A 60948-nucleotide genomic window follows, 5' to 3' on the forward strand; every position below is an offset into this window, starting at 1 on the left:
ATAGAATGGTAAAAGGCAAGTCGTTTGTAGATTTTGCAATAGAATCTATCTATACAAAAGTTTTGTAGTAGACTGTTGTAACTATTTTTCCATAGTGAATTTTCTATAGGACTAGGTTACTATAATGATTTTTTTAATATTTTTTTATTATTATTTTTATTGAAGTGGTTCTTTGTTTTTAACTTTATTATCAAATTTTGTTTTGTAGTAGACAAAATTTGATGGAAATTTATGAGATGTCATTGAATTTTTTACTTACCAACGCTGAATTAATTGAATGCCCCCCAATAATGATATTAATTAACCTAAATTCTACATTATAATTAGCCATTGCAAATCTAGAATCATTGCTATATATCAAACTGTTATGAACAAGGAAGCAATAATGTATCAGGAAAATATACTGCACTGGCCATTGTTGAGGTCTAAAATATTACAAGTATTGAAATCCAAAACTAATGGGCCCTTAAAGATGAGGAGGGCCCAATCTGTGAGCCAATGCCCATTTAAAATGGGTAAAAGGAAGCCTAAGCTCATGAATGGGCAAGCCGAGGCCTTAGAAAAGGAAGAAAAGAGAGAGGAAGTTTGGCCTCGCCTTTGTGGGAAGAATTCTCAGAGAGCCTAGAAAGAGACAGGATCAAGATACCTAGGAGCTGCGAGAACCAGGGAAGGAGATTCTCGGGAAGTGCAAAAAAGAATCATTTGGGAGTTGGATAGCTTAGGGAAGCATGTTCATGGACATAAGGAACGAAGAAAGACATGTCCCATCAACTGCCTGCAACTCAAAAGAAAAGACTTTGGGAACAAATGATGACTTAGGAACCAGTACCTGATGAAGGGAAGCTTGGTACCTCGGGAAGAGCAGAAAGGTAGATTATGAATGAAGGTGGCTAGGGATCTTTCAGCTTGATAGAGGGGAATCTGCCTATTTAGAGAAAAAAGACAAAGGGTGAGGCAACCAAAAAGGGGTTTTGAAAAAGTCTCTCTAGAAGTCTTAGAAAAAGAGATTATAAGTTAGTCCCTAAGACCCTCCAAAAGAGGAAGGTCAGTTGGGGACTTTTTTGGGAGAAACCTCATAAGAAGAATATAGTGAGAAAATGAAGAAAGAACCAACCACAAAAGTTGTTAACACAACATTAGTTCTGGTACTCAGGGCAGCAAATGGAGGGAATCATTGGCACAACAAAAATCCTAGGAGGGAACTATAAAAGGGGGATCAAGCCATCAACAAGATTCAAGGAGAAACAATTAATCAGAGCAAAAAGAGCCTTAAAGAGACTCATTAAACCTCGGAAAATAGAGAAAAAAGGGAAACATTGTGAGGGATCATGAGATAAGTGCTGAAAGATACACTTGGATTCAAGAGGATTCAAACCTCACAAGTCTTGAAAGCCTACAAAGAGCTATCTAAGTCTGTCACTTTTGAACTTATTTAAACCTTGTGACATATCCTAGTAAGAAATAGGGCCCAATGTACTAAAAACTCAAAATAATGATATACCACCTTATTTTCTGAGGATCCCTGATGTCCTTACTTGCTTTTTCTCTATTTCTTTACTGTTTCTCAACCATTTATTTTACAATATGTATATATTTGCATGTATGAATATGTATGTGTTGTAGGACCCTTGTTTTGTGCACCACTTGTTTGTAATTAGCCCAATATAGCTGTAGTGAACCAAGCCCAGTCCACCAAATAGCAAGTATAAAACTCTTTGGAGGCCTAGGATCATTGTTTCCACTTGGGTCTAGGTACTGCCCAAAATAAGAACCCACAGCCATTAAATCGGTATCAGTACTTCTCCAAAACGTACTGGAAAAAATAACGAGTTGTACCGGCCTATTTTGGCAGTACTGGCTAGTATTGGCGTTTCGGCCAGTACAATAAAAAAAAATTATTAACAAACATTTTATTTAATCTAATATATTGATAATGTACTTAAGCTAATATGTAGGCTTATAAAATATGTGGATTTTAAATTTTATGTTGATAAACATAAAAGTTCGTAAATTCATTATTTATGTATAGAAATATATAAATAGTGGTAAACTCGAAACGATATACCGGTACTGAAATATTTCATTCCCCTGATCAAACCAAAATAGCCTCTAGTACTAAATTGACTCATTTAATTATGAATCTCAATAAATAAATAAATATATATATATATATATATATATACTGTTAAAAATGAAATAAAATACTATATAAAATATGCAAATTGCACTATCTTATCTATGTAAGATGGATTTATAATATCCCTCTAAAATTCAAAACTGAGAAAATGTGTCACATTATTAATTATAATAAGCAATTTTCCTAATATTGTTAGGAATTCTATCAAATTTAATGAAAATTTCGAATTTCTATTGTGTGTGTACATATATATATTTTAAACGAAATTGATTTTCCATTAAATTTGATAAAAAAAAATTATAACCAAAGAACTTGAATTTGATCTTCTGCATTAATTTTTTAAAAAAATTTCGGACTTTCATATATAAAATTATGATATTCGTCACCTATTGTTTGTATATCCTTAGTACAAACAATAATTAGAAATTTCTTAAGTACTATTGTGAAACTAAATATGAAACCACAACCAAGAATATATATCATATAAATCGTTTTTCAGTCAACCTCCATTTTCAATCAAACCAAATTATCTTCAAAATTGGAATTTAGGAAAGAAGTTTAGAAATTGTTTTGTATTTTTTTTTTTTGAGAAAGCGAAATTGTTTTGTAGTTGAAACTTGAAGAACAATTAACAATTAATTGAGAGCATGGAACTAAATTAACTACTTATTACTAGTATATGGCAAAAATGGGGGTAAATTATTTTTCTTTTTAAAAATTAGGTTTGGCTTACCTCCAGTACATTTTTAATTGGATATATCTTTTTGTTTTAAATATATAATGACAAATGGTAGTGGATTTTATTCCCCACATTTTATTTAGTTAGTGAGTGATGTGGTAATCTCTCATTAAAACAAAAGAATATTCATTTTAAAAAAGTATTGGAGGGAAGCCAAATCTTAAAAATTTTCCCAATGTTAATCACAAGTGTAGAATTGAGTTTTGGGTATATATGTCAGAATAATTATTAATACTTTTATTAGGATATGATTACCTGATGAATTTAGAAGGTAGGGAAATGGATATGAAAACAAATTTCAATCCAAATATTTGTTAAAGTTCGTTTTGGGACCTTAGTGTGATTTTTATTTTGATAGATGTGATTGAATTTAAATTATGATATCCATTTCATGATGAATGATCTTTACCATTAGGCTAAGGTATCAATTATTTTTGTGTAGGCGAGGTTCCAAATATTGAATTTCGAACCTCAAATCTATTCTTCGACAACAAAATATTTTACCAATTCAATTAACTAGAATTTACAAGAATTTAGTGTGGATATTCCATATTTATCTATAGGCTATTATTTTATTCTCTAATTTTTAAAGCTTTATTGTAATTACCCACCTTAAATTATAAAGGTATTTGTAATGTACATCTTAAATCACAAAATTATTCAATTAATCTTTTAATTTGAGATTAATTTATTATGTCCATTCTACCATTTAAATTAGAGAAATGCTACGTCCACAATATTTTTACAAAAAATCTTAGTTGGCAAGTTGTTATAGGTTTTTAATTTGAATCCACTATTGAAATAACTTTATTGCCACTAGCAACAACAAGTAACAACTCATTACATAGGATCTGTTGTAAAAGTGTTGTGAAAATGTTATGGATATAGCATTTTTTTTTTTAAAAAATTATTGTTTCAATCAGCAAATGTTTACAACTTATTTGCGAAATAGGGTGTTTATTATTATTATTACTAGTCACTAACCCGTGCGATGCATGGAATAGTTAAATAAATATTTAATTAATCAACCTCACATTAAAAGAAAAAGCTAGTTAAATAAATATTTAGTTAATCAACCTCACATTAAAAGAAAAAGCTAAAAGAATCAAGGAAAGATTGATTTGCCCACCAAGAAAAAGCTAAAAAGGAAAGAAAAAAAAACTATTATTATTTTTTTTTTTTATAGAAAATAATGTTGAAAACTAAAGCAACATTAAGATAATGGGAAATCTATTTGCAAAGGATTGCAACCTTTGTATGTTTACTTGGCTCAAGGTCAAAATCCAAATTCAATTTTGAAACAATGAAAACACACTTCATATTAATTGTAAATCAGTCTCACTACATAAATTCACTTTTCGCTCTAATGTATTTTGTTGATCAAATACTGTCAAAAGAATTCCAATAAACACTATTGCCACATCTATATTTGTTGTAGGCATTTAATTTACATGGAAGCCAATAGCAACTGCAATAGCTATCATGGTTGCTCAATGCTATGACAATCTAGATCCAAACATTCTCCTTCTAGAATCTCATCTCTTTTCTTTAAACCTACACATCAAGCTTTGTGAACATGCATTCCCCTCATCTTCATGGAAGAACAAAAGAAAATGACATCAATTATAAATCTGAAAATAACATGTATACATATACCATATAAGAGGTTAATACTCACAGATAATTGTCCACAAAACCGCATAATAAAAAAAAAAAAAAAAAACAACAACAACAACAACAAAATACACTTTACAAATTAATGCCAAGTGCATGTTCTTCCCAAATGATCTCTTAGGCAACCCCTTTTATGTTGACCATAGACTAACCCAATTCAACAACAAAAAAATGATCAAATCAGAATCAAGCAGATCGGTAATTGAACAAAATTTACAAAACCCTAGTTAAATTTCTAGTCCACTAAAAATCCATACAGATTTTACTCAAAACAACAAATAGTTTTACAGATCCGAACACACACCCAAAAAAAAAAAAAAGTTGAAGTACTCAACATTGTTTTTGTTTAGAGAAAATATCGGAGGAGAAAAGCGAGAGACTATGAGAGAAGAGAAAATCTAATTATATTAATCGATTGCTAATTAATCGAATTGAACCCTAGGTTTGATAATGAAAAAAAAAATCAACTTTATGCAATTTTGATAAAAAATCTCAAAAAAAAAAAAAAAAAAGAAATAGAAGAAGAAGAAGAAGAAAACGAAGCCTAATTTTCTGAAACAAGGTTCTAATTTAACCATTTGATGCAATCTGTATATTTTTTAATGAAAAAAAGTAGAAATTGAATTCAAATCAATCGAAAGTTTCAGATCTGATGTGAAATCATATAGATTACTTGAAAATACGTTGAAATCAGTGAAGAGAGAGCAAAGCAAGCTGAGATAAAGCTTTAAACTGAGTGAATGAGCGAATGGGGATGGCTTGTAAGGGAGAGGTCTGAGGAATAAAGAGAGAAAGGGGAAATGGAAGAACCCAAGACAAAGCGGAGAGAGAGCTTAAAGGTTAGCTGGTATGTATAGAAAATGAATGTGAAAATGGGTCCTTTATTGTGTATTCATACTCAAAAAATGAAACCACAAAAATGAAAATGAAAATTGAATACACCATTTTTTTTAACCAAACAGCACCTTATTATTTGATCTTGCAAGTTGTTCCAGGATATTTTGTGTTAATTTGCACCTCAAGACTTGTTATACTCCTTTGTGGGTACATTTTAACCTGTTCAAAGTGGTTTTTATGTGTATTTAATCTTCGGATAAATTGGTCTTTGAAAAACTAACCTTGCATTGTATCAAGGTTTTGTGAAGAAATTAAAAGATTAGCCCTAAGGTTTCAGCTTCAAAATCTGTGGGTAAGTAAATAAAACCTCATCTGATTTTGGGTATTTTGATGGTGTGATTGTTTTCTTTAGTTTCCCTCTATGTTTTCTAATTTGATTGTTAGAAGCTGACTTTGTGGTTTTGTGTTAGCTATTTGAAAGATTGAAGATATCATGGTCTTTTAGATGCCTATTCATGTAATCTAACATGTATAGTATAGGTATAAAATACCTACATGAAGTGAAGGTCAATTGCTATTAGTTGATGATTTTGTAAAAAAACATGTTAAAACTGTCACTGTGACAGATTTGGTGTTTACAAAAAAAAAAATCTGGATTAAATCATATTCTGTGAATTAGGATGTTAGAAGTAGTTTTTATAAATTCTAAGACACTTATGGTTGTTATGGAAGTGGTCTCACAACATTTGAATTAATATAAAAATAATGGTTTAATTTCTAAGTTGCATGAAATTCTGTCAGGACAGATTTGAGCATGTTGTCTTGTATGATTTTTAATTAATCATGGTTTTATTCTTTGACTCTAAAATTGATATGGTATATACTAGACATCTAGGAGAGTGGTTCTGTAAAATTTCATGACGTTTGGATGGGTATGGACAGCCCATTTGTATTTTACAAATGAGGTATATGCTGCTGAAATGAGCAGTGAACAGCATATAATACACTTGACTTTGAGGATTTAATTCTAAAGTTAGTGTGAATTTTTTCAGCTATAAATTAGTATGATCATCCTTTGGTATGTTTGAATCATAGATAAATTTTATGCCTTGGTTTCTCTATGGTTTGGTACATAATGTGTTAGATGAATGTATCATGTGCTTTAGGGAACCTTTGTATGATGGGAATTAAGATTTTCTTGAGTTTGAGAGTTAGATTATGACTCATGTATAAGTTTAAATACTTAGGAAGAGTTTGTCAGTAATAAGTTTTGGTCTTTCATCTAGGTGACGAGAATGAGAACATGGATACTTGAGCTCCTCTTCTACAAATCTCTCGCGTGTTCTATTTTCAGGTAAGGGATATGTGACATGTGCGTTTGATAAGTATAAAAATTGTTTAGAAAACTATTATGTATTAAAATCTTTTAATTAGAGATATTACATATAAGCATGATTTAAGTAAAATATATGTTCGTGAGTTGTTCAATCTTATATATATATGATGATTTTAGCATATTGATGCTATTACTTATATCACGAACATAATATTTAAGAATGAAGTGGATATGCTACTATTATGAAATATTTGTGTAAAAGCATAATTATCAGAAAAATATAGTTTTCGGTTATTTCATTGTTATGATCTGAATTCAGCCAGTAGGGGTTATAGTACTGGTATTTCCATAGAAATTTTGATTTGCCATTATAGAATGGTGAGGACTCTGCTGTACCCGCCTTCGTTGGGAACGACCAACTTGTGGAGGATGCCAACCGACCCCTATGGTTGATGATATGATCACACCGAAAGGGGTGATACTTTCTGATATGATTTTGAGATTTCCTAGCATTGTGGGGAATACTGGATGCCTGACACTATGTGCTGGAAGCCTCCCAAAGTTGTGACAAACTTACAACTAACATGTATTATAAATGAGCTATTAAGCTATTTGAAAATTATAAGAAAGTATGATGATAAGAAATGTATGTTGAATGTGTTATAAGTTTGATGAGAAGTTTATGATAAAGTATTTTATAGTCTTTTTAAAGATAAGGTTACTGAATTATGTTTATGTTCTTTATTATGTCCTTTTACTATTATATGAAAGGAAAATGAAATATTTTTATCTAAAAGCTCATAAGTTATTTTTAAGAACAATATGAATAGTATGAAGGCTATTTTATTAAAGCTGGCATATTCATAAAATATTTGATTTACATGCATTCTTATTAAAGGCTTATGAAGCTTGAAACCTTACTGGGCTTCGTAGCTCATCCTATTATATTTCAATGCACAGGTTCTTTCCTGGAACCAGTGAAAGTATTAGAGATGACAAGGATTCTGTGATTCTCATTTGTTAGAATGTATAATTTTTTGTTGTACACTATCTTGCCTCTATTCTGTTCCAACACTGTTTTCATTTTAGTACGTTTTTGAATGTCTTCTTTTACAACTTCAGCAAGTATAACCAAATTCTTGTAGTCCTCAACTCGAGAAGTAGTCAAATGTTGTCTAATTTTGAAATTCAGCCCTTTGCGAAACTTCTTAACCCTTAAAGTTTTAGTAGAAACAAGGTGGGGAGCAAAACGAGACAACTCTGTAAACTTTGCTTCATATTGAGCAAACCCCATACTCCCTTAGACAAGTTCATCGAAATTTGTAGGAACTTTCGCAAAGAGCTGAATTTCAAAATTAGACAACGTTTGACTACTTCTCGGGTTGAGGACTACAAGAATTTGGTTATACTTGCTGAAGCTGTAGAAGAAGACATTCAAGAACGTACTAAAATGAAAGCAGCGTTGGAACAAAATAGAGGCAAGACAATGAAGTTTAACCAGCCCTAGAAAGGAAAATCCTCCCTTAACTCCTCCAAGAAGAATGTTTTTCAGTACCTGCCAAAAGCTGGAGGAAAATGTTCACATTGTGGAAAGCCTCATTTCGGGGAATGCCTCGCTGCCAACAGTACATGTTTTCGTGGTGGGAAACCTAGTCATTTTATTAAGGATTTTCCAAATAATTCTAACAAAGGGTAGGTTTGTAAATAAGAGTTTTGCTAAACGTTTAGCTATGTAATATTTACACAAATACCTTAAGTTTCAGCCAAGTGGTAATCTTGCAAAGTTCAAATGAAATGAAGTTTCAAGGTTTTTATCATTTTTGTATATTATGGCTTTTATGCAAGAAAATAAAAAGGAATACAAGAAACGATTCTTGTTAAGCACCTTCAGCTTAAGTTGGTTCGTGTTAGTATTAAGGTAAACTAGATATTAACATGCCGGTCATGCTCTAAATTTTGAAGTACAGGTTTGGGTTATGATAGACACACTCTTATATACATATTTATAAATATAAATTTATGGGTATGTTTATGTTTTTCATGAGCATTGTCTATAAAGTAAACTTCAAAAGTTGGAATTTTTATTTAAAAAAAATATATTTGTTAGGATTTTAGTGTTGGATAATTCCATAACTTTTGTCGTAATCACAATGCAAGTTTTAATATAATTCATTCATTGTAAAAGATTGGTAAAAACTATCTTGAAATTGCTTGAAAAATGAAAAGCATTTTGGAGTATTTTGATTGAGCAAAAGTGAAGCTTGCTCAAGCGATAAAAAGCCTCACTCAAGAGAAAGAGAACCTCACTCATGCAAAACAAAAAACCAACCAAAGAATTTGTGTATCCCTCACTTTAGGCTCCTTTGAGTAAGGCTGCGTGGATCTATTTTCCAAATTGCTTTTAACTACGTTTTGCACCATTTTTTCTAAACCCTAATTGTGCCCCTATATAATGCTTTCTTTGCATGAATTTTCGATAGAGAAGCAGTTGTGACACCTTGAGCTATCGAGAAAAATTTGTTGCTTTTATCTATTGAGAAAAATTCCTAAACCTTAATGTTTTACCCACTTGCTTGTGATCCAATGAGGAATACTACTATAAAATCTTCAAGGAGGATCCTTGGAGTGCTATAGATTTTAGTTTTAACTGAAAATGAGTTCGTGGAAGAAGTTTGTTAAGTAAGATTCCGAAGATTCTAGGGCTACTGGGGTAGAAAGGTAAAAGGCAAGTCGTTTGTAGATTCTGCAATAAAGAATCTAGCAATACAAATGTTTTGTAGTAGATTGTTGTAACTATTTTTTTCACAATGAATTTTCTTTAGGACTGGGTTACTATAATTATTTTTCTATTGAAGTGGTTCTTTGTTTTTTACATTCTTACCAAATATGTGCGCTTTTACAAAATTTATTCGATTGGGGTCTTTTGTATAATTTCATTTCAAATTTTGTTTAGACTTTGTTCAATTGAATTATCTAAATTAGTTTATTCGATTCAGGTCTTTCATACAATTTCGTTAAAAAATTTCCATTAACAAAAAAAATTTCTCACTTGAAAAAATTCTATAAAATTAATAAAAATATTTGATAGATTTTTTATATGAGAATTTTTTTTTCAAATTTGTTTTTTTTTTTTTTTGGTTAAAGAAAAAGTAATAAATCATCAGTATAAAAATCTTAATCAAAAGTTTAATTGCACTTTAATAATCTACTTAGAATCTTAGATTCAGCATATACGTATTTACAAATAGCGTGTAGCTTATTTAATTGGCAAGTAATATATTCATGTGACATTTACAAAACCACAAACTGATTCAGTTCTAAATAGAAGTCGAACACACGCACACACACTCAAAAATAAATAAATAAATTAATAAACAGTTTAATTTTATATCAAGTTTGTCTAGATTCTAGAGTAATATCATATTCAGTTTTCGTTAAGATTCATATATGTGAAATTTGCAAATTAAAAATAAACATTGAAATTATGCATGTGAAAGAACTAAAAATTTGAAACTTGATTTTGGAGAGAACCAAAAGTAAACTAGTTTTTAAAGATATAAAATTAGGTCGCATTTTCAGCCATTTTATATGGTGTGCTTTTGTGTTAGAACTTTTTCCCTTCTTTTGTGTGTGTGTGAGTTTGTTTCTAAAAAGAAAAAACAATTAAAATAAGTTTATTTTCCTTTTTTGAGGAAGAGACACGGGCTTGGGCTTCGTCAACTCCATATATTTTCACTCCTATTGACTCAAGACTAGCAATGGATTTGTCTGCAGATTGCACCCTTACAGTACCTTCCTGAGGTTTTCTTCCACTTCCAAAGGTCCAATTTTTTCCCAACTTTCCACCACCTAATCCTAAAACATATACAAAAGCGTCAAGCTCCTTGGAACTCAAGCTCCCCTACTTTATGTATTCGATTCCCTGCAATTTATGCCTACTGATAAGGAAATTCTCATAACTAACCAGTTTTTCGTTTTCTATAAATAAAAAGCATAGAAAGCGCAATAAAACTTGTTAGGATAAGAGTTACTAAAACAAACAAATATTAACAGCTTTGTTTGAGCTGAGTGAACAAGATACAATGATGCATAGATCCTCATCATGTGCATCTATATCTTTAGAATGTCCCACATCCCTTTCAACTTGCACTTGTTTTCCTGGACGAGTAAGTGTTAATTCAATTGCCAAGCAACTGCACTGGAATAGGTCACAAGAACCGGAAAACATTATTTAGTACGCTTAATGCCCAATTGCCCATGACAAACATAGATGCAATGACTTAATTTTTGTATATATAGGTATATACATGAATAGGTTGTAATAATAATGATGTTTAAGTTTGGAGAATATTGTTTCATAAAGTTATTAAAGTGAAAATTCAAGTTTTGGAATTTTCTTAGTGAAAATTTGAAATTCAGCATTTTCGATCAGTTGAAACATTGGCTCGATCAATCGAAATAGTAAGAAAATAATTGTGGAGTTTTTGGATGGTTCCTTTCAGCAACTCCATTTTGCTGAAAGCATAACACCAGTAGGAGGAAGGAAGATTGGACTGATACAACATGGACAAAACACTTTCAACTATGTGCTTATGCTTCCTTTCAGCAACTCCATTTTGCTGAGGAGTATAAGGACATGAAAGCTGATGGTGGATGCCATGATCTAAGCAAAATGACTTAAAAGAATTATTAACATATTCACCCCCACCATCAGTCCTAAGTGTTTTGATTTTAACCCCAAATTGATTCTCCACAAGAGTTTTAAAGTGCAAGAAAACAGTAAACACCTCATACTTTTGTTTAAGAAGAAATAGCCAAGTAAATCTACTAAAGTCATCAACAAAAATGACATAGTATATATATCCAAGAACAGAAGGAACATCAGCAGGGCCCCAAACATCACTGTGAACAAGTTGTAAAGGACAAGAACTAGACTTAACATGCTGTGGAAATGGAAGTTTGTGCATCTTAGCACTTATACAAGATTTACATTGAGAGCAAATGTCATTATGTACAGAAATTGCAACATTATTATAGAAAGAAGATAAAGCAGAATGAAGAAACTTGGAGCAAGGGTGACCAAGTCTTTGATGCCACAGCATTGCCTCATTGGAAACAAGAGCGTGAACAGATGACTTGAAAGCAAGAGATGAAGTAAAAGCTAAATCAGCAGAGAGTTGTGGGGGGAATGGAATGGGATATACACCATCCTTACTCAGGCCTTGATAAAGAACCTTCCCTGTAGCCAAATCCACAATTAAGAACTAATTGGCATCAAAATAGCAAAAGGCATTGTTTTGTAAACAAAGTTTGTGAACAGATAAAAGATTGGAAGTCAAATCAGGAACCCTAAGAATATTGTCTAAACGAAAACAATGAGAAGGTATTTGAAGCTTACCATCACCAACATGAGTCATAGACAACTCTTGCCCATTTCCAACAGTAACAGTTTCATGACCATTGGTAGCTTGTGATTTCAGAGAAAGCTGAGAGAGATCAGGTGTAACATGGTCAGAACACCTTGTATCAGTAAGCCAGCTTGATGGATGTGTTGAAGCAGATAGGCAATAGATGCCATAGAACTAGCTACCATAGAACTAGTTGCCATAGATGCTAACTTGGATGGAGCATGTCTGCCTTGATAGGCAATGTGACCATTCTTGTCACAAATTTGACAAGTAGGTCTTGAAGATTGAGATGACCCTTAAGACTGGAAAGAGGGAAAACCAGAACCACTCTTGTGCTGAAAAGTAGGAAGTTGAAGAATACCTGTTGCACTTCCAGAGGACTGACCAGAGGATTGACCATTATTAAACCCAAAATTAGGACCAAAATTATTAAATCCTCTGCCACGACCCCTCTGATTTCCATTTCTACCTCTTCCTCTAGTGGTATTCTGATTAAAACCACTCTGAAGAAGCATAGCCATAGCTGTATCCCTAGTCACAAACTTCTTCTTAATAGCTCTCTCTTCAGCATTCAACAATGTATTCAACTCCTCTATAGTAACTACATCATTACGGGTCCTTATGGTAGAACAAAATGCACTATATTCATTTGGTAAAGCTTTTAAGACTAAATGTATAAGCTCTTCCTCATCAACAAACACAACAACGAAACTCAATCTATCCCTAGCTTCTTTGATTCTTTGAAAGAAATTATCCATGCTTTTAGGACCTTTCTTAATGCTCAATAATTCATTCCTCAAACTCAAAACATGAGAACGAGATACAGAAGCAAACCTCTTTTCAAGCATATTCCAGACTCCCTTCGCAGATCTCTGACCAATTGTGAGAGCTAGAACCGATGGTGATAGAGTAGAATTGATGAAGGTGAAAAGAGCTTGCTCTCTGCTTCTCCAATTGATATACTTTGGATTAGGTTCTCTAGTGAAATTTCTAGAACTATACTTTAAGAAATGATCAGGAGCTACACATGAATCGTCAAGAAAACCAATCATGGCATAGGCCTCAAGAATCACAATGATCTGATGCTTCCAGACGATATAATTGGTGAAGTTAAGCTTCCCAGTCATCATACTTGACATATTTGACAAGAGGAGTAACGATGGATTCACCAAAGAGCTTGTGGTAGTAGTAGTTGAATAAGTTGTAGAAGAATTGGAGCTCGGAGTAGAAGCCATTAATGGTGGCTCTGATACCATGAAAAGTAAAGCAATGCAAGATAGGAAATGAAGAAGAAAACAGAGAAAACTTAGAGAATAGAAACGATTTCAATGAAAATGAGAAATTCTGTTGTTGCTTCACTTGATCTGATACAATCCCCAAATATATATACCTTAACTTCCTCCGTATAATGTGGAATGGATTAACAAACTCTGATTCAATCATTCTAGATTACTGACATGTGTACAGACTATATCCTTCTTAGCTAACTTATGTTACCTACAGTTTTGCCTATTATAACTATACTACAGGTTGTTTACCAGCTGCTTGATCACCAGTTTCAGCAGCTCTGTCATCAGCATTACCATCTTGTGCCTGAACCTTTACCTCAGCTTGTACAAGTGCATTTACAAGTTTGAGGTTTGTGTGTTGCAACCTTAATCCGACTTGTGATGCTAAGGAAATTATATGTGTGAAGCTATAGGCCATATGTGATGCCAAAGAAATTCTACAGTGATTTTGAAACAACCTAGGTTTGATACCTAGAAACCTATTTCTCACTCATCTCCCTAGCATCTTGTCTGTTTAGTGTTGTTCCCTTCTTTCAGCGTAATATTTCCAAATCAATGATTACCTTTTTTTATGCTAACACCAACAGAATCAAATTCTATAAGAACACATTATTGATATGGGCAGTCATGTAGAAATATGGAAGAAAAACTAAGAATACTCTAATAGACTTAGAACACTGTAACGTTTCTCATATAACCAAAAGGCAAAAGTAAGTACTCTTTTTCTTTTTGTTGATAAGTTCAAAATTAACTACTCTTTGAGGCAAATTCACCATCTTTAACTACCTACACTAGGGGTTGTTTGTGGGTCGGTTGTTATGATGGTTTTGAGTGATGTTTTCCAATTGATCCGACCTTGTCAGTTTTCCGAAGTCACCAACTGAACTACAGTGCTGGAGGTCTATGGTGCATTGGTTTGTGAATTTCAGAGCAACCAAAGAGGCCAAGAAGACCAAGATCGGCAGAGATTAGCAAAGATCTAGAATGGGATGACAGATATTGATGGAGATGGAGATTGGCAATAGGACAGTGACCTGCAATGTCTGGCGTCTGAGTGTGAGTGGTTACAATGAAGAGGGGCAAAAACTGTGCAGAAGCAGTAGAGAAAAAAAAAAAAAAAAAAAAAAAAAAAAAAAAGAGGACGTAGAGAGGAGAAAGTAGAGAAAATCGGTTTACATAGACAAAGGGAAGAAGAAGAAAAGAGGAGAACGGAGAAGACAAAGGGAGAAGGAAAAAACAAAGATGGAACGTCAAAGAAAAGGGAATTAATAAAAGGAAATTTACCGGATGTGCTAAGAACCTTAGTTTAGAAAATATTTTTAAAATTTTTTTATGAAAAAAGAATAAAGCAATTGATTACTTTATTTTTTTTTATAGCTTTTTATACTTCTTATAGTAGTAGTATTAAAAGTTTCCTGAAATGGTCTATTAATAAATGCTCTAAAGCACCCGTTGAATGAATAGGAAAGAGAAGAATAAAGAATGAATAGGAAATTAGAATAGAAAAAAATAACATAAGTGCTCTCGAGCCTCTAGGCCCGTGGAAGCAGTGAACGTCTCATAGTCACTTGTGGGAGTAGAGTGACCTTCTGCCTTTGGGTGGTAAGGTCAGGTGTGGGGTTGGGAAAAGAATGGCAGAAGAGTTGGAGACATTATGGCAGAAACTCAAGGTTATTGATGAAGAGGAGGTAAGCATCTCGCTGGGAGGTGAATGCACTAGAGCAACGGTGGAGAGAGGAAGAAACTGCTTGTTTATGAAGGTGCTGTCAAGGAAGGGTATTATGCTAGAGGCGTTGCGAAAAAATATAAGGATGCTCTGGAAACCAAATAAGAATATTCAGCTCTCCATAATCGGAGAAGAGCTATTCTTGGTAGATTTTGAAGACGAATGCGACAAGAGACGTGTTGTGGATATAAGGCCGTGGCACTATGAGAAACAATTGGTGCTTTTTCAAGAGTTTGAAGGAGAAAAGAACCCAAAGGATATCATTCTGAAATGGTCTCCATTTTGGGTGCAAATATACAACCTTCCATTAAAGAGCCGAATGAGGGAAACGGGGAAAGCCATTGGAGCAAGCCTTGGGAAGGTCATCGAAGTCGATGTGGCTGACACCGGAGTACAATGGGGAACTTGTCTAAGGGTTCAGGTTGATATAGACGTCACTCGGAAACTAATCAGAGGTCGAAAGATTAACTTTGAGGAAGGGGGAGCAAGGTGGGTACACTTCAAATATGAGCACCTTCCGAATTTTTGTTATAGGTGTGGGCTTTTAGAACATGACCTGAAGGACTGCTTGGAAGGATCCGGAAATGATAAGGAGGTGGAGAGAGGCGACCTCCAATATGGAGCCTGGTTAAGAGGGGAACCAATAAGAAGGGGAGGTTGGGAGTTTGGTTTCGCAAAGAAGAAGGATGCCGGTGAAATGAAAAACAGAGCAAAGTCTGCTGCAGAGGGTGGGCGGAATGAAATGGTTGAGGCGAGTGATGGGGTGGCGCGTAATGATCACAGGTTGGAAGCAATCTGCCTCGAGGAGGGTACGCAGGTGCAGCAGATGGAAAAGACTGTTGGGAGTGAGGTGACTACTAAGGAAAATCATGAGAAGGGTAAGGCAGAGAACGTTGGGGGAAGCCAAAAAGGTGTGTTAGCTAATTTAGGGAAGGAAAACTAGGAAAATGTGAAAAGGAGTGGCGGGAATAAGGCGAGTCAACAAGGGTTGACAGCGACACAACCTGATGCTATCCCAAAGTTTGAATTTTTACAAGCACACGACACGTTAAATCATGATGGCCAGGTGGGCTTGGACTTGGGCTTAGGGGAATATAAGGATGGCCCTATGGCTATGTCGTATGAACCAGATGTGGGCTGGGTTGCAAATAAATTAAGCCTGACTAGTGGCCACTGGAAGAGGAGAGCTCGGGTTGGGCCGGATGATGAAATGAAGGATGAATTAGGCCCAATTCAGAGGAAAAGAGAAGGGTCTTTAACACTAAGTGAGATTGATCAGAACATAAAAGGGACAAAACGTAGGAAAGGTGAGGGGCTGGGTAAGGAAAATGCAGGGGAAGATTTTATCAAGGATGGCGGAGTGGCGGTGGCTACAAGGCAGCACCGTTGAGCCAAATGACAACATTAGCGTGGAACTGCCGGGGAATGGGATCAGCTCCGGCGGTTCGAGCTCTCACCGACGAGGTGAAGAAGTGTGATCCGGTCTTGGTCTTTCTAGCAGAGACCAAAGCCAAACAGAGAAGAATTAAGGGACTCCAACGCAAGCTTGGTCTCACACAAGGAATAACGGTGTTGTCCGATGGCCAGAGTGGAGGCTTGGCAATGCTGTGGAAAGAAGGAGCTGAGGTACGATTTAAAAGCTGCTCAAACTCACATATTGATGTGGTTGTGTGCGAGGGTAACGAAGCAAAGCCATGGCGAGCTACGGGGTTTTACGGCCACCCCGATGCAGGTATGAGACCTATCTCTTGGAATTTGCTTGAATCCTTAAATAGGCAGTGCAAAATGCCATGGGTTGTGTTTGGGGATTTTAATGAAATTCTGAATTCTAATGAAAAATTAGGATGGTTGGATAGGGATGCTAGACAGATGGAAGGATTAAGAGAGTGTTTGAGTAATTGTGGGCTGTTTGATTTGGGATTTGTGGGTCAGAGATTCACCTGGCGTAATGGTAGAATTGGGGATCAACGTACTCTGATTAGGTTGGATAGAATGGTAGCTAATGAGGAGTGGTAAACATGTTTCCTGAAGCGAAAATGGTTCACAGATCAATGGCGGCTTCTGATCATTGTTTACTGTCTTTGTCGGTTAGAATGAGAGAGATGAGAAGGGTAGCTAGGAAAAGATTCATGTTCGAAGAGATGTGGACTAGGGAGGAGGGCTGTAGAGAGGTGGTTGAAAGGGCATGGGATCCTTTGGACTGTAACCCGGAGTTGTCAATTCAGAAACGTTTAAAAAGCTACCAGGTTCAGCTTCAGAATTGAAATCGTAGAGTGTTTGGAAATGTTAATAAAGTACTGAAGCAGAAACAAAGCCGCCTACAGCAATTGGAAGAGCTGAATTTACTTCATGAGTCAGCGGAGGAAGTTCAAAGTTTGAAAAAGGAAATAAACGAAGTTATGCTTATGGAGGAGATTATGTGGAACTAGAGATCAAGGGCGCTGTGGATTAAATACGGTGACCGGAATACAAAGTTCTTTCATGCAACAGCTAACAATAGATAGAGAAAGAACAGAATCGAGGGAATCAATGATTCAGAGGGTAGGTGGAGAGAGGGCTATGAGGAAGTTGAAGATGTTAACTTAAAGTACTTCACAGAGATCTATAGCATGACCTTCCCAACTGAGTTTGAAGCGAGTCTTGGAGCAATAGACAGGAGGGTGTCGGAAGCCATGAATGATGAGCTCTTAAAAGAATTTAAGGAAGAAGAAGTGTGGCAAGCTCTCATGCAAATGCACCCAACAAAGTCTCCAGGCCCGGACGGTATGTCTCCTATATTTTTCCAAAAGTATTGGGATGTGATAGGTCCTCAGGTAGTTCAAAATGTCATCCATACTCTTAGAACTGGTATTATGCCAAACGAAGTTAATGATACATACATTTGCTTGATCCCCAAAGTTAAATGCCCCCAAAAAAATTACAGAATATTACCCAATTAGCTTATGTAATGTGATATATAAACTTATATCCAAAGTACTTGCCAATAGGTTGAAAAGAGTCCTCCCGGAAGTGGTTGATGATGCCCAAAGCGCATTTGTTCTAGGAAGGCAAATCACAGATAATGTCCTAGTAGCTTTTGAAGTCATGCATTGCATTAATCAAAGGAGGAAGGGGAAAGAAGGGCTAATGGCAATTAAACTCGATATGAGCAAGGTGTATGATTGGGTGGAATAGGGGTATTTGGAGGCGATGATGCGAAGAATGGGATTTCGGGAAAGGTGGATATCCTTAATGATGATGTGCATGACCATAGTCTCTTACTCGGTGTTAATCAATGGGGAGCCTAAGGGAATGATTGTCCCTACTAGAGGACTTAGGCAAGGAGACCCTATTTCTCCTTACCTATTTCTTTTATGTGTGGAAGGCCTCTCGACCATGTTGCAAAGAAATGAGGGTGGGGAAATCTTGAGAGGTGTTCAAATTTGTAGAAGGGCGCCAAGGATTTCACATCTCCTTTTTGCGGATGATTGCATAGTTTTCTACAAGGCATCTACGAAAGAGGGGATTAAAGTCACTAAAATCCTAGAAGATTATGAAAGAGAGTCTAGGCAAAAGCTAAATAAGGAGAAGACATCCCTCTTTTTTAGTAAGAATATGTCGGTGGAGGTTAAAGAAGCAGTGAAAGAAATGTTTGGGGCTGAGATAATTCACCAACATGAGAGGTATTTAGGGCTGCCCCCGTTGGTAAGGAAGGGTAAAAGAAAAGCATTCAATCGCATAAAGGATCAAGTGGGGTGTAAAATAGCAAGCTGGAAGGGAAAGTTGCTGTCTACTGCAAGCCGAGAAATCTTGATAAAGGCAGTTGCCCAAGCTACTCCGACGTATATAATGAACTGCTTCAAGCTTCTCGATTCACTTTGCAGTGAGCTGAATTCTTTGGTTAGTAATTTCTGGTGGGGACAACGTGACAAAGAGAAGAAGCTAGCTTGGATCGCTTGGGGGAAAATGTGTAAGCCAAAAGCTGATGGGGGGATGGGATTCAAAGACTTAAAGGCCTTTAATCTGGCCTTGCTTGCAAAACAAGGGTGGCGGTTCACCCAAAACCCGAGTTCTCTTGCACATAGAGTTTTGAAAGCAAGGTACTTCCTGGAAAACAATTTCATAGAGGCACAGCTTGGCAAAAAGCCGTCGTACACATGGAGGAGTTTGATGGCAGCGAAAGAAGTCCTGGATAGGGGGTTGCAATGGAGCATAGGAAATGGGCAAAACATGAGAATTTGGGCTGACAGATGACTGCCAACCCCACACTCATTCAAGGTGATAAGTCCTAAGCCACAAGTGTTTGAAGGTGAAATGGTGGATTCTCTTCTAAACTAGCTTGAGGGTGGTTGGGACAAAAACCTGGTGCGTAGTATCTTCCTCCCCCACGAAGCGGAAGCTATTTTAAGCATCCCGATAAGCCACACTCTCCCTGAGGACGCTCTGACCTGGGCTTGGACTCCAAATGGGAGGTTTATGGTAAGTAGTGCCTATATGGTTGCATGTAGCTGGTTGTGTGAAAGAAGGAACAAGGAGGAAGGATGCGAGGTGTTGAATCCAAAAAAGGGAAGAAAGTTCTGGAATTTTATTTGGCAATTGAATTGCCCAAGTAAGATTAAACAATTTATGTGGAGGGCGTGCAAGAATATTCTCCCTACGAACTACTGCTTTAAGCTTAGGAAAATTCCCATAGAGGATGCATGTGGGGTGTGTGGAAAGGTGGAGTCTTCGGGGCATGCTCTGTGGGATTGTGAGGTGGCTGGGGCTGTTTAGAGGGAGTCAAAACTGCCTTTGCCTAGTTTCAAAAGTTCACTTCATGATTTCATGGATGTTGTGTGGAAGATTTGGGAAGAGAAAAGGGAGATCGGTTGGGAGAGTTTTGCTACTACGACATGGTGCAGCTGGAAGAATAGGAACTCCATAAAGTTCGAAGGTCGGGGCAAGGCAGTGAAGACACTTGTCATGGAAGCCGAGTTGCTGGTGGAAGAATTCAGTTCTAAAAAAATAAAAGTAAAACAACCTTTGCTGTCGAGAACTCAGGCCTGGAGTCCTCCTAGTGAGGGGTGGTACAAAGTTAACGTGGATGAGGTTGTGTTCAGGGAGTCTAACAACTGTGGGATTGGAGTTGTAATTCGAAATGACCAAGGCCAGATTATGGGTGCTATGAGTAAAAAGCTGAATCTACCTTTAGGGGCTGTGGAAGTGGAAGCGAAAGCGTTTGAGGAAGGCTTACAGCTAGCAGGGGACCTTGGGCTTAAGCAAGTAATCTTGGAAGGAGATGCTCAGATTGTCACCAATGCTCTGTTGGGTAAATGCTTGCCGCCAACTTCAATCCAAATGATTATTTCTGGAGCTAGGCGATAGAGGCATACAATCCAGGAATGGAAGGTTAGCTATGTCCGTAGAACAAGAAATTGGACAGCTCATTTTATGGCTCGGAATGCCAAGCTCATATCTGATTGTGTAGTGTGGGTAGAAGATACCCCACCAATTATTCAATGCCAAGTGCATAGAGATGTACTCTTATTGAACCAGTGTTCAAATTAATGAAATATATTTGAGTTTGACTATCAAAAAAAAAAAAAAAAACAGAAAATAATGAAGTGGTAGATGGAAAGAGAAGAATAAAGAATGAATAGGAAATTAGAATAGAAAATAATGAAGTGATAGATGTATGGCAGTCAGGGAGGCAAGAGATTAGGAGGCTTGAGCGTTTGGGATGTAAAAATAGAAGAATTTATTAGGTGTGAACATATTTGTAAGATTTTTCTTTTCATTCCCCTTAAAATATTTCCATGTATACTAATATAATTAGAAATTAAATTATAACTTGATTGGTTGGTTTGGTTTGGTTTTAAGTGTTGTATTAGACCTTTACTGAATCGACATCATAGGTGCCTTTTTTCCTGAATAAGCATCAAAATGAAACATGATAACTTAGGAAACAGGCTGAAATCAATCGATTTGCTCAGTTTGCTTGGTGTCTTGAACACCCATATCTACTGCATGTGTGCATTCATGGTTGAATGGAATTGAATTGCTCACAGGCACGCATGGAGTCAATAATCAAAAAACCAAATTCAATACCATGAAAACAAGGTGTGGTTTTTTGATAATATAAGAGAACTTTAAGATTTCCAGTCATATATTCATTCTTCTCTAGGAAAGGACCTGTATTTGTTCAAAACCTATGAAGATTTGTGTTTATTGGTATGAAACTATTTTTATATATATATATATATATATAAACCAAATTTGTATGGATGAAGATGTTATGAGTTCAGTTAGCATATTTTTTGTTGAATCATTAAGTCTTGTGCAGCCTTTTAATGTGCAATTCATTTCGAAATATTTTGTGAGAGTGAATCTCCAACTTTATCTTGCCCCAGCTTCACCATCTCTATTTTCTTTTATATGAATTATTTCCTACTGCCCAAATGTCTGAATTTTTCTATTGACTTGTAAATTTGATGTGTTTTGCAACTATACTATTGATTATGAAGCTCTACGTATGCCGAGTTTCTTATTCTTACATCATCCCAGATCTATTTTATTATCTTGATTCAAGTTGTTTACTTAAAATTTTAAATTGATGGTTGTTGCCTCTTTGGCTATCCAGATTTTGGCGCCGTTTGGTGATTTAATTCTCTCTCTCTCTCGTTTACAGGAGCATGAAATCAAGGATTTTGGCTACCTATCCAGATGCATTTGCAAATGATTCAACAGGAGACCAGACCTTGAAATTCCTCAGTAGCATTAGTCAATCTGTTCCCCCAGCATGTATCATGTTACCTCTTGGGAAACGCAATGTAGGTGAAGAATCTCTCCCTCCGCCCCCCCCCCCCCCCCCCCCCTCCTTTTTGGTTTATTTTTCACTTAAGTCTTTTAATTATATGCTGCTTAGAGCTAAACATTATTTCTGCACCAATGTGATCCATGGAAATAGTAAATGCATATAGAAATCCATAGAGCATAAATTTAAATTGAAAGAGGGAAAAGGAAAGAGACTTAAAAAGGAAAATCTTGTAGGCGATGCTTCCTGAACATTTCTCTTTCTAATTAAGTCATTCAAGCTCACCATTTCATGGAGTTTGAGAGCTTGAGGAGGCATGAAGCTTAAAATTAGATCATTGAATGTTTATTGGGATTGCTTGATTATCTTTCAGTGGAAGTAGTTTCTAAGATGAATGAATTTATAAAAGAAAGTTACTATCAGAGATGAATGAAATGAAAACCCAATCTATCCAACTCTATAATGAAGCTTTTGTTTTTTGGTGAAAGTTTTTGTTCTCATACTGTTTTGAAGCAAGATTCCATGGCATCTTTTCTATAGCTTAAAGTTCTTCTATTGTCTTGAATGCACACTGAAACTATTACTTTGATCAGTCCCCCCTAAGATTCTTTTTTCTGGGCAAGGGCTGCAAGATCAATGTTTTTGGTTAGAACGATGTCCTCAGTTAAAATTTATGAAAATGTACATCCATGAACTATCATCAGGCAAAGGAAGGTAAATTAATTGACTAGGGGCTTGCTGAAAGGTAATTAATCCATTTTAGTTTGCAAATGGCTCAGGAATTTGTCCACAGAAACCTCGCTTCTCTGCACTGCATTCACTTGTGTGCTATGTATTCACATTTGCATTCCTAAGAAGAGTTTTCCCCCTATCATGGTACTGAAGAACTTACCTTAAAGGTGACAGGCAATAGAACTCCTACTTTGTTGAAGGCACCGTTGAATAACGGTTTCTTGGTGCGCCCATCTTAACAATCTCAAGCCCACCATTGTCTCTCAGAGTTTTCCCCCTATTTGTAGTTCCAATAACAATGTTATAGCCCACAAGGACCGTGACTAGTTATAAAATAAGGCTTCAAAGAAGCATCAAACAAGTTTTTAATAAGCCCTCCAATCATGTAGGCAAAATATGCACTTCTCTCCCACAAATTACATCAGGGCAATGTTTTGCAAAGCCTAAATGTAACACTCCAATTTTTTAATCCCAGAAATTTAAACTACAAAATGAGGTCACGTAATTGAATATAATCATTCAATAATCCAACAATTCTCCAAAATGACCAAAATCAGGTAGACGTTTTCCAAGATAGAGTGCACTCCCAAAATAATATTTGAATCTCAAAAATGTGTATATATATATATTTTTTTAAAAAGTTTGCTTGAGAACTCAAATATAGTCTGCTTCAAGGAAAAAATTATCAGGGCTTAGCATTATCTTATGCCTATAAAACTGCATAGGGTAAATAATCTGTAAAATATTGAAATAACAGAACCACTGGATGAGACATTGAGGAAAAGTCAAATAATTGAAGTATCCAACAGGCCCACCCCCACTAGTATTTAGTTCATTGAGAGTTCAGTATAATCTATATAATATAACTATATTGTATACGAAAAAAAACCTCTACTTTGTGTTTTTTGAGATAAGATAAGAGATAGAAAACCTCTACTTTGTTAGTTTGTCTATTTTTGTAAGGGAATCTTATCCGTGATCGCCGGGGCATGCAACCACTCCTTTTAATTACTGCATCATTTCAAGCTCGTTGGTGGTATGAAAGGTATTTCAGAATGTATTTCAAAGTTAAAATGGCCGTCCGGTAAGAGAAGGTCAGACGAAACAAACCTTCCATGCCGTCGATTTTCACTGGCTGAGATCAAGACAGCCACCAATAACTTCGATGATAATTTATTCATTGGTGAGTGGAATTATAGGAAAGTATACAAGGGGTTTATTGACGACCCTACAATAAGCGTTGCCATAAAGTGTGTGAATACCAAGACAATGCCGGGTTCGGACTGGTTAAGGAACGAGGTTCTGTTGCTTTGCCAGTTACACCACCCTAACCTCCTCCGTCTCATCGGATATTGTATCGAAGATAAACTCCAGGAGTTCCTTGTCTACGAATTCATGGTCAATGGAAACCTTGGAAACCACCTCTACGGCACTAACCACCATGAACCCCTCCAGTGGAAATAAAGACTTAAGATTTGCATTGGAGTGGCGCGTGGGCTGCACTACCTTCACACTGGGGTGAAGCATACTATCATCCACCGTAACGTGAAGACGCAAAAAATTCTGTTGGACGAGAAATTGGAGCCCAAGTTGTCAGATTTTGGGTTGTCCAAGAAGGGTCCCCCAAGTTTGTCAAAGGCTTTAATTAGGCTGGAATCTAGGGTGGTGGGAACTTTAGTATACTTGGATCCCGAGTATTGCATGAGCGGAGAGCTGACCGATAAATCCGATGTCTACTCTTTTGGTGCGGTACTGTTGGAAGTCCTCTGTGGCAGAAAGGCATAAGGAAAAAAATCTGAAGTGGAAGAACCGATACATCTGATTAGGTGGGCTCAAAGTAGCAAACGAGAAGGGGCCATTAATGAGATAGTTGATCCGTATCTTATGGGGAAGATAACTCCAGAGTGTTTTAAGGTATACATTGACATTGCCACTACTTGTGTGCGACGGGGAGCCAAACATCGACCCAACATGGGTGAAGTGCAAGCAGGCCTTGAACATGCATTGGAGATACAAGAGAGTGCAGATGCTGCGAGCAAGGATGTGGATCCAACTGGTGATTATAACTATCCCATTGATGAATACATCTGTAATGATTCTCCAGATGACACTTCTTCGATGGAGATGGGGTGGAATAGCTTCGGAGAAGAGAGATTTGCATTTACTGAAGAATTGTCCTTGGACACCGCCATGCCAAGCGGTCAAATATGATTAACCAGAGACAATTCACAAGTATGTGTTTTTCAGTTTTTAGATTGGTTTTGTCTTTATATTACGTTTTATTACTGATGGAGTTTATGGTCTGTGTAATTGCTGAGAAATTGTGGCAAAAGAGACAACTATGAACTGTTATTGGGATGGGGAATCCTGATGTTTAAATAGTTTGTTGCGATATTTTTTATTCCTATGCTATGTAATACTCCTTGTACTGAGTCGTTCACTATAGAATTCATCACTAAGTTGATATTTATGATGTGCTGATGTGGTGAGTTTATATAATGTTGTCTAATCTTTCTCCTTTTCTTTTTCTCTTTCCTTGGAACACACACTATTCATTTTTGTTTTTGTTTTTGTTTTTTTTACTTTTCAATTCTTGCAAATTATTATTTTCTTTGGTCTCTCAATTCTTACAAACTCTGTTTTTTCTCCCCTTGGGTTTCTCAATTCCCCTCAAAGCATTTGAAGCAATGCTCATTCCGAACTTTTAGTGTGTGTTTGTATTCAACTTATTCACGTCCACGTTTTCTATTTTGCGTTTTTGTTCTTTTTTTTTTTTGGTTTTCACGCATTTTTGGAGTATTGCGGTTACTGTTCATTGAACAGTAACCGCAAATGTTGACTTTCTGCAGTGAACAGTGCACATGCGCATTGTTCACGGACCCACAAATTTCATTTTTTTTATCAATTTTTTCATTAAAAATGGGTCTCACAGCACTATTCACACATTTAAAAATTATTTTGCTACAGTGTTTTCAGTTTTCAGTTTTCAGTTTCAGCAAAATAAGTTCTATCCAAACACACCATTATCAAAACTCATCAAAAAAGGCTTGCACAATATTACATTAGAAAACTTAGTAGTCTTCCTAGATATTCTAATTTTGAAGTTCAACTCCCCTTCGACAACAGGATGTGCTAATGCTATTATTATTATTATTATTATTATTTATATTTTTTTTTTTTGAATTGATCATTTTGGGGACTTTTGTTCAATCTTTCCAACTTGGGATAATTAATCAATTGTTCAATTGTAATGTGCTTAGTTTGTCTTGGGTATAATTCTTGGGTGGATTCATGTTACAATACATTTTTTTCAATCCCATTTTGGAATATACATACCATATGTTTGACAAAATGTTTCACTCACTCTTGCATTAGTACTTCATGGTTTGTTCCTCTTGGTTTTAGTTGCCTGGTCATCTCATTTTTTCTCTTGTGCATTTAGGCTTACTAGGTGTTGAGATTCAAAATTGCAATAAGGAACTAGACCTTTAAAAGTGAGACAGGCCTAACCCATGAAGAAGAAAGGCTTGGCCCTCAAGAAAATAAAGAAGGGAGGAGCCCTGCCCATGGAGAGAAAAGAATAAAGTATTGGGCCTTAGGAAGAAAAAAGAGGCATAAAGGGAATCATGGGCCATGGGATTAAGCAAGAGGTGGTATCCAAGGAAGCCCAAAAGGGAGGCAAGTAGGAGCTGGGCCAGGTTACATAGGATCCACCAGAGTTAAGGGGGATCCTCAGGAAATGCTAGGGAAAACCTGTTAGGATTTGGACAGCTTAGGGTGGCATGCCTATGGACACAAGAAACGAAGGAGGTCGTGTCCCATTAGTTGCCCATAATTCAGAAGAAAGCTTTGGGAACAGATAGTGGCTTAGAAGTCAGCACCTGATGAAGGAGCCTAGTACCTCGGGTAAAATAGGAAAGGGGAACCAAGAAGGAAGGTGGCTGGGAGCCTTTTTGCCTTTCATCATCATCAATGAGGAATCTACCCATTTAAAGGAAAGGGACAAAGTATGAAGCAGCCAGAGCTCTAAGATGTATTTTTAAAGACCTTGGGAAAAGGATGAGAAGCCTTGACTTGGGAAGAGCATATACGATTAATCAAACAGGATCTCCCATAAAAGGAAGGTCAGTTGGGGACTTTTGGGTTGCCAAACCTTAAAAGTGGAAGCAATGAGAGAAAGGGGAAAGGACTAGCCACCAATGTTGTAGACATAACATTGGTTCTGGTACCCAGAGCACTAAAAGAATGGATCAATGGTATGGAAAAACCCTAGAAGTGGCACTATAAAAGGGGCTAAAGCTCCAGCCAAAAGGCATTCAGCAAAGAAGAACTTAATACACTAGAAAAGATGCAAAAAGAGAGCTGTGAGCTTGTTATATAGAAAAAGTGAGATACTGTGAGGGATCCTACCGGAAATATTGGAGAATACACTTGGATTCAAAGAGATTCAAACCTCACAAGTCTTGAAAGCCCAAAGAGAGCTATCTAAGTCTATGATTTTTGAACTTTATTGAACCTTGTGATATTCGTGTTGTGGAGCCCATGTCTTGTGCACAGATTGGCTCGTAAATGGTCCAACAAAGCCGCGGTGAGTCAAGCCCAGTCCACCAACTATTTACATTATCCTTTGGAGGCCCATGATCCTCTCAAACTACTATGCTTGGGCTTTGTCCAAAGCAGAAACCCACACTAGGCCATCAACATCTTTGTCAATTTAGTACGTACTCTTGCATTAGGTTAAGTCAATTTCATGGTTTGTGCCTCTTGGTTTTAGTTGTCATTGGTCATCTCATTTTTTCTCATGTGCATTTAGGCTTGCTAGGCCATTAGCGTCATTGACAATATACTAGTACATTAGAACTTTCCACCATCAAAGCCCACTTTACAACATTAGAGTATTTAGTAATCTTACTAGATAGAAGTGTTTTATGAATTAAGTCTTTTGTATTAATATATGTCTATAACTAATTAGTTTCAAGTTTAAACTTTCAATGGTTGAGATAATCAAGTGATTAGTCACTAGATAGCATGTTTTATAACTTATTTGTGGTAAAACGATGATGCTGCAAATTTTTTTTTGATTCTTTGTTTAGCCACATGAGGAAAGAAACAGTTAAGGTAATTGCAGTAAACCCACCTGTGCTTTGACCCGAAATCACTTTGCGTACATGTGGTTGAAAAGTGTCACTTTACCTACCTGAGGTTTGCTCCGTTAAGATTCTGTAACGCACCCCTGTTAAAAATAAGGGTAAATATGTATTTTTAGTCCAATTTTATGTCTCTCCTACCAAAATGAAAATAACATAAAAATAAAAGAGAAAACAAGATCAAAAAGTTCCTTTTGTAAAAATTATAAAGACTTAGTTGAAGAACTTCATTGGAACACATAAACTCAAGGTTTTTTTTTTTTTTTTTTTTTTTTTTTTTTTTTTTTTTTTTTGGGGAAGGAAATCTCAATTATAATAAATTATGAAGAAAGTGTACAACAAAACTCAAAAATATTTTGGGTTTGTTGTCTTTTGTTGAAGGTGTTTCTATCATTATCTGTCTCACCCAATAGAACTCAAATATCAGCCACTGAATATTTCTCTCTCAAAGGCTTCTGTTCTTCGTCTTCTTCCTCATACTTATTTTTTGTGCATGATCTCACTCACACAAACCCAAGGAGGATCAACAATTTCCAACACTTAATTTCTAAAGCTTTGGTTTCCAACATCCAAGACCTCACTCACACAAAGCCATTGGATATACATTGGCAGCACCCAAGGGGAGGATTGGCAAAGCTTGACTAAGGGAATAGATATGAGAGAGGAAGGTTTCAAAGCCAAACAACAAACCCACTAGAAAAAATCACAACATCGTGAATAGTAGAATAAAAATTACTTGATTTGTTGGGACAACTATTTAGAGCATCCACATATTTCTTATTTTTAGAATAAAAATAGAAAAACAGATATTTAGAGCATCCACATTGGTAGAGCCATATAACATCAATGGACTTATTTTTCACAAGACAGCTATACACTATCCATTTATTTATTATTTTTTCTCTTTCTTTTCTTCTCTATCTCTCTGTCTTCTCCCTACCATAGCCACCAACCCGTTGTTGTTCACCATCAAGAACCACTGCTGCCCATATAAGCTTATATAGAAAAACGAATTTGCAGTGGCGTACATACACCACTGCCAAAAGAATCCACAAAATCAACCATGAAGATTACATACCACAAGAAATGTTGGTGCAAACGCAATAATAATGGAAATAACACAAAAAGAAATTGAATAATACTTTGAATATTATTAATTTGAGATTAGAAAATCCACAATACTATTTGGATTGAAGCGCGACACTCGCTCTTTTTAAGGATATTCAAGCCCTTGATTGGCTAAACTTTGTAACTGGTGCAGACCTTCTCTGACTTGTCTCCCCTAGGATATAACAGTCTAACAAGTGTCGTATGGTTAGAACAACCTCTGCATAAAGTGTTCAAGCCCAAAGCTCCACCAGAAAAAATGGAGTACCAATTCAGGTCATTTACTCAACAACGGATATGGTAATTATTCTGAATGGACTGTTAAGTAGGAGAATTCAAGAGGCTGATTTATTTTCATTTTTGACACCTCCTCCCTTCACCTCTCCCTTGTACACGTATCTAGCTCAATATCTGAATCAATACATATTAGCCCATTAATCACCACAATTAAAAAGAATAAAATAGTCTCTCTCATTTCTAATGTGAGATTAAACATTTTCACTAACTCTCCATCTTCCATATTCACTCCCATATCTTTACATTTATATTGTAATATTTATTCATTTTAATTAATTAATATTAAAATAATCTAGATCTACCCACCATCACTGATTTGACTTTTCAGATCTACTCTCCACCTCCACCGTCAATCTCCACCTTAACTACCTCCATCGCCGATCTGAGCCCCTCCACTACCTTTACTACCAATCTTTAGCTCCACTATCGATCTGCAACCACCACCTCCACCACCACTAATCTGACCCCTCTTTCTCTCTCTCTCTCTCTAACCCAAATCATACCCATAAAGGAAAAAGAGGAGGTATTGTGCATATCAGATTTCTTGAGGTATTCAAAATAGTAAGTGAGGCACGTTTTCAAACATTTAAGAAAACTAACATCTCGAGTTTTTGAAACTCGAGATTCAACTTAAAAACTGAGTCTTATACAATCGCTTTCCATTTGTTCTGCACTGCTGAGGTAGCAAAAATTGCCACGCGGATCTCGAGTCTTTAAGACTCGAGTTTTGCTTGGCACAAACCGAGTCTATAAGACTCGAGATTAAATTAGAGGAATAATAATAATTTCAACAGATCTCGAGTCTTATAGACTCGAGTTTTGCCTGGCACAAACCGAGTCTATAAGACTCGAGATTAAATTAGAGGAATAGTAATAATTTCAATAGATCTCGAGTCTTATAGACTCGAGTTTTGCTTGGCACAAACCGAGTCTATAAGACTCGAGATTTACTTATCCAAACATTGTTCTAAATAAACTTTGAACAGAACTCGAGTCTATAAGACTCGAGTTCTGGTGGAACTATTTTACTAATCCGTTCTGTCCACACTCAAAAACAGATAGTAGTAGTTTTCAGAACGTGTTCCTGGGACTATATTATTCAGTCCATACTCAGTATCTTCAAACTCTCACCCAAAAACAGAGCATCCTCAACTCTCACCCATACACTCAGCCTCACTAACTCTCACACCTCTCACTCTCACTCACCACATTGCCTCTCTCACTGCTCTTCCCTCTCAAGAATTTCATATTTCAGGTATGAGTTTTTTGATTTGATTGTTATTGTAGTTGGGTATTAGTTGTGTATGGGTTTTGCCACTAAGAGAACTTCCCAATGACTTTATGGGTTTTCCAATGACTCCATGTTTTTTCCTAATATAAGATGTTCTTCTTGTAGTATCTTTTTGTTGTTGATTTCAATTCCGTGTTTTTATTGGCTTGCATGTCATTTGAGCTATATATTATTTGTTATATTTTCTTTGATTTATTACTAATTCATGTGATTAATCTTAACCATCTTGATAAAAATATGTTTTTGCATTAGCCATTTTGGTGAAATAAAAAAAATTCTGTTCTCATTGACTTTATTCTTTTTGAGGTGTTTCCCTGCATTAATTCTTCTTGATCAAATCTGCCAATTTTAAAGAGAATGAATCTTTCATGAATTAGATTCACCAAATTCTTGTAGGTTAGAAAATTTTATGAAAGATTCATAGCAATGTACATTTCCCTTGTTATCTGAGATGTGGAGTGTTGCTTGATTGTGGAGTCACCACTTTATCTTGAAGGAGCTAGTGGATTGTTTGAATTTATTGTTAAAAGACAAAGAAAATGGGCACATGGTTATAGTAATTGTTGAAGTTACAAAACTTCTTCTTGAAATAATGCGTACAAAAGACTAGCAGGACATGAGTATGCAGATATCTCAGGGGATTTAGGTGTGGATGCTAGGATGTAAGTCTTGCTTTGGAGTTGACTGTGTTGTTTGCCATGCCTGGAAATTGTGAACATCTCAGAATATAGTAAAAAAATAACTTGGAGAGGATTATTTGTGTAGTGACTAAGAAGTACTTTAAGGGCTGCCTAATATTTCCTTCATTTTGCTTTCTGACATGGTGCTAGAGACATTAATGTAATTTTAACTGCTTGAGTTGCCCCTTTTCAGTTTAGTAAATGGTAAACGTAGCACTAGAACATGACAGTTCCTTTATTTAGGAATTGTCTGCCTCTATACAAGATGCAAACTTAAGAACCATTGATTTTGTTATAGGTAAATCATGTGGACGTTTACATTTTTTTTTTTTTCCAGTGAAACCTTTAAAGTCCCTAACACTTTTTATAGTGGTGTAGCAGATTGAGTTTAGATGTGTATAGGTTAATATAGATGTGTATAGGTTAGTACAGGTTTATATAGGTTAGATGTGTATAGGTTAGTATAGATTAGTACAGGTTAGTATAGATTAGTACAGGTTAATATAGATGTGTATGTGTGAACAAAATATTATGGAGTAGAGGTTCTCTTATTCATTTTTGAAGGGGCTTTTGTTGAGAACAGTCACAATGTTGACGCAGATTTAATTTGTAATGAGTGTGTATCGTGTGTTCATTAGGCTAAAAGGTCCACTCTGATGTGGTTATTAAAGGTAGTCTTGGAATCTAATAAAATAGTTGATTGGGATTTCAGTTGATACTAATGTCTTAAGCATGAAATATGTTGCAAATACTGAAAAGGTCTCGATTCTTTTTTGTTTGGGGGGGAGGGGTTTGTATGTGTTACCAACAAATGTGGTTGTGTTTGTGTTATAAAATTATATGATATATCTTTTGCAATTATTTAGTCCCCCATTATCTTTTGCAATTTTGTATGTGTTAAAAAAAATTGCGTTTGCAATTATCTTTTGCTTTACATGTGTTTACCTCTCATACCATGTTGCTGTAATTAGCCTCTTGTATATAGGAAGGATAGATGGATTTGTATATGTTCAATTGTTAAATATAGTCGTACTACACTAAGAAATGGCACGAAAAAATGTTCAATTTGTATATATGATGAAAAGCAACTTATAAATATTATGTGTCTACCTCGTGGGGGTGAGGGCTCATGAGGGGGATGCTCGTCCGGTACATCAGTATGTGGCTCTACAATGTCAATCCCAACCGGAGGTCCTAGAGGGTCAGATGAGGATGCGGTAGGTGGGTAATCCTACTTTATGTAGAGGCCAGGAGTGGGTGCACTAGAGCCGGTGTGTGCGTATGAGGGTGTCTCGGGGAGTATAGGAGGGGTCACATTTTGGTCAATACTGACATCGAAATTGGGCTGCGAAGGTGGGCTGGGTGAAGGGACCTCGGGCTGAGGAGATGCATATGGGATGGGTGAAGGGACCTCAGGCTGAGGAGATGCCTGCAGGATGGGTGGAGGCATCTTAAGAGTAGTTACAACCCGAGGGGTTGTTGCACGCCGACCACGGCCCCTGACTGCACTTGTGCTTGGGGTTGCTGTAGCAGGCCGAAGACGACCCCTAGCTGCGCTTGTGCTTGGGCTTGTAGTAGCACGATGACCACGGGTCGGTGTACTTACGGGTGCTGCAGTTGTGCTTGGGGTTGCAGCAGCTGCTAGTTCAGTCTCATCCCCATTGTTTGCATGCTCATTTACTGCAGGACCACCACCAAGGCCAGCCACATTATTTAGGACATGCCGGACATGGTTGTGAGCTTGGCTGCCTTCAGGAAGCATCGCCAACAGCGCTAAATGGCTTTGAATCTAAAACGGAGAAAGAACCAGTACAATTAGACTTGAGACATTTATGTATCAATTAATGAATGAATAATATAATACTTATGAATCTACTCAAAACTAACAGTTCTATTAGAATACTATATGTATCAAAAACTATTTCATTACATGTCAGTCAAATCAAACCAGATTTGCTGAGAAATTCATAGAAATTGATTCTATGTTCATACATGTACTCAAGTAAAACGAAGTAGGCAATCAAATGTAAGTAGAACACATTACCATAATATCTAATTTAGCGCTGTTGCGGTCGACATACTTTCGAGTGACCGGACGGTACCGGACGTAATAGGCATGATTGCGGGGCATCTCACCAATCTGAGGAGGTGCATGACAAAGTTGTTGTCGTCTCATTTCCCAGGAAATGATATATGGTCCATGCTCCTCCCTCCAATTCTTTTCCACCTTCCCACGTAAGTCGATTTTATGCAGCCTATCATCGTAGACAACATGGTCAGGCCGCTCCTGCGCCAAGCCAAACTGTCGAAGGACACGGTCTGGGTGGTGTCTCTCTACTATGTAAAAACACACAAGCGGCACCCTTGCTGTCCACGTATCCCTCCCTGCAACGCAGAACTCAGGAAGGTGGCCGAAGTGTGCCTCGTATGGCTGCCACACAATCTACGATAGAAAAAAAAAAACAATTATCATAGCATCTTCAAATGTGAAACAAGGGAAAATACATAGATAAAGGGTAAAACTAAAATTATAACAAAAGATATGTTAAAGGATGAAGCAATCATATTATTAACGAAGGTGATCATAACCAAACAAATTTTTTGAATATTATTACCTGCTCTGGCTGCATTGTAACTAATAGCTCGCGATAGTGGACCAAGGCCATGCCGGATGGCCTACTCTTCGGGCTTGGCACCCGCACCCACCTACAATTACAAGCAAGCAAATAACATAAGAACAATAATACAATTTAGTTACTAAGAAGAGTACATTGCAGAACACACTTGGTATCAGGAAAAGATTTACTTAAATGCAAGTGGAGCATATGGCCATGGGCCATAATCACATCCAGGTGGGGGCTCTATCCTCGGGCACAAGAATGGCAACCTTGCCCATGCCCAATACTGGACCAAGGTGCACGCCCCACCAATCTGCGATGCCCCTTTCTCGCTTGCCTGACACAACTCCCTATATAACCAGGCCAGGCAACCACTACCCCAACTATATTGTGGCGGATCACGAAGGTTACACATGAAGTCCAGGAACATCAAATGCACCCTATCTCCTGACTTGTCCATGAAAAGTTTGTCCCCTATTAGCGCTAAAATATAGCACCGGGTATACCGGTGTATCTGCATCTCCGTTGCGTCATGTGGCAATGGCGCTGCAACGGCCTCAACAAGTCGGCTGATGAGAATTCTTTGCCCCACCAATGTTTTATTGTCATTCGGCGGACTAAAACCCAGCAACTCCGTACACAATTGCCTCCAACCCCCATCATCCACCACAGCAGTCGGCCCAACCAAGACGTCACCATCTATGGGAAGTCCGAAAATTACCTCCACATCTTGTAGGGTGATTGTCATCTCACCATGTGGAAGATGGAAAGTATGAGTCTCCGGCCGCCATTGCTCAACTAGGGCCGATATTAGGCAATTATCTATCTCTCTTGAAGGGGCTCTAAATAATCCTTCTAGCCTTAGCAATTTGATAATATCAATGACTCAATTATCTTGCATCTGAATGTTTGCCATCTCCTTAGTGCGACCACGGCACGTAAGTGGGCCCGAGTTCTACAAAATCGATCAAAATAATAGCGATTGTTAGAACTAGAAATACAACATTGAAAGAACTTGCTAACTAACAGTCAAATACAACGTAAATATTAAAACAGTTGTTAGAACTAGAAATTTCACCTCGCCATTCCAAATGGCCTCTGATCGATGATATGGCTGTCGTGTCAACAATGACCTCTGACGCGGACCGGGGTCCAAGACCTCTAACTCCTCATCAATCTGAGGCTCCATACTGCAAACAGTGCAACTGTGAGATCATTAATAGTGTAGGGGCAAAGGAGTGCTACTGTAAAATAGAATTTTCTTCAAAAAAGATAAGTTCGCAATCATACCAAAAAACATGCAAATCGATGATGTTTACGCAATCAAAGAAATTAGAATTGGTAAGTTAGAAAAAAACATAATGAATTTTTTGGAGTTGGAATAATTTTGTAAACTTTTACAATTAAAAGAAATTGAATTCTGTACCAAATAAAATGACTACTTTCATTAATTCTGCTTTTTTTCTTGAATCAATGTACTTTAGAATTGAGTTTATACCCCCACAAGAATAAGCTTGTTCATTTAGAGAGAGAGGTAGAGAAGTGACAAAGACACCTACAAGAATGAAACAATGCAACTAAAGGAGACATATCTATACTATCCAAAAAAATAAAAAAAGAGGAGACCCATCTTGACATTAAACAATGCAGTTGTAACAAAACAGGGACAACACAAAAGAAAATTATTTCAAATTTTTCATTGTGGTACCTTCGCATATTTATCCAAAGAATGAGATTAAGAGGTTCTCATTCTCTTTCTCCTCATTCTCATTTCTAATTGGTTAGGGGAGATATATATAATTCATTCGGTTATGGTAGCCTATGGTTTTGTCATGTAACACGTTCAAGTGAAATTGTAAAATAGTCCGTGTATCGCACGGGACATCATCTAGTTTAAATTAACTATAAGAGCATTATAGCTAAAGTTAATTTTCACAATGATGATGGACAAATTGAAGCTCTCAACATCGAAATCAATCATGAGTCTCAACAGAAGTGGTTTATTCCTAACAATATGAAGAAAGGAATGAGGAAGCTACTTTAGCTCTTGAATTAACATCAATAAGCCTATAAAAACAAGAGCAAATTACACTTTTCCACACTAAACTATTATTTTCATTACACTTAACCCATTGAACTATTACAAATTGAGTTTTATCAATGATTTCTTTGTTTTCTTTGCTCTCTTTCTGTTTAGAATGATAAAGATTGACAGATATCAATCTATGGAAACCAAGCAATGACTCATTCCTTATTCCCATGGCTGAACCAAATGGGGCACAACCCCAAAACCCTGTCCACACTCAAATACAGATGTTCTGGTGTAAGTTCTCATTTTTTTCAAATGAATATTCTTACTTATTACTTCACAACTCATGCACCGTTCATAGAAGCATTTCATCAAACCCATAATTTGCTTTACAAACCCACAAACGAAAATACAATCAGAAAATTAAAACAAACCCAAAACAAATCAGTGAAAATACCATGAAACAAGATACACAAACAAATCAAACAAAACCCACAAACAAATCAAATGAAACCCCAACAAACTAGATTAAATATCAATGTAATCCAGATATTAACACTTTTTACACTAATGAAACCCAATCAAATGCTCAATCAGTCAAAAAAATTTAATTTCCCAAACAACCAAACAGAATAATATACATGCATTCACTGAAATGACATGAACCACCAAAACCCAGACAGATCCGAAATTGAAAAACGCAATAGGAAACATCATGAAATGCCAAAACCTAAGCTTGAAGTTGGAGAAAGAGAGAGTACCTTAGGCGCACGGTGGTTCAATGGGAGCAGTACTGACTTTGAGTGCCTGACTGTCAATGGAAGCAGAACTGAGTTTCGGTGGCTGAGTGTCAATGGGAGCAGCACCTTCGGCACGGCGAGCTTGAGAGCGGAGTGTCTGAGAGTGAGTTAATTTTGAAATTTTGACAGTGAGGGGAAGAGTTTGAGAGAGTTTGAGAGAGTTTGTTTGAGAGAGCGGTGTCTGAGATTGGGAGATTTTGAACGGGTCTCTGTAGATTGTTTTTTAAGTGGGAAGGGTGGAAAACGGTAAAGCGAAAGCGAGTTTATAAAACTCGATTTTGGAAATCGAGTTTTATAAACTCGCTATCCAAGTGGAAACTTTCGCCATGTTAGCAACTGAAAAACAACAAAAACGAGTCCTAAAAGCTCGATTCTTTAATTGAATCTCGAGTTTAAGAAACTCGAGATGCTATTATTACATATTCTTTCGCAACAGGACAACTAACAAAATACTTAGCATATTACAGTTATTTAGCAACAAAAATCGAAATTCTAGATGTAATGTACTAATGTCTGGAAGTTTACATTTTTGTCCTTCCATTTCCATCAAATTTAAACCTAGCAAACACACATTGATTTATCACCTTTAGAATCCCAAAATCAAAAACTTCAAAATCCTAAACCATAATCCATCAAATAGTTCCAAATAACCCAAAAAACAGCCCAATTACCGTTCAAGGGTTACTACTCACATCCCTGTAAAAGCAACCCAGCCCTCAGGCTTTCAGCCTGGTTTCATCCTCAAGACCTACTATTCTTTTTCGCCATTAGAAACCCTATATTCCTTCCAATTTTGCAGCCTTTTTCCCACCAAAACCTAACCCTAATTCCTCAAAATACAAGCTGAACAGAGTTTCCCGACATCATTTGACTTTGTTTCCCGTTGTCCTAAGTCAATGAGACAGAAAATATTATAGAGAATTACAAAGAGGTACACTCAAGCAACAAATTTACATAACAGTAGTAGACCAATAAATAACTCATGTTGAGAAAAAATATTATTCTCTCAAGCAGTAGTAGATGCATTTGTGGCAGATCATTTGTGTAGACAAAATGGGGATCTCCATTGCAATGTGCTTTTTACAAGATCGATTCAAGATTAGGAATTGGAGAGCTTACAATCTTTCTTTTCTCTTCTATACTCCACTAATATTGGCCAGAATGGGGAAGATAGAGTGCTGTGGTTGCCTGCCAGGAATGGTTCTTTTGAAGTTAAGTCATATTATAAAGTTCTAAAGGCCAGAGGAAGTTGTTCTCTCCCTTGGAAAAGTATTTGGAAGGTGAAAGCTCCTTATAAGGTAGCTCTTTTCACTTGGACAGCCACTAGCGGAAGATCCTTGCACTGGATAACTTGAGGAAGAGGAATATTTGTGTTGATGCTGCCTAAGAATAGTTGGAATCGGTGGATCACCTCCTTCTTCATTGTTCTTATGATTATAGTCTATGGACACTTAAGGTTTGCACGGCTGGTGTTTCTTGGCTTATGCATAAACAAGTAGTGGAGTTGCTAGCTTGTTGGAATAGGGGTGTTGGTTGGCATCAAACAGAAATTTTTTGGGAGGGGGGCTATTATGCTGGGTAGTGCACTATTTGGAGAATGGAACCTTCAAACTCTCAAGGGAGAGGAAAGTCACATCCTTAAGTTGAAATGATTCTTTTTGCTATCCTTGAGTTCAATGAATGACTAGTATGAGTGGTCTCTCTATTCCTTTCCTTTGGGATTTTTTAGATTTTTGTAGTTTTGATTAGCTTTTTATTTCCCTTAGTACACTGCCTGTGTACCAGGGGAGCAGTGTTATCAGTACTTTTTCATTTTTTTTAATAAATTTTTATTTACACCTAAAAAGTAATAGTTTTCAGAAGATCTTTCTGCGCAAAACTCTTCTTCATAATGGACTGAGAAAGTCTCGCGTAGTTTCCTGAAATTCTTTTTTTTTTTCTTTGATTGGTAGTTTTCTGAAGATCTTTCTTCATAACTCCTCTTGTCCATAATGGACTAACACAAGCAAGCACCATCTCATAACTTCAATTTCTCTTTCTTTTTCTTTTTTTGGCATGTTGGGGAGAGGGGGAGCTGCAACGAAATTGATAAGAGAAAAAAAGGAAAGACAAAAGGTATACATGATGTATAAAAAGGCTTACCTACAGAACTCCTACACAATACGCTGGTCTATATAATCTAGAAGAAACGAAAAATTCATGCAGCCAAATGCAAGAATCCATTCAGACAAGGATCTCAAAAATAAAAACTTAAACTTAAGCCCGAACAGCTCAACACCACTATTTTGTGCATGGAGAGGTAGCCAAATGCAAGAATCCACTCACACAATGATCTCAAAAATAAAGACTTAAGCTTAAACCTGAACAGCTCAACACCACTACATTGTGCGTAGAGAAGTAGCCTTCCAAACTGGGCCATTACCATGCTGTCCAAACATACCCTTCGAACAAAGAACTCACGATAAGCAATAAATACATCACCAACTGAATCACAAATAGAGAAAAGGAAAAGACAAAATATCTAGTAATAGGGATCAATCATCCATATGGATCAATCATCCATTTTAATCGACACAAATAACCCATCTAGGTAAGAAGAAAGTGTAGACTTCTTTATTGGGTGTCAATGTGTCATTATATCATCAAGTTATTTAAATTCAAATGCTTGAGGTCACATGGATGCCCTCATGATACAATTGCAACATAGTCGATTCTTACCGGTCAACATGAAGAATCTTTCTATAATGTTTTTGGATTTCTCCGGTGCAAATGAGAGTAAAATTCTTTGGATTACATGCACTGTTAGATAAGGCTTGACCAAAACCTAATATCTAGAAGGCATATTACACTGGACACCAAATCAATTTGTTACTTAAAGGCTAATGAAGAATTAGCAAACCATCATCGTACGCACTACCCCATATGAGATTTGGTCTTATTCTTTGGGAAGATGCATATGCCTTCTATAATGCCTCTATCGCCATTATTTAATGGGTAGACATACTAGCTTGGTCTTATAAGTGGTATACACCGCGAAATATTGCACCTATGGCACTACTCACCCAGTGGCTTTTTTATGCACAAGCATTTCATAATTCAATCAACATTATGCAACAATATGTGTGTGTGTTTGTGTGTTTTAAGAGTTCTAGTTATTTTTTATATTAGCAAGTTAATAGGGTAATTTTTCTCTTCCTTCTACTTCTCTCTTAACCCTTATTTTCATAGTTTACAACTCATACAACAGCAGAAACCCCGCTAATGAAACTAAAATGCATGTAATTAGATGAACACACCTTCAAAATGCATGCCATAATCACACTTTCTAAATTGCTGCTGTGATACATCTCACTCTAAAATGATTGTCACTTGCACTGAGAGTTGCACCCTTTAAGGTGGAACCACTAGAAACATGCTTCACATCTAATCACTTAACCAGCTGGAAGCCATTAACAAAATTCAATATATGCTACAATTTCACTATATCCTAGAAGCCATTGACAAAATAAATTAGTGGCTAAATACAATTTATTTATGTCAACCCAAGAATTCCTGTATATCCAGAATCAACAATCGCCCGTAATGAGGTTGTCACAGTATTCAAAGAAGCAAATTTTTATTTTTGATAATGTAGGAAACCTTTTTAAAGAAGAGCCCTTTGGACTCATCTCTAGCAAGTAAAACCTATAGGCAACTGACCATACCTACTAAAGCCAGTTGTCGGGTGATCAACATTCACCCCTAACAAGGTAAGCAGTAATATTCAAAGAACCAACTTACCAAAAGCATTCATTGACAGAGACTATTTAAAGAACTTCTTATTGTACAAATGAAAGCTATCTATATCATCTCTTTAGGTGGCTAAGACCTTAAAACTTCTGCCTTGCCTCATAGGAGAGCATAAACTTCAGGTCTACCTCTCATTAAAAAGCATTAGGTGAAAGAAATAATGTCATTTATCCTATGATCTGGTACATGGCTTCAGAGGCCACCTTCAGCACTAAAGACCAAACTAATTCTTGTATACTGTTTTTCTTGTACATGACATTGACTTGACATGTGATTATCTCTGTCCAACATTTAGTTGATCTATTCTAAAAATTCTTTATTCACCTTTGTCTTTAGATATCAGAGCAAATTCAAGATGCTACTCTTTAACCTAATGCTGGATGTACAGAAATTTTCCTATTTATCGTGGCATTTCATGCATTCCTGGACCTTGAAGTGCGTGGTATTTGTAGTTTCTCTTGACGCAGTAAGCTAATAATGTCATGTGTCTTCTGACATGTCTTTCATTGCTTCTTTCAACCTACTATGGATAAGTTTAAATAACTTAAACAAATGTCTGTATCAGTATGTGCGTGTGTGCGTGCATGATTGCATGGGTGCCAGATATGGTAGCAAACCATCTTAGAGATTACCCAGTTTATTTCTCACATCTCAAGCATGTTGTAATTTGTATTTGCTTCGGCTCTAGGTTATTGATTGGAACTCAATATGACGCTACAAGGAAAATAGCGGTCATCTCATCTCATCATATGTTTGTTAAGCAAGATTTTTATCTAAATGCTACCTGATATCTCATCCCTCTACCACTTGAGCCAAGGCTCAATTGCTACGTCTTGCCTTTTTTTTTTTTTAAAGTGAACTGTAGTTACTTTTTTTTTTTTTTGGATAAGTTAGTAAACTATAAGTATTACACTACTATTTCTCAATATATAAGAGAATCTATTGTTGTCACCATTGGACGCATTATTAAGACTTCACTTTAGATGTAACTTTGTGTTCCTTGATACTTAATTTTTGACAGGGTGCACAATCTATCTGTCTGTGTTTGTTTGTGAGCTTTTACTGTTGTCATATAAATTTCATGTTAAGAGTGTCTTTTTAATGCTAAATTCCCGTACAAAGTTCCCATTTTTGGTGTGGATCCATATGTATGTTTCTGTTCCCATTCGGGTTTCTTGGACATGAATTATGTTTATGTATATTGCATTGCCTGCCTTATACATGGATATGTAATATGATGATGTAGTTACCATGGATTCTAGACATAGTGTTTTTGGTATATTTTGTATAATCTAACCAATGGTGTGTCATTTATCGAATTCCTCCTTATTTTATATGTGTATACATCTGATAACTGTTGTTTGTTGTATTAGATATATTGGAATTTATATTATCTATTTGGGACAATTTTTAACCTTGAAATTGTGGAATGTTTTTGGTAGATTACCTACACACACACAAAAAAAAAAAAAAAAAAAAAAGGTTCATAACAGTTTTTTGTGGGATTGTAAAATGATTGGTAGAGTTCTATTACCACAGAAGACAGATTTGGTTGTTTTTGCCATATATATATATATATATATATATATATGTAAACCTGAGGAGAAAAAGTAAATTTCATTTTAAAGTTCAACATATAGATTTGTTCTCATCTAACATTGAATCTTTTATATGGTGATTTGTTTCACTTTGTAAATCTAGTCATTCCCAGAGGAGATTGAGATACTCTCACTAAGTTGAAGAGTTCATTTTTATTTTGTAGTTGCAAAATAAGTCCACCAGAAGTTGTAAATTTGTTTAGGTAAATTGAAAGTGACCTCTCAGTTTTTTTTGTCATTGGACACGATATATATATATATATATATATATGTAGAGATGTAGAGTGATGCATAGTGATTAGTTCTTTTAGATGCCTCCTAACTTTAGATATGTTTGAACAGGTATACTTTATTTGAAACTGTAGGGCAGTGGCTAAATCGGACTCTGATTCAACATCTCATTAGCAAAGTTCATGCCCTGTTTTTTATTAGTTTATTAACCCCCAATGTGATATTGATGAAAGGTAAATTCTATTAGACCTAAAATGAATTTTCAAATTGTATTAATTTATGTTTTCCTTTAATCTGTTATAGTTCTATATTGCGCTTTAAATCTAATGCCATATAATGATTTGTTGACTTTACCTCCTCATGAAAACCGCTTCATATCTGGAATCTCTTCCTAAACTTGCTAACGTGTTCAAAGCTACACTCTCCTGGAGTGACCTTGAGTACCAAGGGAAAACACTTCACTCTTGTCTATGCTCATTAAGATATTATTGGTATTCATTCTAAAATGGAACTCAATAGACCAAATTTATTATTATTAGATCTGAAAAACTCATTGGTTTGTGCGGTCTGTAATTGTTATTTATATTTTTACAAGAAATGTTCTTTTATTTTTTAGTTTACAAACTTTGGCATTACATTTTTATTGCTAAACATGACTATGTGAGCTTATGTAATTTTAAATCAAATGATTTTTTTTCTTGCTTTGTGTGTGAGTGGTCTTAATAGTCAACTTGCCATATATTAACTTACATAATGTCATTAATAGTTTGAAATGAAAAGTTTAGGACCATTAAGAGATCAAACAAGAGGCTATTCCAAAGCTACTACATGAATCTTTAGAGAACGAGATTAGTAAAGTTGAGCATAGATAATTTATATAGCTTTTACTAGAAAGGATAGATTATATGTTCAATTAATGACTAAATCATGATCAAATGCACACATCTAACGGTTACTGATAAAATTTATATTAAAAAAAAAAAAAAAAAAAATTGCATACATCTAACTCTTGCTTTGAGCATGAGGTGACGGTGTTATTTATTTTTCTTACCATAATCCAGATTTAAAAAATATTGACATGAATAAACACTTGTGCCGTGAATTAGTTTTCTTTTTTTCCCCCCTAATATGCTATATTATTGATTGACTAAGATCTACAACATATCTAGCTTCCTTAGTTTTGTGTGTAAGGAAACATTTTTGTAATAATTGATTCCTATATTTTAGTTTGGTCATTATGAAAAAAAAATTCAAAAAAAGTGAAAATTTCATTTAATTGTAAACAATGCTTTTATGAAATTCTCAATAACCCTCCAAAAATGGTAAATAATGTTAGCTTCCGTATGAAATAATCTAGATCAATTGTATGATCTAATTAAAACTATATATCCTCCAGCTTAATACATTATGTTTCCTTGAAAACAATTTTTTTTTTTTTAAAAACACTTTTAAATAACAAATATGGACTGCCTAACCTATAGAGAATATATTACTCTATATCAATTATACTCCATCAGATAATAATCATATTATTTTGAGTTGGGTTTGAAATTGATACTTACATGTCTCATCTACATATCCCCTTTACACTTAACAAAATAATAATAATAATAATAATAATAACGTCAAAATTTATGGCACATCTCACCGATCTGCAGCTAGTACTATTAGAAACTGATGCTTCATGCAACTATAACGGTAACCATAGTTTTTTGTTTTTGTTTTTGTTTTTTTATTATAAAGCAAAGAAACTTGACTGTTGGCTGAAACACAACTCTAATATTAATCACAATCACGTAGAAGAGTATTATTATGTTTTCACCATACATAAGAAATAAGCATACATACTCTTGTTAAACTGTTGAATTTAAATATTAGAAGCAAAGAATTACCCTTGGATTGTGTTATGTTGGAAAAGATAATAATGTCCTGGGCAAAAAGAGAGATTTATATACCTGAACTTGTTTGCAGCTAAATATATTTCAGCCCCCCAAGGCCCAATTTGATAACAACCATCGAATAACCTAAATTTTGTGAAGTAAACTAGGAAAGTGAGTATATGCTGGGAAAGTAAAAAGAGAAAAAGAGAAGAGGAGATAGACTTACCAAATTGTTTCTGGATTATGGAAAAATGGGCAATCTTGTCTTGGCTGTGGCGACTCCAGGAATATTTTTTAGGGTGTTCCTAGGTGGGCTTGCTCTGTTACAATTTTTTTTTTCTTTAGATTCTCTATTACAATTTTTTCTTTTTTAGATTTTAGTTCAATTTTTTTTTTTTTTAGCTTTTTCTTTTTGCTTGAAAGCAATGTTATGAATACTGTTTTGGACACTGTTTCGATTTGTTTAGTGGAACGGAATATTTCGGTACTAATCTATTTCGACGTACCATTTCAGGGTATTTCGGGGTTTCTAAAAAAAATTAAAAATAATATATATTTATATTTATATTTTCTTATACAACATAAAATTATTGATCCAAATAAGTAAACCTCAAATAAAACAAATCGTTTAGTTTTTCTTTTTTGACACTCAGATCATTTAGTTATTACATAACAATTACTGTTTTATAATATTAAAACATAAATATGTAATTAAATAATAAAAAACAACAACCAAAAATAGTACAATAAGAAGAAGAAGAAGTAGGGCCGACCTTTGCGATGGCTGGATTTGTTTTTTAGGCATTTGACGCAGGTAATGACATGCTGTGCTGACGAGTTTTTCCGTTTAGGGATTTTTCTTTTTTTCTTCTAAAAATTGGTACTGGCCAAAATGTAACAAATAATCCACCAAAATTTAATTTTGAGAAATGATATGTCCATGGCATTTTCACAATATTTTTACAATAAATCCTAAGTAGTAGGTTGTTACTGGTTATTATTGTTGTCATAAAAAAGTAATCTTAGTGCTAGGTTCAAATTTGAACTAATAATAACTAACCATCTATGATTTGTTATGAAAATATTGTAAAAATGTTATGGACATGACATCTCTCTTTAATTTTATTGGCATAAAAAAATTTTGAGGGTATTCCTAATTTTTTTGAGGGTGTTCCTTTTTTTTTTTAAGGGTAGATAAATAAAAAAATATTTAATTATTATGTTGCGCTGCCACTGTGTCTTGGGCTATTTTTCTTTGACTAGAGAGGAGATACTAAAAAATCTGCCATTTTTCTCTAATTTGGAGAGCCTCTTGAATATTGATCATTTGCAGTTATTGAATGAGAAATAAATGAAAAAAAAAAATTAGGCCTATAAAAAATAAAAGGATTAAAGAGATTTGATAAATAATGGAATATGGGCATTCTTGGACCAATTTAAGAGACACAGAAAGATATTTTTTTTTTTTTTTTTTTTTTTTTTGAGAAGAAGAGACAGAGAAAGAAATTGGCTGACCTTAAATGAGGGTATAATAGAAGAGAAAAGGATTTGCAGGTGTATGGTGTGTACAGTGTGTGCCATATGAGGAGCCTAATCCTAAACGAAGAAGAGGTGATTCGGCCTAGACTTGGACCAATTGAGCCCAGCTTTATGCAAATGAGGTTGCAGTCGCCTTGCTTCATGGACCTATAAGGCATAAGCATGTACCATGGGCCTAGCTAAGAGGCCAGACTAAGAATTTCTACAAAAGAAGAAAGAATTGGGTTGGGCAATGAGTTGTACAAGTTACAACCCAACCCAATATCATTCCTATCTTTTGCTTTTTATCTTGTGCCAAGTTCTATACAACGTGATAATTGTTTCTTTGACTACTAATAGAGAAATTTGAACAATGGAAAATTTGGGAATTCCAATAATGACATAATAACAACAATATATTTGTCCCAGAAAATGAAAGATCCTCTGTGGAACGCGACTTCTTTCTTCTTTTTCATTTTTCTTTTTTCGAGAGAAAATCTAGTACAGTAGAATACCGATTTATATAATTATATATATAAAAAGTTCATATTTTAAAATTAATGTCATTCTAATTAGCCAATCTCATAAAAGACATAGTAACATTTAAAAAAAGACAAATTAAGGTACATAAACTCTTTTACCTAATTAAACGTATCAAAAGTTAATGAAATCTCATACATATTATTGTTTTTAATTGTTTTAAAAAAATCTCATACATGATTAAACTTACCAAAAAAGATTATCAAAACTCATAAAAGTGGGTTTTTTCTTATACAAAAAAAGTAGAAAAAGCCACAAAAGCAATTACAATTCATAAATGCATACTTCGCCCAAAATGCTAGAATTTCATTAAAACAGCCGAGACCATAATTTGGACTGAGATGAAATAGGGGTTTAGTGTATTAGTTTATATACTAGAACATAATATTCCAATTGGAAAGGCTAGAACGGAATGTAATTTAAAATATTGGTTCAAATAAAAAGTATCTAAATTTAAACAAGTCACTATTTTTTAGTTCTATGAAAAATCAACATAGTGGTAAGTTTCAGTTAACTCAACTGGTAAAATCTCTTATTGTCAAATAAAAAATTTGAGACTCAAACCCCAACTATATCATAAACTAATTGGTGTCTTAATTTGATAATACGAATAAACCAATATAGAGTAGAATCCATAAGATGAAATTCTATATATATATATATATATATGAGTTTTGGTTAACCCATGAGCCCTTTCTCTCTCTCTCTCTCTCTACCTAAATATTAAAATAAATAAATTTTCTTGGGGAAAATATTAATAACAATTTAATCAACTAATTAGTAACAGGAAAATTGATGAATGCTTGCCACATCCCTCATGGCAGATCAAGTTACGTTAATCCCTGCTCAGTCTGCATTAGAATGATGTCTGTTATTAGGAATAAGTTGTGTTTATAATTCTTTGAAGTTCTACTATTAATTAAGCGAAGTTTCTCTCATACGAAAACTTCTTGTATGACAGTAACATAGACAAGCATGCTTAGGTGAATTATGTTCTTGCAGCAATTTTTATTTTTCTTTTGGCCACCATGATGAGCATCTACATTTCACTTCTTTGAATTATTCTTTTGTCACTTTTGGATGAAAAGGCCTAGGTTTTAATAATGAGCATTGTTATTATACTGGAAGGAAGTAAGAGCACCACAATATCTAGGGACTAGGAAACCAAGTAAGAACCAGTATCTCTGACTTAACCACAACAATAGAGACGCATTTTTTTCGCAAAATTGTAGCCTGGCATTCATAAGTACCCTTTCTGATACCTAATATTTTTGATAGAAATGTACTAATCATGGACATATGAAAGTTCATTTTAGTATTCATGAACTATACAAGAAAATCTATACAAATATTTGATTTCTTCAAAATGTGTTGGACGAATCATGGACACTATCTAACCTGTGTACACCTCTAAAAATTACAAAAGATATTGGATATATACAAAGCCTAGATTAGCTGTTTGGCAAGAGGACAACAAGAAGAAATTTATTTAATAACTTTTTACACAGCTAAGTCTTAATTGCAGCTCATCAAGAACTTCCGCTTTGAAAGAAGTTGTAAAAGAAATTGGATTGAATATATTCAGAGTAAGATTGACTGAGTTTGGTCCCACTCGATGCCTATTTCCACTAAAATCTAGCTTTGCTCAAACACCCTCCAAGTTCTGGAACATTAAGAGAGGAAAAGATTGTTTAGGATGAGAGACTCCCTTGGAAATTAGGTTCAGCCAAAATGGTCACAACTGGATAATAATAAAAAAACACCATGTGCAATACTTCTTATTGTATTGACATACGTTTCTGTTGACAGTGGATAGTCTTCCCTTTCTGCAGAATTGGTTCGAAGATAGAACAAAGCATCCACCTTCTTGGGCAATATGGATCATTGTAGCTTGCCATATCTCCCTTACTTCGGCTGTAGGTCGAAGATAAATTTCAATGCCTATGTATGGCAGCATAAGGATTAAACAAAAGACTGAAAAACTATACTTTGTAAAGAAACTCAAGAATATAAAATGAACGCTGAACAACCCAGTTTAGACCTTATAAAAACACCTAATTGGGAAGATGGTGATGAATCATGCTAAATTATTCTATAGATATAGTAAATTATTTTACAGATAACAGCACAAGGTACACAAAAACACACAAAAGAGATTTCTTTGTATCCTTCAATGACAATGTTAAATTGAATGACAAAAGAAAAGACATTAAAATAACACTCACTAGGAGTTCTTTTATTAGTAACTATGACAAGACTGTAAGTAAAAATGACAAAAGGTATACCTTCAGTATATAAAGTCAGTTCCTAGAGAAGACATTCTATTGTCGTGGCAGATGAGGTCACCTATTATCAAGATTGGAGTCTTAAATACAGGCAGCAATGATGTCTCTGCTGATCAGCACACTTCACATTCTGATGCAATTGGCATTACCTTTTGATGTTTTCCAAGATACCAGCCCACGGAATCAAAAACTAGAATGGCACTAAAGAGTGAATATCCAGCGCTTTTAACTATTCCCTTCTGGAAGTGGACTTCATATTTACCCATTTAAGTTAAAAACTGTCAACTTTTCAGACCTGCATAAACAAACATTCAACGTGATTCAGTCAAAAAAAGAATAGAATTACATTTTCCAGTGGGTTATATGCATCACAAGAAAATGCGTTACAGTGAGTAATAATAAAGCTTAAAGCTGGAAGTATTGACTAGGCACAAATTTGTTCAATCTTGATTAGCAATTAACTACTATCCCTGGTTCTTTTCTAGGTAGACTGCAAAATTAACTTATGTAACCATTGATTAAGCATTCATACCTGTATGTTCTAACTTTTTCCCTAAATTTGTGATGCCTCCCTCAATTTTTTCAAATCAGTTTGCAAATTCTCACAAAATAATCATAATTCTATGGCATGAAAACCGCGTTGTTTCTTGTTTCAACTTATCACTGACAATGAGGCTTTTAGTGTAGGAAATACAATTCAAATTGGATAAAAAGCACAGCTACGATATTTTAGATTTTTAGTTATAGTTGATTTCATTGATAGAAGTTTTCAGCCTTATTTCTGAGTAATACAAATTAATTTTTAAGCCATATTGTATTAATTGAATAATTACAAACAAAATTCAGCTTATAGAGACTTATGTCCATTATCCTCCATACAGGGGCATGAAATGGAGCACCCAAACAGGTTGGCCTCGTAGTTAAAGCAACAAGACTGACAATAAGAGAAGACTGTAACAAAAATTTGAAAATCCATTAATTGAAGCTTACTGTTATATGCTCTTTGCAGAGATTTGTAGTAGTGATTATCTGTGAAATGATTTTAACAATCAGTCAAGTGTTCAAGATGCCTAGTCACCAGATGTATTTCTTAGTGCATAACTGGATCTTAGACAACAAAAAAATGCATCAAAATTGAGTTTCGAGTTGCTCTTCTTAATTGAGCACTTCAATTTCTTGCAGACATCTGAAGACCGAATATCATAGTTTATGCCATTGATTAGTACTAAAATTTGAACAATCAAAATGAGATTATATGATTATAATCAGTATGTAAGGGTAATCCCAGATGTGTACCTCATAGTCTAGAAAATTGCTGAAGTCACTGCTACAGAGACTTTAAGTTAGGAAACCATAAAATAGGATTTGAACAGCAGACAAATTGTCAGGAATCCTGTATATTCCAGGAAAAAAAGAGTTATTTCCGATTATATATATAGGAGATAGAAGCAAACATGGTGAGAAGTGTAAATCCTGGGAAAGCCTAGGCCTTAATTGATGCATTGTCGAAGTGATACCTAATACACCCAATTGACACTTGCAGGTACATTCAAGTTATGGTTCCAGCTGACCTACAACCAGAAGTCTTTTAGGAGAAAAGAAAAAAAGAAAAAGGAAAACTGAAGACAGTAAAATTAGCTTAGCTTGAGAATAAATGTAACTGCAATTATGAAGTAATCCAATGATGAGTAATACAGCTTACCCAACATTATAATTTGATCCCAAAAGAAAGAAGATGCTAACCCTCTCGTTTAATTTGATTTGAATCTAAAGTTATACTTCCTTATAGTGCAATCTGTACAGCAAATTGGACTTTAAGGTCATCTACAAATCTGTTTAAAATAAAATAAATAATTTGTCACAAAGTATTTCTCATGTTTAAAACTAACTTTATTTGAATTCATAATATTAATTAACTTTGGAGAAGCTTCAATATGAATAATGAAAGAGCCCTAATTAATCCAAAATAGGTTAGTGAAAACTTAACAGTGAAGACAATATAAAGGTAACTAAAGAGCCCTAATCAATGCATTGTTGGTAGACCAAAATACACACACACGCAAATGTTCTCAAGAAGTTTAGAATTGATTGTTCAAACAAAAATACTTGATTTTGTTTGTTGGATGGAAAATTTGAAGATCTAAGAATGCTATGCAGAAAAATATGCTACACTATATAAGCACACACTTTTGAACAAAATTATGGAAATTAAAAATTAAGTGCATAAACTAGTCCATTCAAAGTAATATATTAAACATAAGGACATTTGAGCAAAAATACCAATTCTTGATTCTTTGAGCTTAGCATAGGAATCAAAAGTTTATCTATATATTTGGAACATGGGCAATCGTGACCTATTGATGCTGAAGTACATAACCTCTAGTTGGGAAATGAAGGATTACCGACATGGCAGCATCTGTTATCTAGTTAGGCACCACAACCTTGATGGTAGATATCTCAACTTCTTGCAACTGATTATAGACATCTCATCAAATAAATAAAGGTTCTGCAACTATAGTGGAAAGTCATCCACTCTTGTTTACTCATTTTGATTTCAAACTATCTTACTTGGGATCGTTGAAGTAGATGAGGCAGCAACTTGAGCTTAGGAACACATAATGTTCGATTTTTGTGTGCAGCTTGAAATGTTAGACATCCTTTTTAAAAAAATTAAGAAGGCTCCACTAAGAATACAAAAACTAAAATTTCTTTCTTATATGGATCCAGATTGTTCTACCAAATTCCGATAACACCACAATGTAGGATTTGTCACTGAAAAGCAAAAACTAATAATGAGTATGCGATTTAGTGTTAAGCACATTTACTTTTAAAACCTTGAAGAGAATATAACGAGGATATGGGAAGGTTTTGTTTTCCATTGACTGGAAATGAGAATCTTTAGTAATGGAGAAAACGTAGATTCACAATCTGTAATCCAGAATAACTCGCTGTATGTTGTTAGAAATGGAAAAGAAAAAAGTTCCAAAATGAAAAACATGGAAAAGAGCAAATTAAGAAATGTGAACATCATTATGAGGAATTCCATATAACATGAATAAGGTCATCAACATTCCCTATTGCAGTCAATTTTCCATTGTTTTCCATTGAAATATAAAGAAACAATGAATTTGAAAAGAATAGCAATTTTAGTGAATAGTATTCAAAGTTGAGAATAGGAAAGAAAATATTGATAATAAACTTTTTTGGAAGAGAGACAATAGCAGAGAAGAAGAGAACTCACAAATTTTAGTGAGAGGAAAAAAAAAGCACTAGAATCAATTTGTAAGTCCGCCTTTTGTGATTTCTGGATTATGACCGATCTTTTGTCTATAATCTAAGGCTTCACAAGATTATAAGTTAAAATAAATCCTCAACCATTGTGCCAAATCTTCCTCTTAGGTTTCCATTGAGAGGGATCACACCTCTCTTTACTAGAAGGTAGTGCATTCTTGTTCTTAGGCTTCATTTATTTAGAAGATATGAAGCTGCCCCACTATTGTTGCAGAAGCTACAAGAAAACAAACACGTTACTTTCTAAATGAAAAGAAAAATTAAAAACGTTAGCCCCTGCATGAGAACCTCAAATCCACGGAGGGTTCCCTGAATTCATTAATTTAAAGGGCTTTAAAAAGAATTTACCCAAAAAGTAGGTTTGATCGTGGCCGAAGGCTATGAGTAGCACCATTTCCCTTCGTGTCACCAAATTTCATGCAATTTTGCTGTTATCTCCAATGACTTCTAATAGTACTTTTCCACTTCTTGAATTTTCTGCACACAGACTTCTAATGAGCTCTATTCTACATCACCCACCACTCCAGAAAGGATCCAACATCATCAACATTTAGTGACTCCAACTAATGATATAAATAGGTATCAATATAAAAAAGATGAAATGACATTTACTCACCATAAACTTTTGTAGGAATTTATAATAAGTAGGGGAAGAAAATGAATTGTTCCTATCCTTACTGCCTTGACTAAGTTCAGCAGGAAATATCATATTCCATCTCTCCCCTGCCTTTTCCTTCATCAAGAAGAGCACATTATGGCAAGTATTGATGTAAAGAGTCTATTTTTCATTTTTGAATATGACATAATGCTTGGTAATTACCGATCCTTGATTGTATTTCAAAATTCTAGCATATGTTTATCATGCTTAGTGCATTCTAACTTTTTCAGAAAAGAGAGCAATTATTGATCAAGTTATTAAAAGTATATAAGAAAACCTAATGATTGGCTAAAGCGCAAGAACATATAATATTGGGAAAATAAACATAATTTTGTGGGAATCAAAACTTTCTTGATGACACGTATGCAAGCAATATTATAATATTTTTAAAATAAAATAAAATAAAACCCATTTTATGCATTCTATTATGTTGGGGGAAGGGCAAGAAAAAAGAAAATAACAAAAACTTCACAAGAAAGAGAATTAGACAGCTTAAGTACCCAAACCTATTCGCACATTAGAGGACCTAAGTTGAAAGTACCATTTCTTCCTACAAAAAAATTATGCCCAAATAATGCGAAAAACTTGAAGAAAGTAAAAATGTTATGCAAGAAATAGCAAATTGCCACATCCTGATATCACATAAACTTCAAGATGCTACTAGAAAACCTGAGGCGTTATATTTGCCACATACTTCCTCTTGGTTATGTAATAATGTGGTGAGCCAATGTATGGGTACTTCAGCTTTGTGCAATCACATAATTCCTATATGTTGCTCCTAAATAGAATCTTCCCCTAGGGACATCAGCAATAGATAAAACAATTATAATATATAATTAATATTCCGAATAACCTTCTCAAATGAAAACACTACAGTACATAGCACATGAACCAAGCATAAATGATTCCTTAGTTTATTTTTATTAATGTCTGTGGCCTAGGATTAATATCCAATAATTTGGCATTTATTTTATTGAGCTAAATCACTTGTCTAGTTTATTGTAATTAACATACGGAAGAGTATAAAGCTTCAAGTTCTTCAAAATTTGAACCCATCATGAATAAGGAAATTTATATGATATTGAAATCTCAAATGCTAAGAGGTTGAGTCTTGGTGGGATGGCAAGTGCCTTTCACCAAAAGCAATAGGAAATGAGTTCGAGTTTGGGAGTCACAAAAAGTGGGAGCTTTGTGCATTGAGTAAGAACCTTTTTTTCTTTAAAAAAAAAAAAAAAAATCTCAAATGCTCAATTTAATTAGCTAGATTATAATTTTTCTAAAGGGAAAATTTTAATATATACACACCCTTGGTTGTCAATGATTAAATGGCTGAATAAAGAACACAAAATCTTGCTAGATTCATAAGAGAGACAAAACACGTCAACAATTTTAGTTAGAAAAAACAAAGAAAAAAGATGAGGTTGGTGATGATTTGCTAAGTTTAGTTACTTTCAAGACTAAATTGTATCGCATTATTACAAAATGGTGGTCTCAATCGCTGGGATATGAACAAAATGAGATTTCATGTGTTCTTGGCCTAGTTGACGAATAGAATACAACCAGCACTAGTCATGCCAAAATAATTTCATAAAAAATATTTGGAAAATTTTTTCTTCATCTTTTTCTAAGTAAAAAGTTAGAGAATGTTGTAGAAAAAGTGATAGTGAAGAGGGGATATTTGGAACGAAAATTATATTATTTGGATTGAAAAAAATACTTCATAAACGAGAAGAAGTGAGAAAAACTTACCACCTTTGACAAACTTCTAATGAACTCCGTAAAATTAATTAATTGTTCTTCCAACTGAATGTAATGGAGTTTGGCCTGCACATCAAGGCAATATATTTAATTAATAAATAAGAAATAGAGTTAAAAATATCAGACGAAAGCAAACAAAAAAGGAAGACATTAGGGAAATTATGAATGTAATTAGTTGATTTAAAGAAGAGTATCAGATAAGAGAAGAGGATTAAGTTTGAGATAACTGACCACAAATTGTTGTGATAATATATGTGTGAACTTCAAACAGCTTCCTCTTAAATCCATTCCCTGTCATTGGACCAGAATTGATCGATACTCTCAGCGCTTCTATCATTTAACTTGAGGCAGTTATGAAAGAATAGGTCTTGCAAATTGGTGAGCCAATCCATGGCAACCACTTGCATCCAAATAAGTATCAAATGTTGAAGAGAGAAAAGGTTTCCCAACCACTCTGCCAATTTTACAGTCAATATATATAAAAATTCAGTAAATAGTAGATGAATTAAAGAAATCAAGAGGGGTAAGATTTTATTAAAAAGGTGATATCAGAGGAAAAGAAGATGAGATTTTGGGGGAACTCACTAATTTTGATGAACTTCACTCAGATAGTAATTAAATTCATACCCCATTAGACTCTGTGCAATCGTTAACAATTCTGACAGCAACCAACATGAAATATTCAGCTTTTACTGTAAAGTGAGCATAACACGGCAATAACTTCTACCGAACTATTGACCACCAGAAACAACTCCAGAGAGCATCTCTTTAGTAAGGGATTGGTCCTCTTGCTTGGTTCCCTGAAAGCAGCATTCTTGTACCCAATATTCTGATCTTGAAGAGAGAAAAAGTTAACCCTGTGCCAAATCAGAAGCCACCATTGACGCCTCATCTGTGCAAAGTAAAGATCCTCAAAATATGACCCCTCCAACTAAGAAAGTTCTTGGGTGTCAAAGTTTGGCTGATTGAAAATCAGAGCTTAGAATGGCGTAGAATCCTCTGCCAAATCAGAAACTACCATTAACTCTTATATCAAAGAAATGCTAAGTACCACAAGTGGCTTAAATATTTTGAAATATTCTCCGGGTACATTGCCATGAACAATACACATATATTAGAAAATAAACATAAAATAGATGCAACGCTACCCAGATTTACAAACTCACTTTTTTTTTTAATTTTTTTAATTTTAAGTATTATTTTTTTTAATATGATTAATTTTAAGTATTAGAAACAAATAATTTTTGAATAACAACCATCAAATAACCGAGTATACGTTGGGACAGAAAAAAGCGAAATCTATAAAAGAGAAGAGGAAGAATAGGAGATGGACTTACCACATTGTTTTTGTATTACTTTGACCAAAAATATCTTCAACTTCTCTAATTTGGTGAGCGGCCCTTGATTTTTGATCGTTTGCAGCTCTTGAATAGGAGAACTTTCCTCTTTTTTTTTTTCCCTGTGAGAGAATAGGGAATAAATCAAATTAAAGAAAAAATCTATGCGTAATCTTTGATAATTGTCTGTTTGATTAATTCAATATGAGAAAACTTACCACTCTGATCTGTCTTGGACCAATATGCACAACTACCCTTTAATCCGTTTTCAGGGGAGAAAGATATCTGGAATATGGGCAATTTTGAGCCACTCTGCGCCGCTTCCCTTCACATATCTTTCCTTTAATTTGGGGCAATCATAAATATTTAATTCGGTGAGGTGTTGCATCGCTTCCGCTGTTGGCAGATACATAAGATTCATGCATTTCCAAAGATGCAAGCTTCGAACAGAAGAAAGGTTGCCCAACCACTCAGGCAAAGCTTCCATCTGGTCAAAATTCTGTATCGAGAGGTGTGTTAGGGCAGTAAATCGTTGAATATCGTCTGGGAGAGAGTTGAGTTTAGCCCATCCATACAAACTTAGTGTTTCAAGGGATGCGTGTTGGATGGAACTGAGACTAGGGAAAGCATCCAACTCCTCACAAAACCTACCAATTCTCAAACTCTTCAAGTGGGTGAGGCAGTCTAACCCATCAGGCAAACCCATCAATCTTTTACAAGATCTAATTGTTAAAGAGTAAAGTGAATGCAAATCCTGTAGATTTGGAATTGATATCAGATTAGGACACTCATTTATCTCCAATGACGATAGAGATATACATGATTGAAGACCAATTGGTAGAACTTCATCACTACACGATATCGCTAGGGTTCGAAGAAGTAACGCCACACCTTTTATACTTGGAAAGGACCTCAGATTAGGACAATTTATTACTTTGAATTCCTCAAGGGAACGAAGGGTGTGCAGTCTATCCGGCAAATAACTCAATTTCTCACAGTTTGATATTTCCAGTGACCGGAGAGAAGTGTAGAAGCCCCATACATCCCCATGTGGTGATAGGGATACCAAATCATAACACCACGATATAGTCAAAGACATAAGACCCGAATTATTTTTCAATAACTGCTCTGGCAAAGAAGCAAGTTCTGAAATTCCCTTAATATTGAGAGACGTTAGTGTGGTAAGCTTGTTGCTAATTTTTTCAAATGTCGTGCTATTGGTGTGGAAAATATCTAATACCTCAAGAGAAGGAAAATGACATGGAGCACTTTTCAGTTGCTCACAGAAATAAATGGTCAAATTCTTAAGGCAAGGAAACACCATTCCCGTTGTTGTTGGCTCCATCGCATCTGTCCATTCAACTAGATTTTGCATCGACCACAATTGAAGACTTTTCAAACATGGGAACAATATTTTGTCGTAACCATCATCATTATAGTTGCCGTAAAACTCGGGTCCTATAGATCTTACATTATCCATATCACCTATTTCAAGATCCCTAAGACAGGGTAGAAGCCCGAGAGTGGGAAGAAACTCACATTTCTTGCAACCAATTAATTTGATATTAATCAAATTGTCATATAGCAAAAAACCATCCCTTGCATCATGACTTGTCAACATCCATGATGGGAATTTCTCCCCTCCAAAACCATCAATTGTTAAGCTCTTCAAATATCGGTGAGGTTGGAGTCCTTCCAACACCTCTTCATCATTATTGTGGTTGCCTTCTCTATTCTTACTCCAGTAAAATTCCAACTCGTATACTTTGGCCTTTTCTACTAACTTGGCGTTTTTGGATGCTTCTTTATCTTTCACGTGCTCTAGCCTACGAATGTCTAATTTTCCTTTTAGTTGATTTAAGCATCCCAATTCTTCGATTTGAAAACCTGTGCCTTGACCCACAACGAAACATTGCAAAGTTTGCAGACAAGTCAACTGCCCTAAGCCTTTAGGTGTTCGCACAATTTCATAACCATTAAAATAAATATGTCTCAAATGAATCAAATTTTTTAGATCTTCTGGAAACTCTTTGAGATTATTACAACCTTCAACTCTTAAAGTTTGCAAATTGTAGAGCTTGGTGATGGCCTTTGGTAACACTTTGATGAAGGTACTTGAGATGCTAAGAAGTCTCAAATGTATTAATAGGTCAATTGAACTCGGCAATTCTTTTATACTGTTTCCATGTAATTTTAAAACACGTAAACATTCAAAATTGAATATTGTGTTCCCAAGTGCAGCATTTTCTAAAATAAATGTACGCAATTTCCTGACGCCATCTTTTAAAAATGGAATTCTTGGTATACTTTTGCCTTTAGATTGGATCACTAAACGTCGTACAAGGCTGATACCATCTACTAAATCCTCATTTAAAATTAGGGTCTCAGATTTTGAAACTGAGAGAGCAAGATCATGCACCAAATCATGCATCTTGCATATGATAATATTATCATAATAATCCTTTTCCTCATCTTGGAATAAGGAATTTGCCAATAAGATATCAAAATACCTGTTACCAATATCCTCCATCTCCAAACAACTTCCTAGAGATGGTTGAAGAAACCCTTCAGCCATCCAAAGCTGAATTAATTCTTCCTTATTAATCCTATAATCTTTAGGAAAAATTGAACAATACGCAAAACATTGTTTAAGAGATGGTAATGGAAGATGATCAAAGCTCAATTTTAATATTGATAACATTCCATTGCTACCATGTGGAGAATTCAAAATTTCATTGTTTAGAAGTGCTAACCATTCATTTTTCTCTTTTTTACGACACATCATCCCTCCTAGTACTTTTGCAGCTAATGGGACCCCTCCACATTTTTTTGCAATATCCCTTCCAATAGCCTCTAAATCTTGAGTTAGAGGAATTGAAGATACTATTTTCTTGATTATGGACCAACATTCTTCCTCAGGTAGTTTTTCTAAATGATGTCGGGGATGCGTCTTCATGATTTTTGCCACCTCGTCACTACGGGTTGTAACAATGATATTGTTTCCAGTATTTGACATAATTCCTAACAAACAAACCCTTAATGTATCCCATTTTAGTGGATCTTCATTCCATACATCATCAAGGATGAGAAGATATTTTTTCCCCTGCAACTCTTTTTGAAGGTTTTGAAGTATTGCATTCTTACTTCCTAAAGGACTCGAGTTATTGGTAAGGGATTCAAGAATCCCTCTTAAAATATTTTTATCATTGAAATCATCAGAGACACATACCCATATTGTCTTATCAAAATGTTTTTTCACTAGCTCATGATTATACACTAGTTTTGCAAAAGTTGTTTTTCCCAAACCAGCCATGCCGACTATAGGAATAACTGAGAGTTGTTGATTGGTTGCACTAGTCAGCAAGCTCACTATTTTTGAAACTTCACTTTTCCTTCCTACAACTTCTGAATGATCAAGAAAGGAGTCTGTCTCTCTAGTTGGAATAATCTCAACATTTGAATCTACTGACAATATTCTATCAAGTCCAAACCCATTTGCCAACCCATTTACTTTTGCTAGTTTTTCCTGAACATCCTTAATTTTTTTCGCCATGGAGAGACGGAAAATAAATGGGTCGAGGAAGTTTACCTTTCTCTTCCTTTCGTTTTCGACCTCTATCTTTTGCCGGAGATTCTCGTACATAAACTCGTCCAGCACATCGTCAGCTTCATAAGCAACATCTTCAAGCTTCTGGAGCCAAAGCTTCACAGACTCATCTCTCACTTGTCTTCTCTCGGCATCAGTCAAAACAGCTCGAATCATGGTTAATGATTCACCAAGCCCTCTTAGCTCCTCCATGCAGCCCCAAGCATTGCCGATCAGCTCAGTAGCAAATGAAATCACCCTGCTTACGATTTCCTCAGCCATCGTGCTCTGATGATAAGTCAAAAATAAATTGAAAACCATTCAGAAACTACAGAAGAACTGGTGATGCGTCAAAAAACTAACAACTATTATTAATGGAGGAGTGAAACTATAGAAGAATTGTGCTTGTGATGCGTTAAAGACTTTACGGCCATCGTTTTCTTCTTTTTTCTTTTTTTCTTTTTTTTAAATTGTCTTCATTTTCTAATGAAAAGTAATTGTAAAGTTAGTAAACATAACTGATTAGAAGTATCTAGTTTGTAAATGATCAAATGAGCATTGCGTGCTTTCATTACCACAAGGACAACAACTGTAGTGAAATAGCAAAAAATGATCTGTTGCATGCAGGTATGAAGATGATTTAGTTCTTAGATTACAGCTTTGAGAACGACAATTTTGTTCCCATACAGAGGGGAATGGAAAAAAAGTAAATAATAGAAAAACACTTTTCCTTCTTTACAAGGTGGAGGTATTAGGTTTGAGTTATGAAGCAGAAATTGATAGTCATAGTCATAACAATATTGATGAAAACAATAATAAGATGAAGCACAAATTATTTCCAGAACAGAGTCTTACTTGGCAACGTGAAAACTTGAATTTCTTTTGAGAATCAAAGCACTTGTTGATCTTTTGTAATAAGAGATTACAATTTTGGAATTTGAGACTACAAAATAAGGAAAGTGGTAAAAAAGAAGAGGATGGGAATAGGGCAGTGGAAATCTTGGAGGCTTTAGTACCTGAAAAGGATGTGTAACCGCTATAACGCGTTGATTGACCTAAAAAAGAAGAAGTGGTCCAAATTAGTAATAATTGAGCCGAAAATTCTTCAAGCGCAATTACTCATGTTCACATTCTCAGTGAATGTGAACACGAGAAATTAAGATTTAGTGATAGGTTGTAATTAGGCTCGATTTCAAGTTCGACCTACTTAGATTCAGATCAAGATTGGGTTTGGATCAAAGTTCTATATTCTCACGGATTGCGTGAGGTTGCAACTAACTAGTTAAATTTTTTATTTTATTTTATTTTTAGAAACAAGCACACACATGGAGGAACATTACAAACTTCACTCAAAATTTTTACTTAAGTTATAATTTACACAAGAGAACGGTGAATAGTTAAGTTAAAAGAGAAAATCCATAAGACTAATTCTATATCAATTATGCACATATCCTACAAAATGTTAGGTTTTTAAAATTAACAGGCTCACATTGGAAATGTAGCCAAAATTAAAATATTTAGATGGATGTGTGATGAAAAGAAAAAAAAAAAAAAACTGAGAAAGCCAAGATAAAGAATTAGTAAGTTATCCACTCAAAGTGATTCCCACCGAGAAAAAATTAAGAGAGAATAAGGTTGTGTTTGGCTCAATGTAAATTGTTTTCTGAGTGTAAAATATTTTCAGGTGAAAATATTTTTTAGAAAGGAAAACATTTTCAGGTGTTTGGTTGAATTCCAAAAATTACTTTGAAAAATATTTTCTGGTGTTTGGTTGTATTCTTGAAAATGCTCTAGAAAACACATTTTTATCAGGTTTCTCACATTTTCCCAAGATCCAAACAAATATTATTATAGAAAA

General features: G+C 35.2%; 3 protein-coding genes and 1 long non-coding RNA gene across 5 annotated transcripts; all 4 read right to left on the reverse strand.

Annotated features, from left to right (window-relative positions):
- Window positions 1-32403: 32403 nt before the first annotated feature.
- On the reverse strand, window positions 32404-32903 carry LOC115965082 (lysine-rich arabinogalactan protein 19-like). Its single transcript, XM_031084286.1, has 2 exons — window positions 32897-32903; window positions 32404-32852 (listed from the first exon to the last, which is right to left on the reverse strand). The coding sequence occupies exons 1-2, from the start codon at window positions 32901-32903 to the stop codon at window positions 32404-32406; spliced, it is 456 nt and encodes a 151-aa protein (XP_030940146.1).
- Window positions 32904-33418: 515 nt separating this feature from the next.
- Window positions 33419-34538, reverse strand: LOC115965083 (serine/threonine-protein phosphatase 7 long form homolog). Its single transcript, XM_031084287.1, has 4 exons — window positions 33979-34538; window positions 33788-33878; window positions 33526-33615; window positions 33419-33427 (listed from the first exon to the last, which is right to left on the reverse strand). Exons 1-4 carry the CDS (start codon window positions 34536-34538, stop codon window positions 33419-33421), a joined length of 750 nt encoding a protein of 249 aa, XP_030940147.1.
- A 13059-nt stretch (window positions 34539-47597) lies between these two features.
- Window positions 47598-55991, reverse strand: LOC115965803. 2 transcript variants are annotated; one of them, XR_004086192.1, is made up of 13 exons: window positions 55723-55991; window positions 55505-55626; window positions 54753-55166; window positions 54399-54621; window positions 54159-54233; window positions 52100-53204; window positions 51702-51968; window positions 50163-50292; window positions 49978-50031; window positions 49757-49853; window positions 49451-49646; window positions 48461-48755; window positions 47598-48116 (listed from the first exon to the last, which is right to left on the reverse strand). It is a non-coding gene; the product is annotated as an uncharacterized LOC115965803 (long non-coding RNA). The 2 variants fall into 2 exon arrangements; XR_004086191.1 differs by lacking the exon at window positions 49451-49646 and having other exon boundaries at window positions 54795-55166.
- LOC115965086 (putative disease resistance protein RGA1) lies at window positions 55992-60069 on the reverse strand (the record flags this gene model as incomplete). Its single annotated transcript, XM_031084288.1, has 2 exons — window positions 59946-60069; window positions 55992-59378 (listed from the first exon to the last, which is right to left on the reverse strand). A coding segment is annotated over exon 2 (3381 nt), but the record flags the coding sequence as incomplete, so codon positions are not given.
- Between the last annotated feature and the right edge of the window lie 879 nt (window positions 60070-60948).

The sequence above is a fragment of the Quercus lobata genome, chromosome 10 (genome assembly GCF_001633185.2).
Source record: "Quercus lobata isolate SW786 chromosome 10, ValleyOak3.0 Primary Assembly, whole genome shotgun sequence".
In the NCBI taxonomy this organism is placed as follows: domain Eukaryota; kingdom Viridiplantae; phylum Streptophyta; class Magnoliopsida; order Fagales; family Fagaceae; genus Quercus; species Quercus lobata.

Bases quoted from the DNA above. Each gene is read 5' to 3' on its own strand.
- LOC115965083 (XM_031084287.1), bottom strand. From the start codon at position 34,538: ATGACAATCACCCTACAAGATGTGGAGGTAATTTTCGGACTTCCCATA. The intron at 33,879-33,978 runs GTAAATCTTTTC...TTGTAATTGTAG, and splicing joins TATGCTCCACTTGCATTTAA to GTGGGTGCGGGTGCCAAGCC. The intron at 33,616-33,787 runs GTAATAATATTC...TTTCTATCGTAG, and splicing joins TTACAATGCAGCCAGAGCAG to ATTGTGTGGCAGCCATACGA.